Below are 72,089 nucleotides of genomic sequence, written 5' to 3' on the forward strand. Positions count from 1 at the left end.
TGTTCCAGGAGGTGTCAGACCAAAGCACCTTCCATTGGGGAGAGAGAGAGAGGGAGACTGACAGCTTCATACACAACCCATTTCTCATCAAGACAAAAACACAAAAAGTCTTGTGAAAATAAGTTGCAACATGCAGTATATGGGTTTGGTAAAGTCTCTGCAACATTTCACATATGATTTAATGCGGAACGTGCAGTATCGTGCAGTATGCCTTTTTAATGTGTGCTGGTGGTCCTTATGGCCCTGCATGTGCCTTTGTATATGTATGAGATCACTGCACTGAAACTTGACCGCAGTGAAGTGGAAATTGTGCTCAAAAAAACTACTAGTTGAGGTTTATCCAACTGTTTTGTGTAAATGTAAATTCACCCATTCACTCCACACATCTACTGTATGTGCAGCTACTTTCATTATCTTATCACACGCTGCCAGCACAGCCATCAAGAGAACCATCAACACCAGAGCTGGGAATGAACCCACTACCTTAAAAGACGACTCACTCTACCACTGAGCCACCATCACACAGTTTCCTCACATGACCGAGAAAAAATAAATTCTGGCGAGAGACAGCAAAGTCTTATCTTATATTTAAGAAAACATTTTATTTTACATAAACTGTACAGAGGAAATTTATTTGACTAAATGATTCTTATACAGAAACTAAAAATAACTTTTATTAAATAGAAAACTGAAACAAAATAGAATTAAAGATGAAAATGAAGTGTTGCTTATTGTACAAAAAAAACAGAGAATGAAAATAGAGCTAAGAATGAAAATCATATATTGTACCCTGATACAGTGGTAGGCCGTGTTTTTGCAAATAATCAAAAAAAAAAAGAAAAAAGTATTGTACACCTTAAGTCAATGGCCTTGCCATCTTCGCATACAATACCTAAAATCTTGGCCTCTTTGGTTCCATTTAATTAAAATACATTTGAACAAATATTCAATTTACTTCTATAAAAATAACATTTCAATGGCAGTTTTTGTTTCACTAATCCTGCAACTTTTCAGTGCAAACATCACAACAATCATTCGCTTTGGAAAGGAAGCGAAAGATTACATTTCAAGTATTGATAAAGAGTTGAGGAAGAAGAGAGGAGGAGGAGGAGGAGGAGGAGGAGAGAGAGATGGAAAGAGGATTCAGTCTAATAGAGAATGTTGAGTATGGGTATAGGTTACTATACATTGCATAGCTCATGTGGCACTTATTTAGCGATAGGACAGGACACTCAGTACCCCTTGGAAGGCATTTCTTTATACAAGTGCTATTCAGGGTGTGCATTTCAGTTTCTGCAAGTGCTACACTGCACCGTGGCGACACACTGGCCCCAAAATGGAGTCTTTGTGTTCGTCGGGCCCCCTCTACCTCTTCTGGGCCCAGGAAGAAGAAGAAGAAGTTCTCTGTGTGTGTGTGTCTCTGTCGCTCCCACTGGACAAGTGAAGTGCACTTATGAGATCTATCTTCACCTGGTTGTCATAGTAGCAGGGCCTGCAGCACTCTTGACAGGCAGGAGGTTGAGGTTGAGGGGCTGTCAGTCAACAGCAAGAGTGACAGCAGCAGCAGCAGCAGCAGCAGCAGCAGCAGCAGCACCGCGTTTAATCCTGCAAGGCATTAAGCGCTGCCGCCGTCTGAGTCCACCAGAGAGGACAGTCAGACTGTGTCTGTCGGCATAGTAGTGAAGTGCTGGTGTTCTGAATTTCATAAGCTAATGAATTGTCAGTGCTTTACAAGAAGAAAAAAAAAGTCTGTTATGTGCTTTAATTATTTAAGGGGGTTTGGAGGAGCAGGGCTGGGACTATGTGAGGGGGGGTGGAGCCAATCGTGTTCCTGGCTGATCCTGTCACTTTCCTTAAGCGCTTTTATTTATTTTTTATCTTCATTCAAGAGGAGTTGACGAGCCATTATTATTATTATCATTATTATTATTATTATTTTAACTTTTTTTTGACTAGAAATGGCAAACTAGAGCAAAAAAAAAAAAAATATCATTTTGGTGATAATGTTCCCTTCTCATCCCACTGCTGAAGCAAGTCTGATAAATACACACACTCAGACAAACACAACACCGATACTTGCGTTTGCTGGATTGCACCAGTGTTTGTTTATGCGTGTGTTGCTTGCACATACAGTAGGTATAGATATAATGTATATGTGTACCGTACAATAACGTCCTGTTTGTACAAAAGACCAAGTTCAGATAGTGAAGGGCCAACGCGGGGGTCAAGCGCAACCGCACTCCTCCACGATCATGTTGGGCACGTCCCTCTTGACGATGTTGTACTCATCGTCGAAGTAGAGCATGGACATAGTACTGAGCTTGGTGGGGATGCAGCAGGAGTTGACTGAGCCCGGGCTCATCCCTCTCATACGGTACTGGTTCACTACCGCTGTGTGGAAGGAAGAATCCGAGCCTGGCACTCCAGCCATGTAGGCCGGGCAGCTGCCTTCGCAGTAGTTGCCATAATAACCAGCTGGTGCAATGATCCAGTCATTCCAACCGATGAGACGGAAGTCTATGTAAAACTGCTGCCGACAGCACAACCCGCCACTGGTGCCGTCACACTCTAGCCCCCGCTTGCGAATGCGGTGCTTTCCGTCCACCTGCCGCGCACGCACCACCAGGAAGGGCCGGTGAGACGGGTCACCTGGGTCCACCAGCACCGGAGCCACGCCGGCCGTGTCGCAGCCGTCGCAGTGGATCTCGAGGTCCTGCCTCCGGCTGCCTCTCCCAAATACGGCCCGCACCGCTTCTGAGAGGGGGAAAGTGTGCCAGCCGTTGCGCTTCAGATCCAACCGCTTCTCCACCAGGGTCCAGCGGCCTGTTGCCTCCCCACCACCACCGCCACCGCCGCCGCCGCCTCCTGGGCTTCCCTCTGTGCTGCTTGAAGCCCCAGCTTCCTGGTAGAGGACCTTGACAGTTACTTTCCTCCGTAGGCCCTTCTCAGGACCGGCCGGCAGCACACGGAAATAGAGCCAGAGGTTGGCCTGGGACACGAACAGGTTCTGGTTGCCCTCGTTGGAAATGAGGAAGAACAGACCTGACTTGGCTGATGCATGTCCATCTGTTGGAGACAGGTTAAACAGAGGAATAGTTTATGAGTCTTTGTCATGAAAGAAGGGCAACAAACAGCTGTTCTCACATTAAAGGTTGACCAATGTGGTTTTTTTTTCTGTGATTATTGTGCACAGATTTTAAACAAAAACAATGTCTAAACATAATATTTAATACATCGAATAGGTCATCAAAAAACTAAACTTTCTTGAAAAAATAAAGTTTTGGTGACATAGCAACGTTTATAAAGTTGCTGAAAACAAAGACGTGTCATGTGAAATAATTGGTTGTTTAATAAATAATAATATTTTATTAATAAATGGCAAATAACTTTTTGTGTGTGATCCCTATACCATCACATTGAGTATCTAATTATACTGAACGATCTGATACACTTTTTTTAAGCTGTTTCAACAACTTAATGCTTAAAATCAATAACAGCTATTCTTTTTACAGGTGCTGTCTGTCTTTATTATTTATTTCTTTTTAATAATTAAATAACCTTCAGTCTGTGCTTGTGAAGCATGTGTGTGATATCCTGGTTTTTAGGATTGTATCCATGTTTACAATATTCTTGTTCTCCCAATATCTAACCTAAGGATTTCGACCATTACCGATACTGATTATCGTATCGGCTCAGCCCTATTTCACACGTTATAAAACGCACACACACAGCATTAGCACACATAGACACACACACCCCGCCGCCATCACACCCACCCTCCCCACCTGCTAACCAAGAATGGCCCAGATTGCTCTTTAAAGCTCTGTTTTCCCCCGTTGTTTTCAATGTTCGCCCTCAATCACTGTGTCAGGTGATCTCTGTCAGAGCCTCCGATAGGCCAGCTGTGACAAACCAGTGCTGGGATCAGGCCCAGTTGGCCTAAGATCCTAGTTTTGTAGGTGACAGGGCCAAAAGGGAGGAAGAGAGTGTGTGTATGTGTGAGAGAGAGAGAGAGGGGAGCGGGGGAACACAGAAAAGGAAGATGAAGGAAAAGAAGGCAGGATGCAAGTGGAAAAGGTGGGAGGCTGGCGGACCAGGCTGCGGTCCCCTCCTTCGTGGGGAGGGGGTGCCGGGCTGGTGGGGGGGGGGGGGGGGGGGTTCACTGAGTTCGCTATTACTGCCCAACCTGAACCCCACCCCCCCCCCCCCACCACTTGTCCTCCTCCTTCCAGTGTAAGCACCCTGAGAGTGACAGCACAAAGCCCACAGCAAGGCAGAGGGAGACAGCCGCACTGCAGCCCACCAATGAAATGCTGCAAAAAGCATGATGAGGCAAAAATAAAATCCATTTACATGACACTGGCCACTTTCTACAGCTCCACAATGAAGAGATCCAGGGAGGCTGAAGGTGACACTGGACTCTCCCTATTTTTTTTTTCACCATCGCCTAATGATGTCTTCCAAATTACCCTGAGGTTAACTTGAACGGTGTTCAATTCTGGAGATTTGGTACGATGTGCCCAAGCAGAGCAGCTAAATTACTTTGTTTGCCGACTGATTAGTGCGTGTCAGTGTCAACAGGTGGCCACCAAAGATGGGGCCTCCCTCTTCAATGGCGCCTCACGCCTCTTCCTTCTCGCACAGCTTTACATTCAGACCTGTTGAGACCAGCTCTCTGCTCTGTGGACCTGTCCGCTGCCAGCTCAAGCTCCGCACACACACGTGCACGCATCCACACCCAACCCCACGGTAAGCCATACATCAAATATCAGCCTTCACGATACCAAAGGCTGCGGGTGAAGTATCAAGTGTACAGTGTGTACACACTGAAATCCATCGTAAGTGATTGACATACCTGCGATTGCTGTAAAGGCCCCTCAGGGCTACAAGAGACTAACCTCACCTCACTCTGCGCTTCGTGCGTGTCTGAACAGCTCCGAGCTTAGAAAGAGAGGCGTCATCGCGCGGCAGTGAGCATGCGGCGACAGTGCGATTAAACACATCAAAGATAGAGATAGAGAGTCAGAAAATGACACTGACCGTGGATGTGAGCGCTCAGCTCTTGGGTTGATCACGTGACACGTACTGTGAGTCACTTTGTACGATTGTTTTCTACATGCACTTACTAAAGTCTAATGTGTTAAGAGCCGGCAGCGTTAACTGATTCAGCCCTGACAGGTTTGACGTTTCAACACAGTGATTAATGTGATCGTACAACCAGCGTTGCGATTATACAGTAGCAGAAACACATCTGGAGTCAGGCTGTAAATAACTTTTAATTAGGGCGGCAACAATTTATCCATTAGTAGTTCAGGTTATGCTTCACAGTTATAAACTAGGTTATTCGCCAACTATTTTGTGATTAGACTGTGATTAGGTTAGAATTTTTTGTTGAAGCCTTAGAATATCATTTTTGATTATTTTATATATTCATTAATTAAAGAGAGAGAGAGAGAAAACGGGTGCCATGGGGTAAAGGGCCCATTGCAAGGACCCATGGTTTGTTCATGCTTGTCCCCCCCCTTCACACTACTCTATACTATCTAAAAAAAGCAAAAATACCCCCAAAATTCACACTTTTTAAAGCCAAAGAGAGTGCTCTGTGCTAGTTAGAAGGTCGCATACACATGAAACTTGACACACTAGTCAACAGTAGCATTAAATAAGTAGCATATTTAAAATAAACAGATCTAGCTTCACCTTCACACATGAAATTAGGCGAACATGTCGATCAGGATAAGATCTACAAAACTGATCACCTAAACACAACAGGAAGGCAGCCATTTTGGCTCACACAGCCATTTTGGACCAATTTTGGTGATTTTGCGCATCCTACAGCTTTACTGCAATCCACTTCAAATGTGTCACTCTGGTCATGATAAGGCTCAAACATTTCACATGGTTTGGAGCAAAGGCTGCTCTATTTGAAATGGACCTATGTCCTATGTCCATGGTTCTCAAACTGTGGTACATGTACCACCAGTGGTATGTGAGCTTCCTCTGGTGGTACTTGGAGGAAAATCCGAAATACTGTTCTACTGTATATACCAGGGTGTGTGATTGGAGGGGAGCTGAGGAATTTTGCATACTTATACAAACGGAAGATAAAGTGATTCATTTAAAATGTAATCAATAAAGTTAGTTCAAATTTAGTTCATCGGCTAATACAATAAGACTGTGACAAACCAGTCTCACTTCTTGTTCAATTCAGTAGTTCATCTTTTCCTGTGATCGTTATTCGAGAAGTTGGCCAGTTTCAATAGAGTGACAGATGTTCCCCTCAAACATCTGTAATGTGCATGAGCGACAGAAACCGCTGCCGAATGGACGTGCAGGTAAGATGGTTTTATTACTGTTCTCAAAGACAAGAGCCAAGAGCAACAATATTTTACTACACGTATTATCGCTATAACATGCCACAGTGAAATGCTAACCTTTTATGACTTCCAATCCATTCCAATCCAATCCATTTTATTTATAGCACGTTTTAGAAAACACAAGGTTGCCAAAGTGCTGTGCATAGATACAACATTTAATACACCCCCAGAGATTCAGAGCAAAAAGTTAAAATACTTACAAAGAACTCTAACAATGACTCAAAAACCATAACACTAAATTAACATTAAAAGACATAGAAAGACTAAAAGACACCCCAATTATCATGCTCAGTTAAAAACCAAGGAGTAAAAGTGAGTTTTAAGACAAGATTTAAAAGTTTCCAGAGTGGTGGCCTGTTTGACTTGGGTGGCTAACTCATTCCACAGTTTGGGTGCCAGTGCTGAAAAAGCTTGATCACCTCTGTTTTTTGCACAACAAAGAGTAGCTGAGCAGACCTCAGTGTCCTAGAGGGAACATACAACTCTAAGAGGTCTGATATATACAGCATACAGCGCATTACAGTAGGCCAGTAGCATGAATCACACACAAAGTTTTTGAAAGGTCTGTTGAACTGGTTTAATTTTAGATCAAAGTCGTAGCTGATGGACTTAAAGACATCATTTATCTGCAGTAGAGGTGTCAGGGAGCCTTGATTGTGGTGTTTTATGGGCATGTTAATTTGCAAGTCATCAGCATAAATAGGGTAAGAGACACCATGCTTCTTAATAATTTTACCGAGCGGGAGGAGGTAAAGTACAACAAGAATGGGCCCAAGAATTGAGCCCTGGGGGACCCCACAGGACAGAGGGGCAGTGGAGGAGGCTGTTTTGACTTCAAAATGACCTCAAAACTAACATAAGTGGAACTGATTCTTACAGTTTTAGTCACAGACTAGCATTTAAGCTGCAGTAGGTAAGATCACTATGAAACTGGTCAATAAATGTCCGGTGTGCAAAATATACATGAAATTATTTTCATATGGCTGAAATTGAAGATAGTGATATAATTACATTTAATATTTTATGAGTGCAATCACCTGATTGTATGAGTTGTTTTTCATTACTCCAGAAAGAACCTGGAAAGGCTCTTCCATGACTATGAAGGGACGGGTGAGGTGAGGAATATTCAGCTGCAACATCTCTACACTAATAGATTTTACACACTGTGCCTTTAAACATTAATGTTCGGAATGGGGTCTCTCAGTTCTGAGCCCCTTTTATTTTGCAGGACTATGAGTCTACAATGAAGTCTGAATTAAATTGAACTGAATTCAAATTGCGAATGCTCTCTTTACCACAATTGCAACCTGTCATGTACCAGATTTCCACAAGTCTATACGAAGAAATCAAGTTTTTTCTCAAATCACATGCTTTACCTTATACTGGTTATCGATGACCCCAGCAATAATCTACACCATGCACACAGCCTGCTCACCAAACCTTTTATTTAAAAAACGCTTTTCTAGTCTTGACAACCACTCACAGCTGCTTTACACTACAGTTTCATACAGCGTAATCTATGTGCACCGCATTTTCTATGAGATATCTTTTATAGCCATTCACAGCCGCTGGCACAGCCACCAGGAACAATGTGGGATTAAGTGTCTTGCCCAAGGACACATCGGCATGTAGACAAGCGGAGCCCGGAATCAAAGCCACAACCTTTAATGTTGAAAGATGACTCACTCCACTACCACTGAGCTACAGTCACAAAGACAGGGGTTGAGGTGAATTGAAGGAATCGATGAGGCAAAGTCTGTCCGAAAATATACACATTTCCACCAAAGAAACCAAAGCCATTAAACTGGTTTATTTATTTAAAATTCAGTATCACCACACTTTGAATAAGAAGATACAAGTTAATACTACGAGGTTAAAAAAAAGGGACTACACTCTGATGTGGAAATTCAGCTTCGGGCCTCATAAAGGCACTGATTTAAGGGTAAAACAGGTTTGCTATAATACAACTGCTACTTGGAGATGTGATGTACAGTATGTGACTGTTTCTTTTCCCAGCACAAAGGAACGCTGAGATGCCTTCACTGTGTTTACGCGTCACCTCCGAACATCTACATTAACATTAACCACGTGACTTTTCCTCTTAAGGAACAAATTGTTCTTTTCATTCAGCGTTCCTGGCCCTGACACGCCTCACCTGACCCTGCAGTGGAAAGGTTGCTCGTGAGTGTCAGCAGGCAGGACACCTGGGTGGGCTTGGGAAGATAAAGAGCTGCTTCAGCGTGTCTCCACCTGCGCCGCAGCGTCAGGGAAGGAGCCATGGAGGACGGCAGGCAGGCAGGTAGGCTGGCAGGTTACATCACTGCTCATTACTCAAAGCCGCTGTCGACAAAGACCACACGGCGCGGGGGGACAAGGGCTGAGCATTTGTGGTGCGGACGCGAGCGGAGGCGCATGCATTGTACACCAGAGTCTCGGCTCTTGAGGAATTCCACAAAGGGTGAGGTGGAGAGGATGGAGGGTTAAAGGGTTAAAGAGAGACTGGACTTTTGACCAGTGATAAAAAACCAACACAGGCCTGAGTCTGCTGTCGTTAAAGCACTGGCATTTTTATTAATGGAGCCTAAATCATTTATAGACTCCACAGAGGCAGCAGGGCCTCAACATACACTCACTTGTGAGTGAGTGAATGTGGAAAATGTCTGGACCTGGTCCATGAGTGCCATGAGTGACAGCTCCTCATGAAAGAGTTGTGTCCTGAAGTAAACCTGCCAACTGATCCTCCGGAGGAACCGGGCCGGAGTTAATGACCTCCCATAATGAAGTCTTAATTCCATGTCTTGGACCACTCGCCTCTAGTTCACTGGGTCCAAACTGCTACAGTGAACAATCAAGAAGCGCCCAATCTAAACTTCTGCTCCTCTCTCTCCTTCCCTCTCCCTCTGTTTCACCCTCCCTCCCTCCCTCCCTCCTTCTTTCCCTGCATGTGTTCCTCGCTCCGCTCCCGTGGATACGGGACACAGAATCTCTGAGCAAAGACCCATGGGAGCATGTCAGGGGAGAAGGGAGATTGGCATCGACTCGCTCACCTGCGCGGGGACCTCATACCTCTGCGCTTATACTGCAACCGGAGATAAGACGCGGTGGTTAAATGTGGCACTGTGGCAAAGACATTTGTTGAACTCACTTTTTCCACACAAACACCTATCCACATCCAATTTGTTGGCTTGCTGTTGGCTAAACATATGCCAGCCGTAGCAGCATCACCACCACCCACCCAGCTGGCCTTGTCCAAAACTGTGACAACAACAATTCAGGCTTTTTTCGGGGGGACAAGCTCCCCTGGCTTCACAGCTTTCTGGAGACCTTGCCTCTGAGCCATGCCCCCCGGCTGGCAACATCTGATCTCGGGGTGGAGAGCTGCGAGCCAGTTGGCCGGGAGGCAGACAAGGTCCAGGGAGCAGGGATCAGAGCCAGCTTCCATGCTACAATGCCACACAAACACTCAAATGTGTGAGGAAGAATGAAACTAGAGCGACGACAAAGGGGACAAAAAGAAGGAGAAGAAGCAGAAGCAGCAAAGGAACATTTAGAACGACAAAAGTATTCTTTTCAGTGCCGCAATATGGACACACACACACATTTCACCGGTGCCATGCTCCTCCACCCACACTCCTGCAGTCCAGCCCTTGCACAGACTCAAATGTCTCATGCATTATTCTGAGCAATATCTTTTGTTTTCGCTGCCTCCCTTTCTTTCTTTCTCTCTCTCTCTGTCTCTCCCTTCTTCCTTTTCCTAACGGTGACATGCTGTGTTCAGCAGGAACACATAGTGCTCTTATAATAATTGTCTGGCCTTTGTTCACTTGTCATGAGGGTGCTCAGATCATTCCCATTGGAAGGCAGAACCCAGCAGTCCATTCAGGCTAATTGTACCAGTAGGGCCAATGGGAAAAGACAAAATGTATGTGTGTGTGCGTGTGTGTGTGTGTGTGGGGGGGGAGTCCTATTATGGTGTCTTTAATTGTATGTTTTCTTTTCGACGGACTAACCGTTTGTGTCAACGATGTTCTCAGTGTACTAACTGCCTATTATTAGATTCTGAACATAGATAGTTTGAGGTGTGTACGTGTTTTTGTCACCGCTTTAGAACGTTTGCTGGCATAAACACTGACCTCGTCAGGACCAGTAGTCCTCACTGAGACCAAAAGCTGGTCCTAATGAGGCAGAACCTGACTTCTGAGGAGCTGGTTAAGTTTAGGGCTTAAGATTATTTAAAATTGTGGTTAGGTTAGTGTTATAGGGTTAGGATATTAACTGGTTATGGTTAAGGGTTAGGGATGCTGTCTAAATGAATGGCAGTCGATGCAGTGTCCTGAGAAGAATAGCTGCACAAACGTCCGTGTATGTGTGTGTGTGTGTGTTGGGAGGGAGTTCTCTTTGGACTTCTGAGAATTAGTTAGATACACATTCTTAGAGGAAGGGATAAATGGCCAATTGAGGGACTTTGTCCAAATTTGAAAAAGGGCTTTTATACATTGGAGTATTGAGTGTGAGCTCGGCTTTGGTGATGAAATTGGATTCAGAGGTTTTCTTTATATCCCCTAGACAACACACAGGGGGTAATTTAAGGACTCTCTTTCTTTAGGTTTTTATTCCCTTTAGTCCATTTTCATCAGACTCAAACACGCAGGAGCAGTGAGTGTGATGTGATCAATTTGACTGTTAAAATATAAATTGCTCTTCTCTGCTCTACTCCATAAAGTGATGGAGCAGCATCAGAAGAAATGAGATGATAGGAATTAATTATCTTTATATGCAGGAGCCTAAAAATAAGACAAGAGTAGTTATAATTTAGAGATTATTAGTATTATTATTAGCTCCAAAGGTTCCCCGAACTCCCTCTTGTATACAGTCATGGTTGAGTGGGTTCATCCAGGGGTTAGGTGTGTGTGTGTGTGTGCGTGCGTGTGTGTGTTGAATTATTGATCACTAACCTGATTCGGCAAAGCTGATAATCTCCGAGGTCTCCGCCTGGACCTCGTTGTTGAAGGCAGCCTGTCCTTCAAAGTTGGGGATCTCCACCCGGCCATCTTCGCGCACTTTCCCGGCATGCAGCCTCCGCAGCGCGGTCACCATCGCAGCCTTCGGTATCGGGTGCGTGATGTTTGGCCTGTCCCTCATCTGCAGCCGGTTCAGTATGTGCCTCTTCACCGCCTCCAGGAAGTCTATATTCACCCTCTCCGACTGATCGCCCGCCCTGAGGCCGCAGGACGCGCACGACTCCTGGGCAGCGGAGCTTGCCGTCTCCGCTGCGGTAACGGAGCCGCCGCAGCGCACGGAGACGAAACACGCCACCAAGCAGGACAGCGCCAAACTATAGAAGCTCATTTTTATTCTCATACAGTCACAAATTACAGTCTGGGTGCTTTTCAGGAAAAGCATAGGACAAAAAAAACCACACACTCACTGACGTTAAAGCTACTTTTTTATTTTAAAAACCTCTGAAAGTTCGAGAGGAGCACCTCCACATCCACGCCTCGCAATATCCACATGGAAGCTTTTATTTTGAATTGTTATTCCCGGTCATTCAAGATTAAACTCCTGTCACCATCGCGCGCTTCACGCATCCAACGGTGCGTCTTTGCTCTGCGTAAAACAAAAAGCCCATCATGTGTGTGTGGCTGTTTGGGTCGTTGACGCGCGACTCCTCCTGTCATGCCACGTTTGCTTCACACGCGTGATCTTCACCAAAACAAAGCGGGACAGGTAGTCAGGTTACGGCAAGATCTGTGGACTTTTGTCACTCCAAATAATAAAAAAATAATAATAAAAAAGTCCTGTTTCCACTCATTCACGAAGCAACACGTAAAAATGTCCACTCGTGCCGCTGCAATCCACGGAGGACGTCAGTGGTTCCCAGTGGTTCCCACTGCGGCGTGTGCTCTCTCTCTCTCTCTCTCTGTCTCTCAGCGTGTTCACTCTGTGTTTCGTGCGCGGGCGCGCCTCTGTGAATGACCAGCTCCGTGCGTCCTCTTGTAGGATGCTGCCCACGGACAATGACGTTGACACGGACCCCCGCTTATTCGGCGCAATCACGACTACAGGGGCTCGCTGATCATCCAAACTTTTTATAGAGCAAAACCACGTGGGGATTTCCACCAACTGGACGCAACGGATTATTAAGACTACTACGTCTCCACGCACACTCCCCCACTCATTCAACAAGGCTTTTTTTTTATTATTGTAACACGCTCCACTCTACAGAGGAGGTTGCATCTTTATTTGCTTCTTCTCCTCCTGCGCATTGACACCGTGCGGGATTTAAACAGGCACAGAACCACAAGTTTTTTTTAAAAATGAACTAAGAGTTTTTATAGTAAACGTCACCAGCATTCACTGTTACAAGAGTTTAAAACTCGACATGGCAATATTACAATCTAAATATAAAACACAAATACACACAATGTATAAAAATCACCTGTCGATTATTTTGGTTATAAGAACCATACACTCAATTAAAAATAAGTAAGGGATCTACTAATTACAATGATAAGTTGTACATTTATACATTTGTTCTCATGAGTCAAAAACAAAGACATTACGAGACAAATATCGCCATCTACCGAGTAAACCCCTTCATTACACTGAGGCGCACAGGTATACTATTCTAATGAATTAAGTTCTGTTCAGTTACACCACCACAATGAATCTGAAATTAAACAATCAAGGCACCCTGTGGCCAAGTGGAACGGGAACTTGGCTTGTAACCGGAAGGTCGCCGGTTCAAGTCCCCACCAGGTTGAAAGGGCTGGGGTACCCCTGAGCAAGGTACCCAACCCCTGTTGCTCCCCGGGCGCTACTCAGTGTGGCAGCCCACTGCTCCTAATTCTAGGATGGGTCAAAATGCAGAGAATAATTTCCCTAAATGGATTAAAAAAGATGTGATTAAAGTGTGGACTTTTAGTTTGAGAAATTATGAGCATTTTTAAACATTGGGGTTCAAAAATGCCTGCAGTATGGAACCCATGGACATCACCAAATGCTGAGTTTCCTCCCTGGAGGCCTTTAGTGCAGCTGCTTTCAGTTGCTGCTTGTTTGCAGGTCTTTCCGCCCTCAGTTTAGTCTTAAGTAACTGAAAAGCAGGTGACCGACCACTGCCCGCTGAAGAGCATTCCATTCCATCACCGTCAAAAGCTGTAGTGTTGCTTTTGCAGTATGCTTTGGGTCATTAATCATCTGTAAAGTGAAATACTATCAGTTGTGCAGCATTTGGCTGAATCTGAGCAGACAGAATAGTTCCTTCTATATCAGCAGTCACATCATGCCATACATGTCCATGCCGTAACACTGCCTCCTCCATGTTTGACTGATGAGCTGTTCCTTTCATTCTCATGAAGGCGTCTCGTGATTGGAGACTTTTGACAATGACACTCCTACCTCCTCAAGTGTGTTCTTGACTTGGCTGGATATTGTAAAGGGATTTTACTTTGCCATCAAAAGAATTCTTTGATCATCCACTTCACTTGTATTCTGTGGTCTTCCAGTGTTCACCAGTGGATTCCCTCTTTTTAAGAATGTAGCAAATTGTTGTTCTGGCCACTCCTGATATTTTGGCTATCTCTCTGATTAGTTTACAAAATGTGTGTCTTTATCCAAATATATATATGTATATATATATATGTATATATATATATATATATATATATATATATATATATATACTGCATATATATACATATATATATATAATGGGTTTTTGGCCCAAATACCCCTAAAATATCAGCATATCAGATATTGGCAAAAAGTCCAAACGTTGTGCTCTACTTGGTACTTCTCTCCTATCGTTTCCCAACCTTTCCAAGTGTGGGACCGACTTTTTTAAACATGGCAAACAATCGTGACCCAAGAGCAGAATTACAGCCATATCTGTAAAACCTAATGTCATTTTGTCATTTCATGCCAAAGTTAATTCACATAAATTAGCATTTGCAAATTTGTTTGGATTGTATTGTACTCTTTACTTATTATATTATTTTATTCTATTTTATTGAGACAGTAAAATGATCCGGTCTGTGGGAATCACTGTTTTATGAGCCTTTACTCCAGCAGTTCAACTGTGCACTGAGCTTTGGCGCCATCTTGTGTCATCTTGGTCATACTGCAGGAATTGTTCTGTTGTTTTGCGATGTTAATGTGTGGCGTGCGACCTAACATGTTTTTTTGTATTTAAGTATGTTGAATAGTAGGGTACAAATAAACAATAATACAATACAAATGAACAAGTTCTTACTCAGAACAGTTCAGTACTTAAAAACTTCAAAAGCAGAGACTATCTTGATAAGAGATACCACTTATACTTGTCTGCTACTACTAATACCACCTTTTCTTTTTCTAATTTCTATTACAGTGTTTTTTTTACCTGTTTTTTAATTCTTGTTTTGTATTGTTTTTCACATGTCTTGGTTAGATTGCTTCAAGAGAGAGCATGAAAGGGGAATAAGTCAATAAGTGAGTAGTAACTGTGTGGACATAACTGTTGTTGCGTATGTGAGACACTAGAGGGCATAGATATCCTTCACTGCAGCTACACTGACTGTAGCTGGATGTAAGAGTCCCAGGTTAGCTCATCAGCAGGGAATCCTCATGTGAGAAGTCACACAGTTTTTCAGCCGTGTGTGTGTGTGTGTGGGAGCATCTTTGCTGTGTTCCTGTCTGCTAAACTTCGAGCCGATAGAGTTGTGGAAATAAAGTCTTTAACCATATTTTCAGAACTGCACCTTTTGGTTTGTACCATATGTTAAAAGAATAAAATTAAATTAAATTAAACCAAACAAATCAAATAACTATAGACAAGTTGTCTTCTCTTACAAAACTGAAAAGCACCCAAACCCTATAAACCAAACTCCCAAGTGTTAGTGGTGTTTTTTCTGCCTGGTTTTGTGTTGTTTTATTTTGTGTTGTACTTTATTTATCGCTTCATCTTTCTATGTCACATACCTCTCTATGTACTCTGTTTACATTTGTAACTTTGTCCATTGTCTCTCTACATTAAATTGGTAGTAAACATCACTGATTCAGAACTGTCCAAAACTATACATTTATACAACTAATAAATGCCCTAGCCACTCACCAACCATGCTCATGATTGACATACGGAGGGTTGTGCTAATGGTAGAAATGGACAGGTTAGCCAAAGGACAACATCATTGACAGTAGCTTTAACATTTCTTGCTCAAATACAGTTTCTGCCATTTTAAGTGTGTTTTGTCATCATGATGTACGCTCAAGTCTTCATGTTAGGTTGTTTAGTGCAATAAAAACAGGGTGATACAACACGTTTGACAGCTAAGACTTGACTCATGATGGTCAAGAGTGTGTGCATCAGGACTAGATGATCATTACTGGATGGTAGAGCATGTTTCTGCAGTATTTTGGCTTAGTTTTACTACAATGGCAGGAAGTGGAGGCATCTGATATATTATTAATTACATGCACTTATTAGAACATACTGCTCTAAAGCTTTATTTAAGAACTACAAAAAAGATAAGTGTGAGAAATACATCATTCATAATCGACTGCACAAGTATCAGTAATATAGAAATATATTCAGTTATTTGCTTATTTACAGAGTGTAGGTAAACAAAGTGAGACTATAACACTGTTTTGTTTTTTTCATCAGCTTAGATAATGAAAGTTGTCTTTCTCCCGGGTTGCTATGAGTCAGTAAGAGTCATCTGCCACATGGATATGGGGCCATGACTGGTGCAGGGTCTTCCTCCGAGGACCAGCAGCATATCAGGCAGGTGCTGGACGATGTCGCTGTCCTCCTGGTTGAGCAGATCTTCCTCTGTGCAGCTCCACTGTTTACTGAATGCTTTGTTCTCAAAAGTCAAACAGTAGGTAATCCGTTGTTCATCGCTTCCCATCAAAACCTCTCTGTCCAGCTTTGAGGCTGCTTGGAGTGTTTTGCTGCTGTAGCACTTCTCCATGCTAAATGTCTCCAGCTCTATGCCTCCCTCTGATCCTAGATAAGTTAGCGATGCTGGGAAACACTTGTTCTTGAAGGGCCTGAGTTGCTTAGCTTGGCATCCGGAGCTGGACGACGGGCTGCTTGTGTCCAACATGTAGCTAGGACCAAGTCCAGCACAGCAGTGGTGGATCTTGTCTGGGGCGCTGGAGCCCGGGAGTGTAGCGACCTGGCTCCAGGTCTGCGTGCCGAAGCTGTACCTCCAAAGACTGTTCTTTGGACTGCTCTGGCTCAAGCCACCACCAAAGAGAAGCATGCTGTCTTTGTAGGCCACAGCTGAGTGACCCATCAGCCTCGTGGGACCAGACCTGAGGGAAACAATCACAGACAGTGTTAACAGGAAGGACATGCTGTTCATGTATAGCATGAAATCACCAGCTGTGACACAGAAAAGCTGGAAATCCTCAAATTATACACAGCAAACGCTCGAGTTGAATAAAGAACTTACATCTGATTAATCTAACTTCCTCAAATTGTTTTTGAAGACTGGATATGTTCCGGAAATTGTCCAAAGGAACAATTGATATTCTCCTCTTGTCAGAGGTGTGTGTGCTCGTATTGTGCTAGTGGTTGAGGTAGCGGCGCATCTGAGTGTGTGTGTGTGTGCTCAAGCGACGCAGTTGAGTGTGTGCCCATGTGTGTGATTGAGTGAGAGAGATTGTGTTTGTTAACCTAAGTACATATATTCCTGGTACTCTCAGATATGTTCTCTCCTAAGGGGGTGGAGTAGTTCGATCATTCCTGCAATTACTACTCCAGTTACTTCTTTAGCTAAGCCCAAAGCATGTGTGGTGCAGCAGTGAAAAGGGTCCCCCCCATGATTTAGAGATGGATAACATGCTATGTGCAAAAACACACAAGAATAAAAAGTGAACTATAGGAAAAAAAATAACTAAAAAAATAATAAAAATTGTCACCACACTACTGGGTGATAAAAGCCATTCTGAATAAATAGGTTTTGTTTGGATTTTGGAAGGCCCAGGTCAGTGATAATATGAATCTCAGTGGGGAACTTATTCCAGAGTCTGGGGGCGGCAAATGAAAAGGCTTGGTCACCCCAGTTTATATCTTAACCTTGGCACATCAAGCATAAGCTGGTTGGATGACCTTAAATCTCTGCCGCGCTTGCGAACAGTTAAAATTTCTGTTAAATTGGCCTTTTTCTAATTATTTCACAGTTGTCTCCTTCTCACCCAGCTTCTTGCCAATGGTCTTGTTTATACAGAGAACAAGTTAAGATTAGGAGTATTTTATTATCTTTTTTTAAATATGATTTTTTTTGAATTTTGTTTTTGATATTCTGTCTCTCACTGTTAAAATAAACCTACCATTAAAGTATAGACTGTTAATTTGTTTGTTTGTGGGCAAACTTACAAAACCAGTGAGGGATCAAACAATTATTTCCTCCACTGTAAATAATACAAAAAGTAATGTAGAAATTGGTGTATGTCAGCTTTTGAAGTTAAATATTATCATACAGAATAATAGCTCTATGTGTTTACCTCCTAGTACTTGTTGCATACAAACTGAGTTAAGTAAACAGCTTTGTGGGGGGCCTGTGCCCCAGTGAAGCTCTAAGTCTAGCAACACCCCTGCCCCAGCTCCTTTAGTTTTCTTCCTTGTGGTTTTCAGTTGTTTTATATGCTGATTGTTCAGGTTGTCCAAATTGTCCAAACTAAATTTGTGTGTGGTTGATTATTTCTTGTTGTAACAATGCTTCTTGCTAATAATTCTTATACTGTTGGAAAGCATGTTTATTTCTCTTTTAAATGTTGACTTATTAGTAAGGAAAATGCATGTGTTTGTTGAGCAGCAGAGTTGAGTGGCTTGCGCCCATGAAAAAACTTGCCAAATCTTCTCTGCCAATGGTAAAAAAGCGTATACTGCTATTGTCACTTTACTTACTTTTTGTGCTAAGTTTATAATTTGCATGAAATATTTTGTCTGACACAGCTAAAATCTGACCGTCGACACACAATGTTCATTAGCTTGTTTACAATCACTACTCACTTGGTTCTAAGGGAAGTCCATATTTGGTTGCTTGAATTCCATTTCCAGAAGTCTCTCTGCTCACGCAGGCCTTTCAGGCCCCCAAACAGGTACATGCAGTCCTGGTAGACCATGGCTGAGTGACTGTGTCTGGGTCCGGGGCCTAGCGAGTTCTGCTGCAATGTACTCAGCAGAGACCAAGTCATAGTGTCTGTCAAAACATATGAACACATGTGAGCAAATATACACAATTAAAGCACATGCTGGAACATCGTCCAGGATGTGGGGTGATCTCTGCAGGAATACAAGGCTTTGACAACTCCAGAACGAGACACTTTCACTGTTGTGATCAGGGAAAATGCAGAGATTCAGAATGTGGTGGATTGTAGAGCATTTCACTGGAATAAAAGTGAGTGGAAACTCACCAAAATCCAAACTCCAAAAGTCCTGTGAAGACCCCTTCATGTCCACGAGACCTCCATACACCAGCATGGCAGAGCCAAGCACCACAGCACTGTGTCCTTTTCTGTTGGTTGCCATTTGCCTCTAAACACATACACACACACAAGTCTTTCATCCCTGCCTATAAATGTGACAAATTCCAGTTACTGTAAATTAAGTTGGTCATTGCTGTGCTGTACCTGAGGGGAGCTTGTCTTTCCCTGGCAAGGAGTCCACTTCTGCTTCCCTGAGAAAAACACCCACAGGAAAGGATATGAGAAATAGAAAGGTGAAGTGAAAAATTAAGCTACAGTTACTTACTGTATATTAAATTAGGTTACTTCACTAACGACTTCTCTGTGCTTTCCCACATACACATACCGTGCTTTAACATTCCAATCTAACAATGACTGTAATTTTACAAGCTCTCCCAATAGGAGGTTACTTTTCTTAAAATCATGTTAAGAATATTTGGCTTACTTCTAGTATGACTGTTTTTGCAGTGATACACACATCTTTTATTGGTTCAGTTGTTTTCTTTAGATCAAACATTTAAATTGTATTCAAAACAGCTATGTCAGGAAATACATGAAAGTTCAGTTTTCACACATAACTATGGAGACTGGAATCATTGTGTTCGGCGGAAAGTGCAGTTTCAGAGTCAAACTTACCGATGTCAAACACCCACAGGGCACATTTGTACTTGGTGTATGCAGAATCCAACATGCCACCGAACACATAGAGGAAGCCCTGGAAAGGTCAGAGCCATTTAAAACATTATTTAACACATTCTTTAACACCAGAGTGTGACATCAGTAGATACACAGGCAGCATAAGGTAAATCCCTGTTTTAAGCCATTTAAAATATAATATAAAATAGATCTGGATGAGTTCATACCTCATACGCCACCATAGAATGTTCCTCTAGCTCTTCTGGTGCAGCTTCACCATCGCAGCTCAACTCTGTCCACTCGTTACATACTAAGATGTCAGAGACAAGTATGAGTTTGATTGGCTGTGTTACCGGGCTCTTATTTAAGTCTATATCATACAGTACAAGGCAGTGTTCTGGATGTTATGGAATGTGTAACATACTTTATTACATACATAACATACCTTTTGGTTGGAAGATGAGCAAATGTGCCCTCATCTTGTGTGTTTGCCCTTACCTACACTGTACCTCCAGAGGTCCTTCACACAGCTGTTTTCTCTGCCTCCCAGGACATAGACATGTCCATCATAGCTGCAGCAGGCGTGCTTGTAGCGGTCACATGGAGACCGGCCACTCTGAGGGATCGGCGTCCACAGACAGGGACTGCTCTGACCCGTAACAGGCATCTTCCTCTCCTACTGGACCATTTTCTAAAAGAAACAATATATATAAAGTGTTAAGAATTGTATAAGATGTAGAGTGCAACATCGTCATAGCTGATGCTCATTCACAACTCTGTGATATCCACTTCAGTGCTGCAGCTAACACCAAGGTGAAGGGCGGAGCCTAACTAGGCCTTGTCAAACTTGACAATGGCCAGAGATAGGACAGAAAATGCGTGAAGTGACTTATAGCAGATCCAAATGTCCAGACATCAGTACAGGTCTGAAAGCAGGTCACATTTTCACTTAATAATTATTATTATGAACAAAGCAGATTTTTAAAAAATCAGTGCTAATGATTATTGACACCAATTATTTGGCCCATATTTTTAGCCGATTTCTTTTTTTTCCCCACCATCTGTAATATAAGTGTAATGACAACAAATACAAACATCTACTGTACATTTTATATACATACTAGGCTTCACTGCATGTGAGTGGAGGAGCTTCAAGACGCATTTGAGAAACCTCTTAAATTTCATAATTTCTGCAAGCAGCCACTGTGCTGATACTGCTGCCACATTGTGATAATAGATACACCACAAACTAGGTAGTCACTGGAGTAGAACAATTTTGTTTACCCTTGCTTGCTATCAGTGATAACGTAAAAGTTTACTTACTTTACGATAAAGTACACTCATGTTTCTGTGACTATGCAGCATTTATCAAGTTTCTGAGAACAAAAATGCAACATTTATAATAATTGGCCAAAGCTATTAAAATACCAAACCATTAATAGCTCTAAAATGACATACTGTATTTAGAAAACCTATTCTATTTTGATCAAAAAATAAAAAACAACAGCAGGACTATACTACTGTAGTGCCTATACTATAACCTCTGTATCAAATGCTGTGTGAATGCTACTGGAGCATCTGACAGTGACAGTCAACAGTGAGCATAGACACCAGGCAGGGTGAGCCCTGGTGTGTAATCAGCAGAGTGGCTGACACTGCCGTGGAGAACTGAGCTCCTCTTCAGCTCAGCTGGGACTCTGTGACTCAGCGTCACATGAGTGCTGTTTTAAGCCTCAGGCATCAGGGGAGACACACTCTGCCACAGGAAACTAGCAGAGTGTTGCTCTGGGGAGAAACTCTGCAGTTACACATGGTTTTGTACAGATGAACTGGAAGAAGTCATGATATTAATATGTGATGTGTTGTTTTTATATGGACCACATATCAGTCACTGTTTTTCACTATAACTTTTTAAAAACCATCTGAGATCAAATTTAGTCTACAACATCAAACTGAATAACACTAATGTCTGTTTTAAAAAAAAGGTTTTTGGACATTGTGTTTCAGTGACTATGAAATAGTGTACCTCTAAAAACAACCTCAAAACATAAAACATTTAAGAGTGAGTGTGTAAACCTGCACCAGCTCTATGGAAGAAAGCACAGAACCACATGGATACGTCACACTCCAATGAAGATAATAATAGTTCTTCAATTAAGTGTAACTGATGATGATGAGGACGATGATGGTCTACTACTGAAACACTACAGTAAATGTATCAAACGGGCAGCCCATGGCCAAAAGAAAAGTAACTGGCCTTGTAACCAGAGGGCCACCGGTTCAAATCCAGGGCTGAGGTGCCCCTGAGTAAGGCATCCAATATCCATTGCTCCCTGCACACAAGAAAGATAAGTGCTGTCCGCTGCTCCTATTCCTGGCTAGTGTGTTCACTACTGTTCTGTAATAAGGATGGGTTAAATGCAGAGGTGAAATTCACTATCACTAATTGGTGTGTGTGCAAAAAGGAGGAGTCTAGTTCTCTTTAAGATCACCCGATTTATGTTATCATGGAATTATTGTGACTTTTGGGAAGTTGAATATGCCAGGCAACAAGTCGAGACTGTCACTCGCGACGGAATATCATGGACACATGTTCAGACACACAAGGAGTCTGATTTGACTGTCTAGAGCTAGACTATATCTCTGAGTGCTACCGGATGCTGAAACATGTTTTTCTTTGTCAAATGGCACAAGAAAATAATAATTATGTAATGTATGATGATAATGGGGGCGGGACTAGATAAGCTTTTGCTTCTCCCGCTTTCCCTTTCGGTTATGTGCATTGTGTGAACTACACTGTTGTGTGATGAGTGATCTAAATGTCATGACCGAAATAAAAATATAAATAAAAATAAATAAATAAATAAACTTGAACTACTAAATATGAGGCCACTTTGGTTTTTTCCTGCAGTTTTTACCTCACAGCCAAATTAGAAATTGATGACTCACTTCAACCACAAACAAGATCCAGCACATGTGAAGTGAGATGTAATAATTTACCCTTATCAGTTATGAGAAGTTTCCACTCTGCATTATCAATGACACAGAGAGAACAATGAACTTTTCCACAGTCTCAAACATCACATGATCACACATGGCCTCTCTGCTCCATCTTAACAAGCTGTCACATGAGGAGCAAACACCTGAGAGGTTGTTGTGATATCTGAATTACACTCCAAGCTCTGGCTTGGAGTCACTCAGGCCTTCAGTCACACATGTATAAGGAAAGGCTGAGCTGTCTCATTTGTTTCATAAAGACACAAGTAAGCAATTATTCCTTCTTCCTTAAAGAAGTGATTTAGCAATGCAGTCAACTCAAAAGTCAAGACCGAAGAAAACATCTTTGTTTCTCACAGATCTGTGAGATATCACTCAATAATGATTTTAAATGTTATTCATATGAAAAAAGTACCATTCATATTGTGAATCATATCACAACAGCAAATTCAGTCAAAATAATCACAATTAGATATTTATTCAAAGTCGTTCAGTCCTACTGAAAAGGCTTGACTTCTTTGCTTGTGCCCTCTCCAACTAAAGCACAGAGGTTGAGCATTAAACTGGATAATACGGAGCCCCTAAAGGGACATGGTGAGATTGTTTTTGGGGGGGAACAACACAGTTCCGGGTCAGTTCAGCTCACAGAACCCAAAAACACAACAATGTAGAACACTCACACGTGGGAGTGAACAATTAAGTTTTATTTTGAGATGGGCCTCACATATAGAGACATTAAAACCGTGCTTGGTAGTAGACATGGTTTCAGCAAGGGCTGGCTCAAATCGCGACAGTGGCAGCTATCTGTGGCATTTCCACACTGTTTGTGGCAGCTGCCTGCCACGGCTTCTCCCAACCTGCAACTGTTTGTGGTCTCCATAGTCACACACTCATTTTCATCAAGAATAGAATAGGAGAGACACCGAACTTTGGCTTGATGAGCTGCTGGCTGTGATTATTATTATGGACTCAGTGCCACATTCATTATCTTCATCACTACCACAATCATCTCAGCGTAGTGTAACATAACATACTGTGCCACTCTGTACATATTATAATACCACACATAATTGTTAAGATTAGATGTATCAATGCTTTTTTATGTTTGAATCGTATATGTGTGTCTTATATATAAACTCCTTGGGAAGACATTTATCTCCATGTTGACAAAAGGTGTCCAAAAGGGCCAGATTTCATAATGTGAAGAATTCCAGGGGCCAATGGCCTCTCAGACCTTTTTCTAACAGTAAATGTTCCATACAAATAAGTTATAAACAGCTTGGAGGGCTGATGCATACTGCTCCCCCAAAGGTAGAGCCATCGCAGAGGTCTGGCACATGGCTGCAGCTCCCATAATTTTGGTATTTTGAAGTTGCAAAGGAATGCACTGAACTATCAACGTCACACTTTGGTAAAGTATTAACTGGAGTATTGTGAGAAGAGTCCTTTTTCTTATCACTGAGTGTATTTGCAGGGTCATTCAGTGAATGTTTGTGTTGTCCGCAGAGAAAAAAACCTGGCATTCAACTAAAATCAACAGACAAGACAGCACAGCAATACTAACGTAGGAGAAACTCTGACTGAGGACAATGCTGCGATCAGTGAATAAGTCATGCAGCATGCAGTTAATTTGTTTCCCTGATATATCAGTGATGGGTTTTTGCAATGGGAAAATAAGTTTGATTGTATGATGATAAAATAAAACTAATAATAATAAAACCTATGCCTGATGACATCTATTCTATCTAGGACTTCTGCTTTCATCGCTACTTTCAAATATGTTTTCTCATGACTGCGCTTTGTGAAATCTAGGACTGCAAGAAATTATTATTTTCACAATTAATGGATTAGTTCCTTAGTCCTTAAAATGCTGTTCACAAATGTCTTGTTTTGTCCACAAACCAAACCTAATCGGTTTAAATCAAGCAAAGAAACCAGAAAATTTCCACAGTAAAGAAGCTGAAAAAGAAACACAGATTGTTTAATTAAAAAAACAAAAAACAGTCAAACTGATTAATCATTCATTAAAATAGTTGATGATTAATTTAGTAATCGGTTAACAATCAATTAATCCATGTTGCAGCCCTAGTGTGTCACGATCCATAAATCATCCAGGCCTCAAGTTGGTTTCATGAAAGCAGTGGCAAGTTACCATGTCAAAATCTGAATAAAGGCACAATTTGCCGCAATGTATGAACTGCATGTGATGAAGTCAGTGGCTTGTGTATTTGTGATATCTCTGAATACAGTGGAGAAAATAAGTATTGAACGCGTCAACATTTTTCTCACTAAATATATTTCTGATGGCGCTATTGGGATGAAATTTTCACCAGATGTCAGTAACAACCCAAGTTATCCACACATACAAAGAAATAAAAACATGAAGTCCATGACAAAAGTTATGTGTAAGTAAGTGAAATGACACAGGGAAAAAGTATTGAACACATGAAGAAAAAAAGGTGTAAGAAGGCACAGGAAGCCAGTATTTAGGAAGCAATCCTGCCCCCTATCAGTGCAAATTAATATTAGCTGGATAAGTCCTAATTGGTGGCCTATAAAGGTTTCTCATTACCAAGGTGACACTCAAGAAGCATTTCAAGATGGGTAAAAGCAAAGAGCTGTCCCAAGACCTTCACAAGCTTATTGTAGACAAACATACGGATGGCATTGGTTACAGATGTATATCTTAACTTCTGAATGTTCCAGTGAGCACTGTTGGAGCTATTATTCGGAAGTGGAAAGAACATTGTTACACCATTAACCGACCGCGACCAGGTGCTCCTCGCAAGATTACTGACAGAGAAGTCCATAGAATAATTAGAAGAGTTCTCCAAGAACCAAGGACCACTCGCGGAGATCTTCAGAAAGACCTTGAAGAAGCAGGTACAGTTGTTCCAAAAAAAACAATTAGTAATGCACTCCACCGCCATGGCCTCTATGCACGCTCACCACGCAAGACACCACTGCTCAAGAAAAGGCATGTGGAAGCTCGCTTAAAGTTTGCTGCACAACATTTGGACAAGCCAATGTTATACTGGGAACATATAATCTGGTCAGATGAGACCAAAATTGAACTCTTTGGCTGTCATAACATACAATATGTTTGGAGGAGAAATGGTGCTGCACATCACCCTAAAAACACCATACCAACAGTGCAGTTTGGAGGTGGGAGCATCATGGTGTGGGGCTGTTTTTCAACATCTGGCACTGGCAGACATCATGTAATTGAAGGAAGGATGAATGGAGCAATGTATTGTGATATTCTTGATAAGAATATGCTGCCATCCACAAGGATACTGAAGATGGTGGACATTTCAGCAAGACAATGATCTCAAACACAAAGCCAAGGAAACAATCAATTGGTTTAAGAGAAAGAAAATCAAGCTGTTAGACTGGCCCAGTCAATCACCCGACCTGAATCCGAATGAAAACCTCTGGAAAGAACTGAAGATCAGAGTTCATAGAAGATGCCCCCGGAACCTTCAAGATTTGAAGATAGTTTGTGTGGAAGAATGGGCAAAAATCACAGCTGATTGTCACACACTGAATGTGTGACTAGTTTCTCCATACAGGAGGCGTCTTGAAGCTTACCAACAAAAGCTTTTCTACTAAGTATTAAAGGGGACATATTATACCCTATTTCCCCCATTAAAATAGTTCCCTGGTGTCGTAATGAACATGTCAGTGACATGCCTTGGTCAAAATACCATAAGGATGAAGCACAATAGCAGTTCAATAACCCTGCTAAGCCCGCCCCTTTCAGAACGCTCGGTTTTCGTGCATGGTCCCTTTACATGCAAATGAGACACAGGCAAACACACACCCACTTCTTCCAGGGGGTTTCTGATTTGTCCTCGTTACAGCGCTTTACAGCTCTATTCTCCCCCTCCCTCCACTAGTTCTCTGACAATATCAACATGGCAGCGTGCGCAGAAAACAGCCAGAGTGCCGTCACAGGAAGAGACGTTCTACATAAGGATCGAGCCGAACAGTGCCGAACTGTTAATCAGTTAAAAACACTTAGGAACAGCACCACTGATCGCCAGCGGCGCGCGGCGAGCTGCATAAGCTGGCGCTGTTTGTTACTGTATCAGACCGGTGACTATGCTCCGGAGACCTCGTCACCGCGGCACCGCTGATCGCCAGCGGCGAGCGGCGAGCTGCCTAAACGCATACAGCGGCCGTTTAGGCGGCTCGCCGCTGGCGATCAGCGGTGGCGATCAGCGGTGCCGCGGTGGCGATCAGCGGTGCCGCGGTGGCGAGGTCTCCGGAGCATAGTCACCGGTCTGCACCGGAGCTGGCGATCAGTCGCATACAGCGGCCGTTTAGGCGGCTCGCCGCTGGCGATCAGCGGTGGCGATCAGCTGATTTTCACAGAGAGTGCAGCACCTCTGCACAGAGAGTGCAGCACCGCTGATCGCCAGTGGCGAGCGGCATAAACTGCCGCTCGCCGCTGTATATGTGATTGTATCAGACTGAGTCTGTGCTCCGGTCATGGAGGACGTACTGAACAAATATTTTTAATTAGGACGTGTCAGAATGGTTAGTTATGAGCTCTATGCTGTAAAAATGTTGATGCGTTCAATACTTATTTTCTCCGCTGTATCAATAAATGGGTGCAGAAATGTTGGATTCCATTCAGCTGACTCAGTACCCTCAGTTCCCCATAGCCACTTCCGTCCAACAGGCCTCTGGTCTATGACCTGTGTTTCAAGTAGGGCTGCTCAATTATGGAAAAAAAAGGTTTATTAGATTAATTGTTATTGTAATTAGTGTTATAATAACACTGTAATATTAACATAAACATCCCAGCAGATCTTCGTCTGTCTGATGCTGACACAGCTACAGTGCCAATAACGCCCAGTTAAAGTCAGACCAAAACACAGATACAGAAACAAAGCTGTGTCTGTTTTAGGGCTGCCAAGATTATTCGACTAGTCGCGATTACATCGACTATCAAATGCACCGAATTTAATAATTGACGCAATTGTTTATTTTTTGAAGCTCTGTTTTTCTCTCAAAACTGCCGCTGCACCTTCCGCTGTCTTGTCTGCCTTTCTGTCCTTGACGCAGTAGTGGTAATTGGGGTCAGCCGTGATGTCACCGGAACAATTATGCCCAAACAGTATCAACTGTCAAGCAACGGCGCTCGAATGTTTGGGAGCATTTTACCTAAATAAAAGACAAGAATAAATCTGCAAGGCAGAACTTGCCTTCCATGGCAGTACGACAGCAATACACGAGCATCTGAAAAGGAAGCACTTTGTGGCTAATTCAATTTCTGAGGAGGAGGGACCGTCGTCTCGGTAAGCTAATTGGCTAGTTAGCTGGTGAAATTAACATCAACAGTGAGCTACTTACTTATAGCTGTAAACATTAATATTAACGATGACAGTTTCATTAGCCTTAGCACACGTATGTTATGTAATTGCTGTAACGTTATAACAGCGATGTCATGTTTTAATGGGAAATTTGATGACGCTAATGTTTTATAATATATATTCATAGTGCATAGTTTTTGGTTCCATTTTACAATGCACTAAACATTTACAGCTAAAAAAATATTTTGCACTATCACAGCTTGCTGCTACAAGCTGCAAAGTTGAATGAACTATCATCTTAATTGTCTTTATTTAGGTGACTAGTCGATTATCAAAATAATTGTTTGTGGCAGCCCTAGCCTGTTTAGTACAAAGCTACCCAGATTCTAGAAACTTGAGGCCCCTAAAAGTTGAGCAAAATGTCTGCTATTCTTGCGTACTAACGTTAACTTGTTTATTAACGCCATTTGGTAAAAGTGACTGAATTAAAACAACGTGCTACTTTCAAGAACCAACGTTACCAATACCAACACTTCCATAAGCTCGACTCACTTTTTAAAGCATCGGGAATGCGTGCGATTCATTAGCTATCGTAGTAACGCCACACCAACACAAACTGGAGGAGGAATGCGGTCGATAAAGTCGCTGCTCACTCCTACGTTACGTTACGTTTACTACTTGAGCTAAGCAGAAATGAAAGCAGCCACATTACTTCAACTTGTATAAACACTGTTCGCAGTTTGTTGTTCAGATAAATTAGCTCACCCACAGCGCATATGGATTTCGACAGAGCTAACGGTGAAGTACAAGCACAGGAAATGAGGATGACAACTTTTTTCTCCACAGCTTCTTCACTGACCGAAACGTTATTCGGTGGAAATGAAAGTCACGCAGCTTTAATTTCAGTGCCGGGTTGGTATTACACTGTATTACAGTGTGACATAGTTTCCATATAGACAGGAACCTGCTGTAAATAGTAATGTGTTACTTACTGTGACCCACAGTTCTCCTCTTCGCCTGCTACTTGCGTGTGTGTGTATATTTACTGGTCTCTGTTGCATTCAGGGACGCCTCGTAAATTGCCCCTCCCCATTTGGCAGGGAGTGAAAACACTTGTAGCATATTGAAATTGGGTTTGGACTGTACTATTGCAGAAGTGGAGGACGTTTTTAATAATATAAGTAAATATAACTCTAAATCATACTCAAATATGACAAAGAAAGACACACTTATTTATATTTAGTAGTAGTAGTAGTAGTATATTTAGTAGTCTTATTTTTGATTGGATCTAATCTTAAAAACTTGAAGTGCAAGAAATAAAATCCTGCACCTCTATAATAATAATAACAATGATGATAATAACAACAACAATAATAATAATAATAATAATAATGTTATTATTATCAATAATAATAATAAAAATAATAATGTTAATAAGAATAACATTGGTTTATATGACACCTCAAAGGCCAACGTCTTTAAGTACAATGACAATAAAAATACATAAAATAAAGACACAAACTACAAACACAATGAAAGACAACCACACAATGTATCAAAGGGTTTCAGAATTTTGGAACATTATGATCTTGCAGATTTTCAACATAACATTATCAACTTTGACTGGATGCATATTTGAAAACTAAAATACATGCCCTGCATTTGTTCAATATATTTGAAGCTAATAGTGCTTCCATGACCCATCAATGTAACCTATCTTCTCTGTTTGTTTGTTTTCATTATTATTGATTTCACTATCTTTGATGTCTTCAATATAAATTATAGTTTAGTGTGCTTCAGCACGAAAGTACAGTGTGTAGGTTATCAGTTTGGCCTATTTTTGCTTATTTTGTTTTATCCCATATTTTGTCTTGTTTTCTACTGCATGTTTGTGAAATAAATAACAACAAAAGACTAAAGAACAAGCCTCTCTCACTTCTTCCGAGGTCAGTGTCCGTACTCTTGACAAAGCCTCATCTAACTGTAGCGTTATATTGTGCTTGTTGTTGATCTGATCCTATGAAGACATATTTGTATGAAAAGTGTTGTGTCAATACATCTTACTCACAGCATGCAAGTTTATACAAGAATGAATTATTTTGTCATCTGGTTTATTTGTCCACCTACATGTGCCATCATTTCACACCATGCTTCTGTGCTGTCCTGCATGTGCACCTTTACTTTTCATGTCATGACATGCTGCTGCAAACATGGATAGCATTCCTAACACTAGAGAAAGCTCTCAGAGAGGGCAAGCCTCCACCAAGGCTGCTCAGTCAGTTTTTTAGAGCTTTAGATAGAGATAGAGAGGTATTTTTGTTTTATGCTAATAAACCCACCTATATACAACCGTTAGTAGCTCAACAAGTTTTAAGTGCAGATCTGTACTATACGTGGTTCAATGTACTCTAAATTGCTAATAACACTTACATACACATGTACGCGTGTCACACATAGGTTAATAAAGGAAAGTGTTTTCATTAATTCAGCTTATCCATAGACCACAACATAAACTACCGCTCCCACTCCTGGACAAATAACACAAAAGTACCCAATTTTAAAAAGGCATGTTCTCAGCCATTATTCACTCTATCTTCACAAAAACTCTTCTACCATTGTCTTTCAGTTTTCATTTTACAGTGAGTTGTTTGGACAGTGCATCAGGGCTTGTTTCAGTACTTTTTCCACATGTTAAGAAAGAAAAGAAAATATAGGAAAAAATACACATTGAGTTGTTTTTTTACTCCATTTATTGTTACCTGTGTTGTAATTTAACTCATCAAACTTAATTCATGTTCATTGTTTGTCTATTTAGTTATTTTTCAAGCAAGTTGCTAAAGTTTTAGCTGTTAGCTATTAGCTGCTAGTTCATGGCTACAAGAGTCTGGGTTAGCTGTAACAACAAGTGTTTGGGGTTGTATTCTGCCCCAAACATTCTTAAATGTTACAACCTACCCCAAACAAAGTTTTCTTATATGTTTTCTTTAAATTTCAGTATGCCTAGGTCCTGGAAAAGAAAGACTCAGCGGGGGGTGCCTCTCGACATTTTGAAGAGAGCATTAAATGATCTTAAAATGCAGGGAAAGTCCATCAGATCTGTTGCAAAACAGTTTGTACACATTCTGTAAAGAGAGGAATAATTTAGAATAGAGGAAACTTCCACATGTTGGCTACTGTAGTGCAACAAATTTGGTCTTCACTGATGAAGAGCAGGAACTGAGAGAGTACCTGTCGAAGGCTGCTGATGCATATTATGGCTTATATCCACAAGAGGTAAGCTTAGGAACTGGTCAAGGATTAGTGAGGTTAAACTTTATATTTGTGGCAATGTAAAATATAATGCATGGGGAAGATATTAAAGACAAAACGGCACTTGAGATTGCTAGTGAAAGGTCTGAACAAGAAACAAAAAAAAATCAACTTGCACAAGAGGCACATGAAGCCTTCACACCAGGAGTGCCATACACACGCCACCACTGGTGAGTCTGATGGTGACTAACAACTTGGCAGAAACACACACACACTTCAGTTGTAAAAGCTGGTGCACAATTACACAATCTATTCATTTTGTCTAAGACCTGAAGGCCATTCTTTGGGCCTATGTTCATTTGATGAAGGTGGTGCAAATTTACACTTTCTACTCAGTATTAATTACGTTCAAATGTTCAGTTGTTTAAATTGGTGTAGATTTGTCCAAATCCTTCATTCATGTTAAGTTACATTTCACCCTTGAGATTGTTACAATTAACCTGTACTATGGGGTAAATTGTAACATTTCTCTTCTTGTGTTTAAGACTAAACCATGCATTTTCTGTTTGTGTTGCAGATATAACAGCTACACCATTTAATAGCAGACATGTGGGACTAGTTCCTATCTGATTTTGTCAAATACTGTCAAATGTCAAATATAATATAAGAAACATCAACTACTTGTTCATACAAATACATGTACATTTCAACTATTCATGCATTTCCATTTCATACAATGGTATCACAATTTGGAGCCCCAAATTTTGGAGATTTAAAGGAAAAAGGGAAAAAAAAAAAAAATCAACAGGAGGGCAACAAATCCAGAAATGTGAATAATACATTATGATGGATTTAGAGCACTATAATGTGTATTTCTTTTTTCGTAATAGAGAAAGTGAGACTTCCCACTTCTTATTCAAACATTCGTTTCGGTATCTCACTATGGGACACGCCCGCCGCGCTTGTCCCCCAGAAGCTTTTTTTCATTACACCAGTCCTGACTGGCCGGAAGACGTGACGTCTGCCTCCGGAGGAGGGACTCCCTCCTGCTTTATAAGCCTGACGTCACGTCATCTCTTCAGTTTAATACCTCTTCTCGCACTCAGGAGCATCTCTCAGACGGGCTAGCATTACAGTTTGCAGGATGAGCTAATGTTACACCACTCACAAGACAATGATATGGTGCAGGAATGAGTTCACCTTTTATTCCTTACAAGCAGGATTAACATAAAGCAAAAACAAAACCGACACATCCCTCAGTTAGCACAACAGAACCACTCCCGAGCACGCTCTGGCCAACAACAGAAAAGGAAAACAAACAACTCTCCTCCACTACTTGGCTGACAGTCATCTTTTTCTTACTCTGCCCCCTGCTGGCAGCATAAAACATAGTTAAACAACAGTCTTCTGTAACAGAATCTGTAAAATAAACTATAATAACTATTCAGGTGTTACACTAACAATTTGTTCCCTTAACGCTACCTTACACTACATTGCTGACTGAGTGTAGTAGCTGGACAGACACCAAACAGTAGCTGCTGCAGCTAGCCACCATACTAGCTGCTCACCGCTTCTCGTTTTTTAACAACGGAGCTTAATTGTTCCCTTCTCCTCACCATAGGAAAGGCAACTATTCCACCTAAGACGTGCGCGTGTGGGTGCAAGATAGTCGGAGTGGACACCCATGCTGCTTGCTCTGCATGCCTCGGGCTGCAACACGCCCAAGACGCCCTAGCATCTCCGGTTGCCTGTGAGCACTGCGCCCGTATTTCAAGTAAGACCCGTCATCGCTGGCTAGCGCACCAAGCTAGTCTGTAGACCGCGGATCCTATGGTGGGGTATCGATTCCTCTGCCACCAGAGTTAACAGAGAGCACCCAGGGAAACACCATCCCCGCAGGAGCCAGCTGGGGTGACCAACTTGACACTGCCGACCCACTCTCCGACCCCGATGATCACGTTCCCGGCAACATGTTTATGGGACAAGATGACATCGGCGAATGTGACACCGAGACAGGAGACGAGTCTGTGAGCCTCGGCTCTGATGACGACGAGCAGGAAGCCGGATTTTCCTTTCAACGGCTGCAAAGCCGGGTGCTCGGCGATGGCACACACAGCCGCTCCCCAAACCCGACTGACAGTGCGGACCTTCACAAAGTCTGTAAGAGGGCAGCTGCAAAGCTGGGCATTACATGGCCAGAAGTCCCTGTGGAGACCATCACGTCTTGTTATGACTGAAAATGGCTACCTAAAGCTAAATCATCCTCAAAACAGCTGCTGCCGGCATTACCCGAGTGCCTTGAGGAGGCAACGTGGTCATGGAAAAACCCCCTCCAGGGAGGGTCGGTGTTGGACTGGGTCGACATAGGAGAAGACCTGCCACTGGTGGAGCCCCTGCTGGCATCTCACCTCCACCCCACACAGAAGCTGATTGTTTTTAGTCGTCGCTCACTGATACAAGGCTGTGGCCATGTCTGTGAGGACTTTGAACGCGTCGTTGCTGCTCCTGGCGTACCAGGCCGAGTTACAGGATGACATGTCAACCTCACCCACCCGACTGTGTCGGACAAGCTGTGTGTGGTAACGGACCTCTGCCTCCGTCTACACCGATGTGCTGTCCAAGCCTCCGGGAGAGCTATGGCTCTTATGGTCGCCCAGGAGAAAACACACCTCCTTGACGTTCCTGTGGACCCGAAAGGCTTATTCGGCCTGGCGGTGGCCACAATGCAGAAACGCTGCGAGGAGAAGAAAAGGGAAGGTGAAGCACTTCAGCTGTGTCTCCCCAGTGCAACCACCCCCCCTCCTGCACCCTGGCACACGTTTGACCAAGCTGTGGCTCGCCCGGAATTTCGCATCCCTAAGCTTCTGCCACAACCCCTGCCGGCCGGCCGAGGTTAGGGAAAGCCACCAGAGCTCAAGGGTGTGCACACCTAAAATAGGGTAACCACAATTCTATTTTATTTTTATGTAAACGATAGAAGCCTATTCCTTTGTTCTTTTCGTTTGTGGTGGTCGTGAACATGACTATGACAATTTACTACGCAGCAGCTCCTCGCCATCTCTTAGTATACCGCAGACAAAGTATGCTATACAACAATAACTTTATGCACCGCTCCCACCGAAGATATATGTTATGATATATGTCTGGGCAAAGAAGCCTTCTATACCCAGAATGCATTGCGTCATTACATCACGTTGGCGAGCTCTATAGGAAAGTTTCCCTGCGAAGACGCCATTTTGTGCTGCACGCAGCCGCAGTTGCACTATTTGGAGAGGTAATAAGTGCAATTAAAGTTCGAGTTGTGTACAAGTCTCTATTTATTGTGAAAATGTATTATTATGAGTGTAATCTGAAAGATTACAAAAAAAAATGTATTTTGTTGAGCGCCTGTTGCCAGGTAGATTTGGTTTTTGAGAGATAGCACAAGCACTTTGTTTTATCTATTAATTTCAGTGCCCTGTTATGGGAGCAGGGTAGGTATATATATTTGTATATATATTGAGGATTTACACGGTGAAATGACACTACCTGGAATAGTGATTGAACCAGTTTAGACTGTGGAAAAAATGTAATATATTTACAGAACTGTTTATGAATATAAACTTTAGAGAGTATGTGTTGATTAGAGCAAGAATATGAGACAATGTATTGCTGAGACTGGAGTATTGATTTGATTGGTTTGTGGAAATGTGAAAGTGAACAACATAACACTGAGATGTGATAAAAAGATACACATTGTGCTTTTGTGATGTTAGAGTTGATGTTTAATAAAGAGAGACAACCTGTTATGGGAAAAGCGACAGCTTTGTCTTCATGTCTCTCTCCTTCACCTGCATAATACAGGTACTGACATCGGGAGACCAAGCCGGCTCCTCGGGCACTGTGGGCTCGAAGAAGAAGAGCGCTGTCACCAGGGAAGTCAGGTGCAGCCAGACACCTGCTCTTTCCCCCCTGAAAGATGTTCTGTTCACCAAGTTCACAAGGGCATGTTCCAGGCCCTACAAGAGGCGTGCACAGGCCATGTCAGCGCTCACCGTTCACGTCCAAGCGAAGAGGGAAAAAGTCAGACCTGCACAGAGGGGCCACAGCATCGTCGATCATGCACACACCAGTGTTTTTCCCCTCCACCGAAATGTTCAATTAAAATGTTTGCAGGCATGCATCCAGGCCATGTGCCAAGGGCGCAGCCACAAATGTTGATAAAAAACAAACTGGGGACTACAGTCCAGCCAGCCTGTGCAGTTGCACATGAGCACGCTAGAGGGAGCCATTGCTTCACTAGCAGGATAGCCGCCTGCTGTGATGAGTGTAATATGCGTGGTGGCCACACAGCCCATCATTCCCTCTCAGCCCGGTACTGCAGGCAGGCCACAGTTGGGCCCACTTACGAACCAAGCCTCCAGGCTCCAGTTTGCATGCACCCCACCCCGTTTCACACGGGAAGTGCAGTCACAGGTTCAGGGTGTTCATCTGCGAACACTGAACAAGTACATGAGACAGCACACGTTCAGGATGTTAACACACGCAGCTCTGATACGTTTTGTGTGTCCGAGCGTTTGGTTCATATCCATCCATCTAAAGGACGCGTATTTTCACATCCCTATTTACCCACCGCACAGGAAGTATCTCAGATTTGCCTTTCGAGGCATCTGTTAACGAATACCTGGTGTACATGGCGTTTCTGAACTCAGGCCTTGCCATGGGAACGGTCCTGGCGAGGACACATGCCTCTTAGGCGGGCTGGGGTGCCACGCACGAAGGCAGGAAAGTGAATGGAGTTTGGAGCTCACAGATGCGTATGGTGCACATAAATTGTCTGGAACTCCAGGCCATCATACTGGCGCTGAAACATTTCCTGCCCTATCTGAGAGGGCGACATGTTCTCCTCAGGACAGACAACACCACATTGGTGGCGTATATCAACAAACAAGGGGGTTTACGCTCACGTCATCTGCACACGTTGGCACACAGACTGATCGTATGGAGCAGCTCTCGCCTGTTATCGCTGAAAGCCACACACGTGCCCGGCATCCTGAACCGGGGTGCGGATTTACTGTCCAGGGGCAGTCCCCGCTACAAGGAGTGGAAACTCCACAGCGAAGGGGTGGCTCACATTTGGGAAAGATGCGGTCGGGCAGAGGTGGACCTCTTTGCGTCAGAGGAGAACACACAGTGTCCTCTGTTTTATTCCCTGACCGACCAGGACGCACCGATGGGGCTGGATGCTTTGGCACACGAGGGGCCACACGTCCTCCTGTACACGTTTCCCCCATTAGAGCTGATCATTCCTACTCTTGCCAAGGTGAGGGAGAGGGGTCTTTCTCTGATTCTGATAGCTCCCCGCTGGCCAACGAAACACTGGCTAGCGGAGATATATCTGTTGCTATGCGACCAACCATGGCCTCTCCGCAGGGACCTCCTGTCACAGGCGTGCAGAGAGATTTTTCATCCTCATCCAGAGCGCAGGGCTCTATGGGCCTGGCCCATGAAAGGCTGAACGTGACCACGTTCGGGCTGCCACAAAATGTCATTGAAACTATTCAGAGTGCCAGGCCATCCTCTACACGTTGTGCATATGATGGCAAATGGCGTGTGTTTGAGGAGTGGTGTGTAAAAACAGGTGTCATAGCTTTCCAGAGTTCTATTCCTGTTATTTTGACATTGACGAGTCTAATGGATAAAGGACTGGCTTTCTCCACTGTTAAGGTGTATTTAGCCACTATTTCGGCTTGTCACGTGGGCTTTGGGGACAAAACGGCAGGTCAACATCCTCTCGTTTGCCAGTTCATGAAGGGAGCACGGCGCCTTCGTCCTGTATCGAGGAGTCTGGCGGTTCCGTGGGATTTACCAATGGTGCTTGATGCTTTGTCTCTACCACCTTTCGAGCCGCTGCAACAGGTAGAGCTCAAGATGCTCTCCTTTAAAACGGCTTTATTGCTCGCACTGGCATCTGCTTAGCGAGTCAGTGACATTCATGCGCTGTCGGTGAACCCGGGGTGTACGCGGTTTTTAAATGTGGATTTAAAGGTTTTACTGAAACCTAACCCGGCGTTTGTACCCAAGGTTTTCAACACCTCTATGGCGTACCGCCCTATTGAACTGTCAGCCTTATATCCTCCGCCCTTTTCGACGGAGGAGCATAAACGGCTTAATATGCTCTGCCCGGTGCGGGAATTACGCACGTACAGCTGGGTTCAGGAAATTGGAACAGCTGTTTGTTTCTTGGGCTACGTCGCATTTGGTGAAACCCCTGACGAAGCAACGTCTGTCGCACTGGATCAAGGGTGCTATTACTATGACATATAACAGCAAGGGGCAGCATCCTCCTGTGGGTGTACGTGCTCATTCCACACGTGGTATGGCCACGTCTTGGGTGCCGTTTCACGGTGTGTCTGTTGAAGAGATTTGTGTGGCTGCCAGCTGGGCAACACCGCACACTTTCACCAGGTTTTACTAATTAGACCTCACATACGGCCTTGGGTGCGTGTGCTGTCTATTTAACTGGTCATAGAATGGTAACGGGTCTTCGAGATAAGCTTGTCTGGCAATACGAGAGTCTCTGTATCCCATAGTGAGATATCGAAACTAAAGTTGAATAAGAACTTAAGGGTTAAGAAATTAACCCCAGTTCTTTGAAAGGTATGAGTGAGGTATCTCACCAGACCACCCACACTTGCTGCTGAGCTTTGTGACTAAAAATGTGCCTCTGCTGCTGCAGTTTGGACTTTGAACAACTGCAACTGTATAGTGCATTAAAAGATGTGACCAGTTTACGAGAGGAAGCATTATGTACCTGACCTTGTACTGAATGGTCTGTAAATGTTAAAATTTTACCACATTAAGTCGAGGGACAAAGATTTACATGTGCCAATTTCTTTTTATCATTGTGATGTAACAAGGATCAGTGTCAGTTGAAGTATGACAATAAAACGATTACCTTTACAATAAAAACAAAGAAAACAAAGGCATGGTTACAAATAACATGTTTATTTCACTGATACTAGTATGTGTACCAAAATGTTAATTAATACAATATAATAGACGACATAAACAGTGTTGGAATACACAATAAAACAAAAATAGAAACACAGAGAGGTTTTGTAGAAATATTTTTTCTACCATACATCCATGAAAAGAAGAAAACCTTTAAATAGACTGTGACAGTAAATTTTCTTAATTGCAATTACTTATGATATAATAGGCCATTCATTTATAAAAAATACATAAGTTAATGAGCAAATAAATTATTTGAAATGTGAATATGAAGAACAAATATACAGGACAGATATCATTTTGGACAGATATGTAATACCATGGTTTCTTCAGGTGTGCTAAACCCTGTCCTCTTCCATGGAAGAGTTTATTTTAATTTAATTTAGTGTAATGTAATGTAATAATGTTATTATTATGAGGTACAGAAAAAAAAGCTAAAAACACGTAGTCAGCATCTTATCATGTTTCCGGTTCAGTTTAGTACAGTATGGTACTTTTTGCGTTTCCATGAGGAATAGTACCAAAATAACTGTTCTATTACTTGGCACCCTTCCCATGGGATCCTGGGAGAGGGAGCATTGAAAGACAGTAGGTATCACTTGCTGTACAGACTGTAAAGCCCTTCAACGCAAACCGTTTGTGATGTTGGGCTATATTAATGCTATAAAAAATGTTATATATACAGTATATATATTTAAAATAAATATAAATTGACATGACTAGACAAACAGCCACATACCGAGCAGGAAAAAAGAGCTGCTGGATGTCGGCGTAGGGTGTTAGCTGATTGTCCGACACGCTGTACTAAATAAAATATCCGCTGAGATCCAAGAATGCGTTTACCAGGTTTATTGAAGAAGTAGGACAACTTAATCATAATGTAGAAGAGAGTATGAAGAAAAGCAATCACAGCGATCAAAAGCAAAAACAGCGGTCAACAAGAAATACAGCCTCCCAGTAACTCACCCTCTTTCTCTTAGTTACTTCCGCCCGTGCCAGTGCACCTGTGATTATACTAACTAGATGTTACCGTCCCCGATTACTGTGATATCAAACTAACAACAAAAAGTAACAAAATATAAAACCCAAATAACCCAAATTATAAAAAATAAAACCATTAAATTATATATTACTTATTTCATCATAATAAGCACCTTCATGGCTCCTACACTGTCATTGGTAGGTAAGACATCACACTACACAGCCATCAGGCACAGCCCACACCCTGGCTACCAAGTAAAGGTACTATTCAGTTAAACCAGAACCAGGTCTTTACCATGCCAAACTATACCATGCCGTACCAAACAGAACCGTACCATAATGGAAACACAGCATAAGTGCACCCAGCCTCCATCTTGTCCTCTCACTTCTTTCTCACAACTGTCCTCATGTCTTCCTTCATAACATCAATGAACCTTCTCTGCAGTCTTCCTCTTTCCCTCCTGCTCTGCAGCTCCATTTTCAACATCTGTTGTCAATAAAATCACTATCCTTCCTCCAAACCGAGCTGTCCCACAAATATGGTCCAATTTCTAATCCTGTCCATCCTGGTCAATCCCAAAGAACACCTCAGCATCTTCAGCTCTGCCTCCTGTCTTTTAGACAGCGCTACTCTCTCTAAGCCATATGTCATAGCAGGTCTCACCACAAAGGAGATATCTTGTAGACCTTCCATTTCACAACACCCCTGACTCTCGTCTCCGCCTACTCCTCCTACCTGACATTGTTAGTATTGACTTAAAATGGTTGTGGATTGCAAAATAACACATTGAGGCAGCAATGGATCAGCTCCTATGAGCTGTGCTGTAAATTTGCAGATCATTTTCTAAAGACTTTGGTTCAGGAGAGTTAACAAAGTGACGCAAATTAGATGATAAAGATAAACAAGCAAAGATTGTGTACTGTGTGCCTGACTCTGCCTCTGCCCACATCATTTTATCAGTTATATAAATGTGGTCCAAATTCCCAATTCACATTTTGCCCCTGTTGGCTTGACAGTCTGTATCTGACACTTCTGTTCTTAGACTCTCAGTTTGGGTAAAGGGAGTGAGCAGAATGTCGTAGGGGTGGATATAAGATGCTGACTATGTATAAGTACTTAATATAATCATGTTTCAAAAAAACTTAACAGGAGTTGGTCTATAATAACTGATGGCTGAATATATCTGCCACATGAGAACAGAGGATAATAACAAAATGTACAACTTTTAAACATAAAACCATGCTACACACTTTGTATTGTCTGACGTTTTGAAATGCATCACCTTAATTATAACAGTTTCATAAACATAATATATTGATATTTATATTGCATTCAGTGCAAAACATAGCAAATATCTGTATAGTATAGTATATATTGACATATGGCTAATCCACTTACATGGCATGAAAAGGTCAGATTGAAAGTGTTTTAATCAAATCAGCACAGGGCCTAACACGCTTTCTGACTCCGAATAAAGTTTGCACACCTCTCGCCTGCAGGGTGCAGTGTGTGTTCACAGCTGATGTGGACAGCTGTCTTCAGTCGTGCTGAGGCTCCGCGTGTGTTCATACTGACAGTCCAAAGACTGTGATCTGCAGAGGTGTCACTGTCACAGCCTGGTGTTGCCCTTACCCTTCTCCTTGCTGTTGTCATTCCCATCAAACTCAAAGCCGCCATTTTCCAAAGCATACTCCTTCTCTTTGGTTGGATCTGCATCATCAGCTTCCAATGGTGGATCCTCACTGTCTGCATCTGCTAAACCACGGCTGCAGAACCGTTTATATAGCCGGTAGCCTGTAGAGGGAAACACATGGATTACTGGTAAGTCAACTTAACAAAAAAATCACATATATCGTCAACTCATTACAGGATTTATCTAAGGATACTTTTGAGTGTTTATTTGTAAATATAATTATTAATTATTCACAAAAATAAAAAACAGCTGCATGGAAAATCTGTCCAATGAACCATAGTGAGCTTAAACTGCTCTATTTCTGTATGAAACTGGAGTGAACGTTTAAATGCAATTCTACTGAATTTACTGAATTGCAATCCTACTGGGTTTGCAAAGTATTTAAAATGTTTTCAATGATCTTGATTTTTCAAATGATTTGACTTTTTTCGTATTTGATTTTTTTTCAAGGATCAATAAAACAAATCCATTTTAAGAACACTCACACTGTATTATTGTTTTCTCTTAATTTCACCGTCATACCTACTGGCTTTTAATGAGAGCTCTGAGACTGTCCGTCTATTTTAGTAGTAGCCTTAATCACATACAATAACATAAAAATGAAATGTCATTAAAAATATGTTCATATACAAGCAAGTATACCTTTACTATTCAATATACCCTAAACCAACTTTTGGAATGCAACAAATGCTAAAACGTGCTGATTGTAGCCTATAAACACACTAGTAGTTAAGGTTAATTGCTAAGAATAATACTTATACAGCTTCTTATCACATACTTTCTTGTCATTAAACTCATGGTCCTTGAACTCTGCTAGTAACATTTTTCCTCTAAACTCAGACTCTCTTTATTTGTCACACTGGTCTGGACACTGAAGCATTGCTAGTTTGTTTGTTGAAGGTACTGTACATCACAAAGTCTGATATTCACACAAGTTCTCATTATTACTAAATGTGCAAATGTTCTGCAGCATCACCACATACAGACACAATTTCAAATGTGATAACGGCAGCTGCAGGAGACAGGACACTTGAATACTAGCACTGGCAGAAGTCTTGGAAAATGCCCAAAGCAACTTTTGCAATATCTGCATTTTCACACAATTTCAGGAAAATGTCTCAACTTCAGTGCAGATATATATATATATGTAGACCACGGTCACTGAGGCTACTAGCTCATAACTGAATAGTGAAATAACTACAAGACTTGAACACACATGAATTGTGTTATGTGTGTGGACAATCTAGGCAGCCAGAAAACTGCTACCGTATATTAACCACAGGCTTACCAAAGCTCCAATAACAACCTAAACTAAAACCTACACCGCTATAGGCTCAGGGGGCAACAATAAATCGCTATCTCTGTAGCACTTTGAGACTCCGCACAATGTACTGACTCTGCACTCTATAACCAAGCTTGTAAAAAATACTATGGTTACCACGTCTGTGAGGCATGTACAGACCTGTTGCTATGGTACCCTTGCTCCAAATCCAACTAAAATGAGCTTTTCTTACCTATGCTGGTTCTTTCACACAAGACTTCAACATTCAAATTCCTTTAGGAGGACGGTTCCTCTGACTGAATACATTAATAATGTTCTTCATCTATGTGATTAGATTTCTTGGTAGTTGAGCTGATAATACACTCAATATCACACTTGTTAAAATCACTGGATCAGATAAAAAAAACAAACAGTACAAAACATAAACCTAAATAACACTTAAATAAATAATATTGAAGATCTAGTCATCCTTAAAAATGGACTAGGTACTAATTGTCTGCGTCTACTCTTCGCAGAGAACCAGAAGCAGGAACACCACATACTCTATGTAAGTAGTTCTTGTATTTATAGAAAGTCATATCATCATGGCAATAAATTGGACAAAAATTTGAAAATTGGACTATATATTAAATTTACTTAATTTTCTCCACCTACTGCAAACAGTAAACAGGCATGAAGATTGGGATAAGATTAATTGGACACTCTAAATTGACCACAGGTGTGAATAGCAATATCACTGCATTGCGTTTTTGGCAGTAATTTTGCATTTGTCCTGCTCCTTTTAGTTAGAAAACAAGCTAATAACTTAATTAGGGTTGCAAATAACAGTTGTTTTTGTAATAGATTAATCTGACAATTATTTATGTATTTTATATATATGTATTTATTATATCAGTGTTTCCTAAATATCCAATTTATGATGTTCTTAAATTTCTGATTTGTTAACAAACCTAAATGAATCAATGTTAATGATTTACTGAAAAAAACCCCTGAAAATATTCACATTAAAGCAGCTGAAAAATCCGAGAGCTTGTTTTAATTATTAAAAAAAAAACAGTCAAACTGATAAATCCTTTATTAAAATAGTTTAAGATTAAAATAGTAATTGATTATTAATTAATAAATTGTTACAGCCCTAAATACCGCTGAGCTAACTCTAGGCAAACAGTTTTGCTGTACATACAGTGCAGCGTTATTATGAGAATGTCTGTTTTGGTTCATTATGAAACTACAGTTGCTGCCATTGTCTCCATCAGTGTCTCCCAAACCTTCTATATGGGGGCCCACATTTTAAAGATGGACTATTGACTCTATTGAAAATTAACCTAAATGCATACATAAAATGTATTTTTGGTGGTCGTCGAGCGACACACTGCACATAAACAGAGCTAGTTTAGCAGCAGTCCTCCACCCTCTCTCTCCCTCTTCCTCTTTATCAGCAGCATCTGCAGCCTCACAGCAGTTTGCTCCTTTTTCTGTTCTTCTCTACCTCCTCATCTTTAGGAATTTTAGATAGCGTCAGAGCTTTTCTGTGTGTTTCTACATCCAGGTGAGACACATTTGCGGGACAAAGACGTCTCAGCTAGCTCGCAAAGCAAAGACAAAGTCGTGAAGGAGCCGGTGCAGTGACTCACGGGTGAAGTTAAAGATGCTGAGAGTTTTTATATTAACACCCTGTTTGAGGAGGAGTTGAGTCAACTGTGGCTCCTGTGCATCGTGAAGCCATATTTTTAGACAACATGTGAAGACTGAAATTGTTTTATGGGATATTGAAGTGCATCCAGACTTACTTCCAACAGACGAGACTGCCGCCACCAGCTGAAAGATGCTGTAGATGAGGGGGAAAGAAAACATGACTTCCAGTTCAGATGAGCTGAAGGATAACTGGATGATGGTGCTGCACAACTGGGAGTTCTGGAAACCTGTCTCCAGTGCAATGGTTCGACATCTGAAAAAAAAGCAAGGAACTGTCAAAAACTTTGTACATAGTGTGCAAAAAAAAAAGTGAAATACACTAAAATTACTTTTATCTATATGTATTGTATGAACAACACATTTTGCTTGTGGCTTCCTCATGTTCACTGAGCTCAACTGAAAGTATTTGCAGCTGAGATAAATAGCTGATCACATCACGACTGAGCGATATGTGAAGGGGAAGGAGAACAACAGTGGAAACATTTAGACATTTTGGAGAGTATTGGACTGGCGAACTGTCCAGGGTGAACCCCGCAGTTTTATTGTGTTTGGATTGTCATCAAACATCCCAGGAGACTTGTTGCTGATGACCGCAATGATGGCAGCGACCATGAAGTGGGAGAAACTTCATGCAAACCAGGGTATGTAGAAAAGCTGACTAAAATTAAGATTCAACTCCATTGCAGCATCATTTTTGTACAATGGGTATTTACTGTGCTAAGATTAAACTTATTAAACATATGTTTATACTGTATACATATATATATGTATATGTATATATATATACACATTAGGGGTGGACGAAGTATTTGATTATTAATTTGATTATAAAAAGTCAATGTGACTATTCTCAATTATATTAAAACAGATACAAAACATTGTTCTACTCTACTGACTAATTTGTGGTGCATCTATTGTCACAAAGTGGCAGCAGCAGCAAGCATTTTGGTCAGTACACTCCAGAGGTGATGAAATTGAATTGAAGTTCTTGAATGCACTGTACGTTGACATAGCTCCTCTGAGCCCAACACGCTGTAGAAACGGCAGAGGACAAGAAATGAACCAGGATCTTTGAATGCATATTGTTCTGCCGCTCTTTGCTCACCACGCTGTGAACCCTGCATTACTTTCACTAGCTCTCATGCACTGAGTTAATAGCATTCAAATGTTCAAATAGCAATTATCCAAGTCCAAGTTACATGCAAATAGACAAGGCAAGTTGAAATGTATATACAAGCAAAAAAGACCAAACTCCTGTGCTTCTCAAAGCTTTCTGGATCAATGAGTTTTATACTATTTAACCTCATAAACTGAACAATTTTTTTGAGATGAGCCTCAATATGGATGACATGTTTTTTACTTAAGTTATTTTTGTTATAAGTTGTTATAAGAACCTACCTGTGCCAGGGTTGACCCGTAAAGCGTGCCAGGAGGAACCCCAGGCTGAAACCAATAAAAGGGTAGATTGTGCCGATAATCCATAGAGCAGGAGCAATAATCCAGGAGGACTGGTACAGGATTCCTCCAACCACAGCGATGATGAGTATGAGAGCAAAGCCTGCAATGGACCCCACCTGTGTCCAGACGGCATATCATTATTTTGTCATGTTTATATTTCATGTTAAGGTATACATATATTTAATCTGCTGCTACTATTGTATTTTCTTAATCGTATTCCTTATTTTCCTCCTGAGTGTTATTTTAACTCTGAAGGAGCAAATGTAGCGCACCCAATTTCCGTACGGTATTAATAAACCATTCTAATTCTGATAACCATGCACACTTTTTTCATTAGGAAAGGGCCATGTCAGTGTATATAAAAGTAAGTATTCTTACCTTGAGGATCTTCTTTGCTATGCGGGGCCACCTGGTTTTAAAATACATCCCCAAGGCAATAGGAACAAGAAGACCCACGAGAGTGATAGCTGCCGAGACACAATTTCATTTCATTTTCAAAATTTCAATCCTCACAATCCAGTTTTATGATTATCAAACAATAACACTTTTTACTCTATGTCGTGTATAAAACAAACAAACAAAAAAACTCAATGAAATAACATGTCACATCATATGGTTGTCTTACAATTGTAACACATATATGGGCTGGTGATTAACTATGAGAAATTGTTGTAATTACCAATACTGTCAAATGGGATCTTGATGCTGCCAGAATCAACCCAGGTGGTGGTGTAAATCAGCAGACAGAGAGGCATCATCCCCAAGGCTAAGATGGAGGAACAGGCAGTCATGCTGATACTGAGGAGGAAAGGACATGGCATCGTGGAGGTCAAACAAATTATTTAGCACCATAATGTTTGCAGTATATGTATATTAAATATAAGAGGGAGGCCATGTCTGAGAATGATTGCTTACGTAGTCCGAACTTGTTATGGTGCCTTTCAACTCACGGTCAATACTGAACCAAAGCTTGATTTAAAAAGATTATATAATTGCATTTATATTTCTCCCAAATCCCCAAACCATCAACGTCCATCAAAATTTGAAAGTTAAAACAAGGAATGACAGGAAAACCAAGTGTGTTCAGGCTCCACAAATTTTTAAAAATCGTGTTATTCACTGGTTATTGTTACCATTATGGCTAGGTTCACTGACTAGCAAGTGAATACTTGATTCACAAATTATGTTATATTGCACATTGTGCACTGAAAGACTGTAGAAAAGTTGTAAAAACACACTTCTGTCTTACCATTGTCTTTATTTTTTTAACTTGAGGCCTAAGGACTTAGAATTAGTTGTGGACTGGATATTGCAACTTCAGCCTCTGAGTACAACTCTCTTTCCACTTCCACTGTCTGAAAACATCAGTTGAGACTAGCATGTTCACTTTGATTTGTTTTATCCATCCATTTGTTTCAAACCCATGATTTTATGCATTATTCATTTGTTTTCATTCATTTTACACAGATGGGCACACATTTATTTGCATTGTATACAGTAAATTAACAATTATTTCATCCGTGTTAAATATTCATCTCTCCAAATTTTCTTGGTTGTGCAAAGCAGCTATCAAATAAGTTTGTGCTGCATAAATACACATTCACCCACTTTTTTAAAGATGACAAATCATTGCAACCCAATTCACAATATGAATTGAGACAGGGCAGATTTGCACATAATGTAACATTTCTGATTCATTTATTTTTTTTTACATCCATTTCTTTAACGCATACTGATATTTGGAATAGAAAAAGACAATTCAACAAGATGCATATGTTTAATAAATCATCTACATCTTCACTTTATACATGTTATTTATAGTACTAATATAAAGCTAGAAAAGTTTTGTCCAAATGTATTTGGTGACTTCCCAAAAAAATCTCCCTTTGGAAATGAATGGGATGAATGGGTTTTCATGATTTATAGTGTAATATAGTAATGATGATGTGTAGCATGTAAGAGCAGAAGCTCCATCTGTAGTTCACAGGAGATATTTTATTTTTAGACTTTAAGATGCTATTACACATTTAAATATGCTTCTTGTTTTTCTTTTTTTACATCAATTATTACAAGCTTTGTATCATTGATTGACAGCCCTAGTCAAATTCTGCCATTAATGCAGATTTAAATTTAGCGTTGCTGCTAATTTGAAATCTGCTATTGTTCATAATTTCTTTGGATATTATTATTAATAGCTGTCCACCGAGAAGCCTCTTATTGCTCTTTCAACCTGGTATATCCCTGGTTGTCTGTTTTATGTCGTTCTGTATGTTCTACTCAAAACAACTAAATGTTTTCAAATTCATATCTTGAATCAGTTTGTGTCATGTCAGATTATAACAAGAAAATGATCTAGAATTTCCATTGGAAAAGGTTTTCAAGCCACACATCATTCACTAACATGATACTGAAACCAACAAACCTGCCTGGTTTCTTACCTAAGGTCCATGTCTCCATCCAGCCAGTAGCAGATAATGTTGGACCCGGAGCCTCCAGGACAGCAGCCCATGATGATGATGGCGACAGCCTGCACGGGCAGCACATCAAAGGCCAACGCCAAGGCAAATGCTGTGAAAGGCATGATGCCGAACTGGCAGAGGAAACCAATTATGATGCCCCAGGGTCTCTTGATGTGTCCCAACAGCTTTTTAGCATCCACAGTGCAGCCCATGGAGAACATAACCAAAGCCAGCATCACAGTGAGCACCACGCTCAACACCAGGCTCAGCATTTCATTAAAGTTACTGGGAGGCACAAGGCAGCTTGTGCCTGAACAGACAGCGGCAGAGGAGCCACAGACAGGTGGCACAGTGGCGGACATTGTGGACACTGTGATGGCAGAAGACACAGATAATCAATGTCTCCAAATTTGAGATTGGAGAAGAAAAGTTCCTCTGATTCCAGGACACTGCTCCACGTCCTCCTTGTCCCGTATCGAGGAAGATGACAGTGATCACCGCTCTTTATGCCACACTCATTTCAAATCAGCAGGGAAAAGGTGAAAAAATAGATCAAAAATTAACCAATACTTAATGGTTTATGGGGTCAGTGTTCAGCAACACATGCATATAAAAAGAGAATCATTCTGAAACGTGAAATACGATTGCACCATTGCTCCAACCTTTATTGCTCTTTGTCCTCTTAAAACTTTATTGGGCAGCTATACTATACAGCATCATCATCCTACAATGACAGTGAGGAGTGAAGATGCTTGCAGGACACTCCCTGTATGCACAAAGTATTCATTGTATTCACTCAGCCTGTAAAAATGACACCCTTCGGCCTTTAGCATTTTTTAAACATTAAATCACAGGATGGATGTAATAAGTAGATGATAAAAGTTTTATGTCGCCATAAAAAAAGGATTTAATGTCACAGTAAAACTATGGAAAACCGAATCCTATAATTTTTATAATTCAATTGAACAGTTGTTCAAAAACGTTTTACTTTGATATTAAAACAAAACATTACTAACATGGTTGTGTCAACATTATGGTGCTTTAAAGGTCCAGTGAAACAGTTTTATTGACAGAAATGAAATATATACTACCCATAAACATGTCTTTATACGAGTAATTACTTAAAAATAATTAAAAAAAATGAATTGGTTTTCCGAGCATTTATGTATTTTAGCTGAGGGCATGCTTAACAAAGGTGACCATCTCGTGTCACCATGTTCCTATAGTAGTCCATATGGATAAACTATCCCGACCCAAACCCCTGTCCAAGGCACATACACAAAAAAAGAATAAAGTAAAACGTTTATATGCAAAAATAAACAGCAGTTGTAGGTTTTTGTTCCTCCACGGCTCACGTGTATATAGATAAAAATGTGCTTCCATTATATCAAAACCAAGGCATTGCCCAACAGGAACATAATAACTTAATAAATTGAAAGGTGGACCAAAAAATTATAGTTTTTATTTGGGTGATACTGACTTCTAATTATCCAGTATCCAGAGTGTCTGATTGTAACAGAAGCGCATTGCATTCACTTGAAAAAAAGAAATTGGTTTGTTTTTCTTAGTAATTTATTTTTTTCTGTTTCTCAGAGTCATTTTTCCCGTCCCCACAGCTCTGACGACAGGAGGAGGCGGTTGGTTTTTCAGAGTAATTTTTTATCTGATTTACTGAATAATGTTTTTTCTGAGTTTAGAGCATATTTAAAACAATAAACGCATTCATTCCTTTATTGAGAGTTCGATTTATAACAACATGGACGGCTTGTTTAATTTAATCAAGTTTTACTTTGATCTGGGTTTAAGACACTGGGAGATAGTATAATATAATATTTCAGGGTGAAGTGTCATCAAGGAATGGAACCGCTCGTCAGATGGACAAACACTCTCTCTGTCCAGGGCTGGGAACAGGGGTGGATGGAAGCCGTAGGCACATTGGAAGGGGGAGAGGCCCGTTGCAAAGCTGGTTAAAGCCCACATAGACCGGAAGCTCCAATTAACGCTGCGTTTGTGTGTGTATCTGCGTCATTACCTCGTTTATGAAACCCTTAAGTTTCAGAACAAACAGTTCAGCCACTGCTGAGAAAATAGTGTTGTATTGTTTTCCTGGGCTCTGCCAAGCGGATCGGCACTTCCGTAGTTTGATGTCGTCATCAGAAATCCTCACCTCTCCTCTCACCACCGTAACGCCTCCCGGTGCGGGCACTAGTCCGGGCACATCCGGTTGCGTACATTCAACCGCAGAAGAAGAAGAACTACTCTTGTTGTAGCTGCTGAGATGCAGAGCATCCACCGTGCCAGAGGGGGAGCTGTGTATCTGAGAGCTGGCCTATCTATTACGTCACTTCCAGGTACCTGGCCAATCACAGGACAGTGGGAAAGCTCTCGTTGGCTGGCCAATCACAACACAGTCCACGTTCTGGGGGTGTGGTTTTGGTCTGAAACAGCGCGGCTGACGAGAGCGTCAGTGAGGAGATATTTTGATCGGCTCGTTTGCAGCGTTTAGAAGGTTTTTAATTATGAAAACAAGTTAATATATGTAAGTAGACCTCCATAACTAACATATATGTGTGATACAAGCATTCTATGTCGCCTTTAAGGTGTTGTGGGCATACTCGACCCACAGGAGTTGTTTGGACCAGGACGACGGGTGTTGGGACGTCATGCAGCAGAGGACCGTCTCTATCTCCGGCGCTGAACAACCTCCCTGGTCCGTTGGATCCATGGGTGGCGAGGTTTTTATGGTCAGTCCACACCAAGAACGGCAGCTTGGTCCCTTCAAACCAGTGTCGCCACTCCTCCAAGGCCAACTTGACAGCTAAAAGCTCCCTGTTTCCGTAATTCCTCCCAGCTGGGGTCAGACGTCTGGAGAAGAAGGCACAGGGATGAAGCTTCTGATCGGAAGCAGCCGTCTGGGACAAGACGGCCCCGACTCCCACATCGGAGGCGTCCACCTCGACCACAAACTGTCGTTCAGAGTCCAGCATAACAAGGATGGGGACCTGGTGGCTTGACCGAACCACACTTTCAGGCGCTTTCATAACTGTCATTCCTTTCTATTCCGTACCTGCTACATTGAGCGATAGGCTTACAATTGAAGGATACAGTCTAAAACATAACTAATATCATAGCCTGTGTCTAACTAATCACATGCTTTACCTTAATTGACCCGGTACGGTAGATAGTTGATGGGGCATGTATATGCGGGCAGGAGTCACTATGTCTATGGGAGTCACTTGCGGGTTGGAGGTTCTCACGAGAGTTCTCGATAATTCAGAAAAATTATTACTCCGAAAAACGGGGTAATTTGTTTTTTTAAATGAATGCAATGCACTTCCGTATGGTTGGGATACACAAATATAATTATATTAACCTCACACCCTCAGAGCAGTGGCACTGAAACACTGAAATTAAAACTCTCACACTTTAGATTTTAAAACATGATATGTTACTTGCTTGTAACCTCTCGGACCACTAGGGGTCGCTCACAGACCACCAGTGGTCCGGGAACCACACTTTGAGAAAGGCTGCTCTAGTTTAAATGTACTATATTATTATAGTTTATATTATATATATTATTTTATTATTATCATCATATATAAGTTTGTTTTTCATACTTCTGTAACATCTGAATTTCCCTCATGGGGATGGTCCTCATAACACTGTAAAAATACATTAAAACACACTGGGTTGTTTGGTCTCTCTATCTCTTTGTTACACAATGTGTCCTCTTTAGCCTGAAATATTTATTTCCATACAGAATTTATAAATGTAAATGCATTGTCTTATATTTATAAGTGCAACTGAAAAGTGGTGGGCAGGTTGGTGAGTCCATATCTCAATTCAGCTCAGAATGAATGGTAACTAGCTGTTAACTTCAGTCCGTTTAAGTTCAATTTGGTGAAAAAAAACACAACTACAGTGTCCAAATACACAAACATAGTACACAACTTTTTAGACTGTCACAATTACTGTTTTCTGTTGTTGTTGTTTTTTAAAATACATTAGAAAGGGTCTTCATGTGACCTACACTAACATTCATGTCAAACATCTTCAAATCAACTCTAATGTAGTGAAAGTTAAAAAAAATATACCAATGTCATATATTTTTGTGCACTTTATGTCAACGTGTTGCACATGTGCATGTCCAGGTTTTACTGATGCTGCTTACTTCGGAGCAAAATTCAAAGAGTTCAAGATTTACAAACTACACTAAACTTTTAATTTATTATTACTATATTCTCTATGAAATGTACACTGTTCAATAAAGATATTATAAAACAGGGCTGTTCTTACCTTCACAGGATCCAACTGCAGAGTTACCTTCATGACTGTCTCCATCTGACATGTGTAATGTTTAACTTTAAAGTTAAAGAACAACCAACAAACACTAACCAAAGGAATGATTCATTCTTAATTTAAAAAAAATAATAAAAAAAAACCCCAGCTCACTTTTGCCACTATGCAGTTGCATATACATTACACTGTATCTCCCCTGGAGTGCTATAAAGCCCCTAGTAGCATTTTGTTGTCAAATTTGTTGTCACATTCTTAAACCTTAGCATTGAGTTGCCGTGGACACAAAACTTGCAAGTCAGTGTTACACTCTACAGGTTACACAAGCTTAACTAGAGACCACCTTTCAATGGGATCACACAGCAGCCACAGAGACCCTCAACATGTTGACATTCTGACATTCATGATGAGTTTTAGTAGTAATATCAGGAGCAGTACTTCATATTGAGCCTTAAATACATGTTTGAGCCTCAACTACATATTTGTAAAGCTGTTTGTAAAACAGGCTTTTGTTTACCAGGTCACATGAAATCCAAATCAAAGTCAAACTAAATTCAATAAAAAAAAGCAACTATTGCACTGTGGGTGTGAATTTTGCGCAGGTGACAAAAACATAATAGCCAATGCAGGTTAGCCTAGGTTTTGTGTGGGTTTATTTTCCAAAAGCAAGCAAGCAAACAAAAGAACAACGGAATCCTGTCTGCATCCCTTAGTATTCATTTGGCCACAATAATGTGTGACAGCCACACTATGTCCAAACAAATCTATAATAAAGTAACAAAATGCTATGCTATTATTAATTCAATATGAACTAATCTTTTATATGACTTGGGAGTAATGAGTCGTCTCAGTGAGTGGTTCGTTCATTTTCATGCAGTACCTTCCTTCGCCACATGGCAGGTAGCTGCATGAGCTCAGTCAGCAGGACAGGAAACAGAAATAATTAGTTCAGGACTCACTTGACTTGACTAACTACCGAGTCACTGTCGTGCTGTTAAACAAGAATGGCAGGGAGGATACAGGACACAAGTCACTTTATTGTGGTGTGTATTTGCTTACGGCTTAGACTTAGACTTATGGCTTCCCTGAATAGTCTTTATGAAACCAACTTCCAAAATGCAAACCCTGACAAGATTCAAGTCTGCGCATTCCAGCTGAACAACCATCAGGCCCAACGACAGCTGAACATCATCTGGAATGGTAATAAACTGGTCAACGACAAATTCCCGGTTTACCATGGAGTGACCTTATGTGGTGGAATGGTGGTAGGTGAGAGTGGACTGACAACGTCACTTCCGGGAATTTCACCCCGAGGAAATAACTAAATAAAATCAGTAATTTAGCCCATGTTAGGGCTCACCCTAGACTAAGGACACAGATCCAAAAAGCACTTGAGATGTGATTCCAAAAATAAGCAAATATTTTATTCACAATTATTAAAAATACCCATAGATAATAATATTAGTTGGTGACACTGTATTTACTCACACTACTCTACCTGCCCGCAAAGCTCAGCTTAGCAAAACACAAAGCCCGGGCCAGGGCTGGGGGCCTAGTGCGGCTGGAGAAAATCTGAGAAGAAAAAGGGTCTTAATGTACACCACAGTGATTATCGTCCACCATCCGAATGACACCCAAGTGCTGTACAGTCGAGGGACCAATGACGGACCCCACCACCAGGGGACCAGCCGCTATCTGCCCCACAGCGAGAGAGAGCACGGCTCAATTGCTGTCCACAGCAACTAGAGACCAAAAAGCCATTCAGTCAGTGGCCCAACAAGATCGACCAGCGGCCAGAGCATAGTGTAGCCAGCTTACCTTCTGACACCGATGTGTTTACCCACAGTGGAGGGAGCACACTTCAGCTCTGCAAAGAAAACACAGCGGACAAGACAATAGAGTGGAAGCAAGTGTAACGCCACTACCACTCGTCGCAACTTCACAACCGGACACAACAATCCTACAAGCATAACCTATCTTACAATAAGGGAGTATGGTCACAGCCACGCCAAACAGTGATCACAGCATAACGCTGATTCCGAAAGGAGGGTACAATGCACATCAGAGGCACAATCACCTGCCCATATAGATCACAGTTAAATGTGATGTTTTCTGGTTTCTTTGTTCCTCTGTGACAGTAAATTGAATATCTTTGGCTTGAGGACCAAACAGGGCAGCCATTAAAAGAGCCCAGGCGACCAAGCTGATAGCCCTTTGCCTGCAGTGTTGTGAACTGGTGAACATGCATGCACAGCAGTTCACCAGTTCACCTGTTCTTTTCAGTTTCGGCAGTTGGGCTTGAAGTTCTCGTTGGCTGATTTGAAGCAAGGGTGGGTACAGGTCAGTCAGACATGATTCTTTTCATTATGTATTAATGTAACTTGCATGTGCCTCGCAACAGTGTTTACAGTACTTTCGGGTCTGAATGCAAAGTACTTCCCATGCTGTTAAAGTGAGTTCACATGTTTGAAGGGACAAGCAATCACTTGACACAGACCGTAAGACCAATAACCCCGTCATTGCTGTAAAGGAGCCATCATTAGTGTTGTTTGTTGCCCCCTGCCCCCTGGCCTTCTAACAATAGCACAGCACATGTCAAAATGTCTATGTCAAAGGTTAGATTCTTAGAGGAGAGATAAATATCAGTGCTGATGTAACTACTGTAGGCTGGAAGTAATCAGCTTAGTGGGATTGTCTCAAAACACAAATAACCTAAAATGTCTTAATAGGAATTGAACAGGAAACACAATTAGACATGAGTCAATATCAGCAGTGCTGCACACTGCACCACACTCAACAAACGTGCTTGTTTTAGTTTTCTAGGAGCAATGGCTACTTAGTGATAGCATCTATTGACTTTTGCTGGGGGGAGCTCTGTGGAGCAAGTCACTTGTGGAACTATGCAAGTGACTAATTGCGGAACTAATTTAATAGTTTCTGAGTCAATGTGATGGTTAAATGGTCTGTTGTGGGGACATTGGAGTCCGTCTCTACTCCCCCTACCAGCTGTTAGCAGAAAACAAGCCTTGCAAGATCAGTGCTGCTGTCTCGGACTCTTCAGAACCAGGAGGTCTCGTGAAGCCTTGGGTACCAAACTTCGGTTCTTTTATGGTACCGACAAAAGTGCTTCGATAGTACCCGGTATCGAAATATGCCTTGTTTTTCAGTCCGAAGTTTCGGTACCTACAGAGTTAATCACGTGATCAAGATCTGATAATGCTGCCGGTGATTGGCTGTAACGTGTACAGCCAATCACGTGTTGTCTTGCGAGAAACACATATTGCTTCACGGCAGTACACACACACACACACACACCCTAGCCATGCACCAACTATAAGACAGTAATTGAGTGATTTCTGTAAAATGGAAGCAACAGCCGAACTGAAAACCAGACGTGTCTACAGCGCGAAATCATATCACTGGCAGACTCGACTGATTTCACTGTTAATGATTAACCATTAGTTAATTCACTGGCATGATACACTGATTCCATTCATCTGTGTCTCATTTCTCTGGACCTCACAAACTGTGTATTTATGACTTACACCAGCAGAGAATGCACCAAATAAGGCCGTAATGTCACTAACAGGAGAAAAAGTCAAAGGAAAGCTAGCTGAAGTACTTTGCCAAGTCATGGCTCTACAACTCGGACAGAGAACAATGCGGTTGCAGCCTTGATGCTACTGCTAGCGGAGCTTTCTAATGCATCTCCGTCACAAGCGGCTTTCCCAAGCAGCAGCCTCCTTCTTTTATAAGGCTCATATAACTATTGTGCCACAATGTACAATGTTTCTATAATTTAGTTATGTAACAATTAACCAACTACTGTTAATAATCTCATTCAAATAACAGTAAAATAAAATGCACTAACCCAATTAGTATATAGTTGATCAAGCTTTTGCCAACAAGGCCCAAACACTCCGGAATTAGTTGCCTAATGAAATCTGACATACCAGCACTTGACCTGTCTTATTTTTTTGGATTTTGTTTTTGTTAAATCACCTTTATTATCTTAGCTGATGTTTAAAAGACATTGTTTGTTTTATTTTTAATGTTTTGTTTTGTCTCGTTTCATGTGATATATGCAAGTTGTGTTCCATGTTATCGATATAAAGTAAGTATTGTTTTCTATTTTACAATTGTCAACTATTTTTGACATCAGTATTCTCCAAATCTGTTATGACAATTCAGATTTACCTCATAGTTTTTGACAATATTTTAGTATTCATTCACAGGTACATTATTATCAAACTAGACAGGCCATGAATCACCCTCTTCCTTCATGAGAAACATCTCATAGTCATATTTTAATCAAATATTGTGGAGTGATGTTAACTCAAAATTTCTGTTATTGTCTCTGTACAAAATAAATTTAAAGCTGCTTTCTGACATGCACCAAACCCAACATTTACCCCCCTAACATTTTAAAACCTCTTAGTATTATTATTATCATTTTTTTTATTCTGTTACTTGTTACTTGTTTTGTGGAGTGCGTCTTTTATGTAAGGCCCCACCGATCTTTCTTTCTTATGTCATTTTACTTTATGTGTGAAAAACAGATCTAACGGTTATTGTTTATTATATTACTGCTAAAACACTAAATGAAGTTTTATGCTGTTCATGTTTTAAAATGATAAAAATGTAAATATGAGGCTTCACACTGTGATTTGCATACCCTGGAGTCTTTCGATATGAATCTTTCTGAATGTGTCACGCAGAACTGTGCAAAGAGAAGGGGGATAGTGGAACACGTACGGGAGATCATCAGAGAAAACCTTATCAGTCTTTATTTGACTTGCCCGTCATTCTGGTTGCAGTAAATTTTTAAGTATCTTTCTGCTTCTGATGTGTGAAGGTCTGTGTCATGTCAAGGCCATTATCTAAAATGATCTGACTCGAGATAACAATCTAATCTAATGACGATAAGGCACTTTTTGTCTTGCGTGTCCCTACAGGGGTTCTTTCTTTTATGTAACAAGATGATGAAATGAAAAGAAGAAGAAGGAAAGATGCACAGTGGTTTTTCAGGATGTGACCTTGACACTTGCTGAATAACCTCTATAAAACCTTTATGACTGCATGTATCTGCTGATTTGCTACGTGTTGTCAGGCTCTACAGTAACAGTTACAGTAACTACAGAGTATATTGTGCATTTCCAGCTTTGTCATTCTTTACACAGTCATCATGCTAATTTGCCTTATTGCCTCTGGTCTATGAGAGCAGTGGAAAAGCAAGGGAACAATGGTCTGCAGGAACCTTTTAGGTCATAGAAATGAGTTCCTGTGAATTTAAAAACACAGTAAGTAATTTCAATCTAAAACAATAACAAAATAGCTAATTTGATGACGTAGGGGAGTCACGTGGGATCAAGAGCTTGGGTAAATTTCCTGATTAAATAACTGATACTCTCTGTTTTTTAATAAAGTCATTATTTATTCCAGCTTTTACGCCACACTTTTTTTTCTTTTAACAAATCTGACACCAATCCTCTCTCTTGTGCTCTCATTACACCTCACTTTAGCAGTGACCGCTGCTGCAGAAATGGCTCTCAGCTCCACTGACAAGCCATCAGTGCCTTAACACAAAAAAACATTGTGTGACAAAAACAAGACGTCCTGTGCCCATTTTCAGGGTCAAAGCACTCGAGCGTTTCTGTTCCCTGTTCCCTTTCATTTTCTTCAACAAGGCTTTTATTGTGAAAAACTTGCAGGACCAGTGGATCTGTGGCATCTCATTGAAGAGTCCAGGCATTTTATTGAGTACAGAGGAGCACATGGAGCGTTTAAAGGTTTTGTATTTATGGTGATTTTCAAAGGCACACCCTCTGTAAAACACTGCAGCAGCTCTGCAAAGCAGATGACAAGTGAAACAGTTCGTTAAATTAGGATTTGTATAGATTTAAGCACACTACTAAAAAAATATGACATAAGTCTTATCATTTTTTAGATAATTTAATGCAGAAATTCCCATCTTCATTTAATCTACTGAAGAAACTTAAGAAACACATGTTGTGCTATATAGCACTGGTTCATGCTGTGCAGCTTTTACAAATAAATGTATTTGCTACTGCCCACCATAGAGTCAAACTCATTTCCAGATAAACCCTGTTAGCAGGAGGACTTCTCATTTTATTTCTCTATGTATTAACTGTCATTAATAGTGTGACAGGACCTGTGTCAAGTATGAGTATGTTGCTGTTAGAAAATGGAGCAGTTATGCAGTGTTTATCCTCCGTGACAGAGATTTGATTATCAGGTGAGATGATCAATGATGGAACCTCTGGAGCCAGTGATGAATTAAGTAGAAAGGTTTTATTGAAGACAACTTAGATCAGAGGAGAACTGAGACAAAGCCTGACATCTGACATCTGAACAGTAAGGCATCATCGCAGATTCTGCCAAGCAATGTGGTTGGTATCTAAGGAAAGAACCTTGAAAGTCGCTTAGTTTGTGTCTTATCGTATGTTATGGCTGTTAATAATGTACACCAGGTCTGGTTATAAGAATAAGTGAGTAATTAAACTTAAAGTTGGCTGAACATGAGAATGTTCTCTCACATCCTCCATTAACAGGTAAACTTGGGAAATATCGTTTTATCTTTTTTTATTACTTACCATGAAAGGAGGAAAAGCAACAATCCTATGAGCTAATCTGCAGAGTCTTTGAGCAGTGGCAAGATGGTGTGACTGATACTGAGACAAGTGTCAGTGATAAAACAGAAGAGTGATTTAATATCAGGTTTTTATACAGCCACATAGAACATAAACGTAAACATATTTGTTCCTGTTGATGAACAAATGAACACAAATGGCTGTGGGATGCAGTTGCTGGTCTGTGTCCACATCCTGAAGATTCAGAGAAGATTAAATAATGCCGTGATCAAGACAAATACAACAGGTTTGTTCTGATTTATTTATCAGTTCATCCACAGTGTGTTCACCTACTAAAGAGCATCAGACTGACATCCACTGGCCACTTTAGAGCACTGCACCACACGTTTAATTTAGATTTTTTCTTTTTTTTTTCTTTTTGCTTTCCTACTAATAATTATAAAAACTTACAACATGTTTAAACGTTTAAAATAAAATAAAACTGATATATGAAATATTTTCACAATTATTTCACTAATAATATCAAAAAAAACAAAAAAAAACAAAATCAAAGTAAACAACAGAGCACTGACCTTAGAGAATATGGAGTCACTGAATTAAAGTCAAAACATTTGCAAAAAGTGTTGCAATTATTATTTTTCTGACTGAATGATGACATGATTAGTAATCAACCTTTTTACCACAAGGTGGCAGCAGTTTAATGGTCCAAAAGTGACACGGCAGTTTACTTTAGTGCCATATTTGATGAATAGGTTGTCAATGTAAATGTATCACAACATTTTAATGAATTTAATGAATCATTTACAAATTTTTGACTGAATATTTTTTTGGATAGAGCATATATCCAGAAAACAGGATTTCCTTACTTCTTCTTGCCTCTGTATCTGCAGTCAAGCTTAATTTAGAAATGTCTGCATGAAATAAACTATGATAAACGTTTTGTGTAAATCATGTATAAAGAAAACCTGTGAGTTTCCTACTACATGTGGATGTCCGATGTCCTCACACATCTCCTGAGCTATGATGTTGACCTTCTGGAGACCAACACTGCCATCGCCCAACAGAAATGTCCTCAAAAGACTGAAAGATAAGAATTATTTTACATAAAATAATAACATTTATATGATATTTAAATACTGGAATATAATTTATGGCTAAAGTTGATGTAAACATGGGACACAACAGTATTTACAGTGTAGCACTTTTGGAGAAAAGTTGAAGGAGTTGTAAATACTCAGGACTGACACTATAATCTGTCATGTCCAACAACAGAATACAGCACCAGTCTGATGTGTGTAGTGTTGTGTGAGGTCACTGAAGCAGCTGGTTGTCATTAGCCAGTGATTTAATAGAGGTCAAAACTGTTAACAGCAGCACATCATGGCACTGTGCTCGTTAATCACCTTGTATCGTATTGCCTTCGGGTGCTGCAGGGATGTTATCAACTGTTAATTAAGCTTTGAGCAAAAAAAAGTTGAAAAAGTAAAAATTGAGTTTTGGGCCTAAAGAGAGACAACTTTGAGGATTAATTTCTCAAAAATTATACAGTAAAAATGTTTGATAATAAGTGAGGGAGTAGTCAGCATGCTCCTGAAGTCAACTGTACCAACCATTGTCAGAACTTATGGGCCAAAGTTATTTTATTGTACAGTAAAAATCTAAATAAATTAGGGAAAATATTTCGTTCAAAAGCTTCTGGACAATGTCTTAAAATCAGCACGATTGATTGCACTTTTATTAGTAACGTCTTATTTTGAAAAACTTTTTTTTGCTCGGTATGAAACTAGCGCTGACGTTCTCAGTCGACCGTAAGTTCGACTACAAGGGCGCACTTAAAAACGAGTGACGGCTCACTTGACCGCAGTACATAACTGCCAGGTGTACAAAAAATAACACATTTAAAAATAATCAATGTGACGTCATCGAAATCTTACGCGTTTTCGTGAGGCGAGCTAACGCTCACTTTGACTGTTAGTCCGCATAGTTGTTTAACGACTGTTGGCATCACTAACTCAAAACCTGACTCCCTGCAATTTTGCTGTTTCTGTGGAAAAACTACGAGCTCAACCTAGGAATATTCACTTCGGACATCGACTGACTCACCGACACAAAGTGAAGCAGTTCCAGCATGGCAGATGTAAGATTTATTATTTATTTTTTTATTTGTTCATGTTTTGTTGAGTGTTAGCATTGATATGCTAATATGAAAACGGAGTTTGCTCAATTAGACGTTAGAGGGTAATTTTCATAATGTTTAACAGACATGTTCATAAAACTTGACAGTTTAAAGACTCATAATGACTTAAATACTCAGTTTACACCAGGTTTGAAACTGAATAATTAGCACTGACTAGTTTTGATATTTTAATTAGCCTTGTTAGCCTCCATATGAAACACTAGCAACAGTGGTTTGCTTTGAATCATCGAGCAGATTGTTTATTATTTTCTGTATGTATTTTAATAATTATAAACACTTAACATATAGTATTAAGTGTTTGTTTTAATGTTTTTAATACTGTATCCTAATTTAGTGTTCTGTTATTATTCAGTCAGTCTTCTAATAAGCGCTGCATACCCAAAATACTCGAAATTACCATAAAGAATGTTACAAAAATAAATGAATATACAAAATTAATCAAAAGACAACATTAAATCAACAACATGGTAGCAATATGATCTATATCTGAGCCTCTGAAGGCCCTTACAAATGCTGCAAAACCAGATTTATACATGATCAAATATACCACACCAGATCCCATAGCAATGAAATAATTTATCCCAATAATCAATGAATAATATTCATAAAGTCATATTTGCGATGTCAATGCTAGCGGTAAAAAATGTGATTGTAATGTTGTGCCATACCTGACAAACCCTGTATTGTGGTAATAAATGAAGTTATATAATTAAAATTTGAATAATAAAGCGTTGTCATATTTTACTAGATATATTCTAATATAGGGTTTTTTTCCCCAAGGAAAATAATGAATTGAATCAATAAAAAAAATACAGTTTTTAATACTACATAGATCCACCAGAGGGCTGCAGTCCTCATTTTGAAATGTAAACGGTTACACAGTAAATGCAATATATAAAGTGCAGATTTAAAGAGAGCTGCTGTTAATAGTCATTTGACTGGTGATGATACGGATGTTGGCTGATGATTCTAATCTGTACTGTAGGTCATGACTTTTAAAGATGATGGACATGATCACAAGCATATTTATTAAAGCTGTTTTAATTTTGACCCAATCATGAATGACTTAAAATAGTAACATGCAGTCTGTTATTCAAGTCCTAATATTTGATCAGTTGACCTACAACACAACATGCTGCAGCAACAGTTACATTTATTGTCATACTTCTTGTATAAATGGATAAATGGATTTATTTGTTTAAGCTCTAATTTGTAAAAAAGTGCAATTTAAACTTGTGTTTTTCTTCAAAAAGTAATGAGTGTAAAACAGTTGATGGTGTGTTCATGTGACAGCAGCAGATGTTTAAAAGTGATGTTTCTATTTTTCAGTCGTACACCTGGAGATCTTTCCACCTCCAGAACCCCAGCGATGCTGCCATGCCAAGGCTGCTTCTCCGGAGGGTACCATCCACCTCCAGCAGCTCCTCATCAGGCTCTCTATCCAGGTCATGCACACCTTGCACACCTCCTTGCTCCACCCTAACCGCTCCCTCTTCCACTTCCTCCTCCTCATCTCATTGCTCCTCCCCCAGCTCTTCCCTCTCTGGACCATCCTCTCCCTCTCCCTCCTGCTCCTGTTTCTTCTGTTCTTCTGGTTCTTCCTTCTGGTCTCTGGTCGACTGTGATGATCCAACCAAGATCATCATCAGACAACAGCCGCGGTCAAAACCTCCCGTCAGCCTTTGCACAATGTGCGGAGGGCACATTGTGCAAAGACTTTCTCCTTCTCCTCCTCATTTCCCCCCTTCTCCTCCTATTTCTACTCCTTCACCTCTTTCTCCTCTGTCTCATTTTCCACCTCTCCGTCCTCCTCAACCTCCCCTTTTTCTTCCTCCCCTTGCTTCTCCTTCTCCTCCTCTTTCTCCCATCTCCCTTATGTCTCTTCCACTTTCTCCTCTTTCTCCATCTCTCTCACCTCTGTCTTCTCTCTCTCATATTTCCTCTCTTCCTCCTCTCCCTCCTTCTCCTCCTCTTTCTGCTCCTTCTTTTTTTACACCTCTTTCTCTTCTTCCTCATCTTCCCCCTTCTCCTCCTGTTTCTGCTCCTCCACCTCGTTCTCCTCGCTCTCATTTTTCACCTCTGCGTCCTCCTTTACCTCCTCTTTCTCTTTCTCCCCCTGCTTCTCCTTCGCCTTCTCCTCCTCTTTCTCCCATCTCCCTTCTTTCTCTTCCACTTTCTCCTCCTCTCTCACCTCTGTCATTTCTCTCTCATATTTCCTCTCTTCCTCCTCTCCTTTCTCCTCTCCCTCCTTCTCCTCTTTCTGCTTCTCCACCTTCTTCACCTCCTTCACCTCTTCCTCCTCCTCTACGCCCTCTTTCTCTTCCTTCTGCTCCTCCTCCTTTTCCTTCTTCTCTTCCTCAGAAAGGTGCTGCAGTCTCCAGGCCTCGACAGTTCTGCACTGGTCCAGAACCAAAGTGGGTGAAGAACTTGCGGGCTCTTCTTAGAGAGAGGAACAGTCAGAGAGCAAAGCCAGTTCCCAAGAGACCTGATGGACCTCCAAGACCTCACAGGAAACGCTCCACCAGTATCCTTGACACTTTCGTCTTTTATTGATCAATTTTGATCTTTCTGTCTTGTGAACCCCCCCCCCCCCCAGAAAAAACAAAAAAACAAAAAAAAAAGTGTCACCGTGTAAACTTTTGCGATGTTATATTTATATTTTTTCACGTACTTTATCATGAAAATTTAAATCGAGTTTTGTTTTGTGTTATGCTTTATCATGATGTGATGTAGTGTTGTATTGTGTTTGTACAGCTTATGTGTTGCAAAGTGTTGCATTGCAATATGTAGGTGGTCCCACAATGTTCTATTGTGTCATTAAGTCATTAAGTACCTACAGTAGTGCTATATTGCGATATGTAGCACTGTAATGCTTTGTGATGTGCTAATCACAATATGTAGCGGCGTAGCATTTTGTGACGTGCATTGACATGCTGTGTTGTATTGTAATGTTTATGTAGCGCTGTTATTACATTACATTACATTACATTATATGTCATTTAGCAGCCGCTTTTATCCAAAGCGACTTACAATAAGTGTTTTCCAACATTTGGGTACAAACAAGCGCTAGAAGTAAGTAAGTGCTTCAAGTTTTTTTTTTTTGTCGTCGTCATTGTCTTAGTTGAGGTAGAGTCGTAAGAGATGTGTTTTTAGTCGGCAGCAGAAGATGTGGAGGCTTTCTGCTGTCCGTTCGTCGGATTTTATACTTTGCGACGTGCTATAACGCGATATGCACCTTTGTATGCATTTTATGACGTGCCGTGACATGATGTCACGTGCAGTAACCTTTTGCGACGTGTGGTATTGCGCGTTGTGTGTGGGTGTGTGTACACACAGGGTGTGTGTGTGAGGCTCATAGTGTAGTAGTGTAGTGCTTGTAGTTGCTGCTGCTTTCGGCAACTCTTTGCGTAAAGCTACTGCTGCTGGCTCCTCCCTCTATCAGGGCTGGAAAGAGGAGATGAGCGTGTCAGTCTTCTCCGATGCCAGTACACAGCCTCTTCACCACCAAGACTCCTGCAGTGCCTCCTCGTGGCCACACATGGTAACTGGGTACTTTATTACCCCAGGCTAAACTGCAGGGGATCTCGGAGCAGCAGTGGGCCCCAGAGACGAGGTGTACTGGCCCTCCACCATGTGGACATGGCCTTTACGCTCATCAACCACTGTCACAACTATGGGTAAATAGCCCCGCTGACTTGTGGGTCAGCCTGTCAGATTGTTTTACTGTGTTACTGTAGGCTAATAATCACTGTAGACACTCCCTGGTACTGTAGACATCATGTGTCAGGTTGTGAAATGTTCCTATCATAGATCACATCATGATGGACATTATAGCTGATGTGAATATTTCTGATGCATCTGGAAACACTTTAACTTCAATGTAGTTTAGAAGTGACTTTTTGAATGTAGCTGTAGACGAAGTCTTAATGTTTGACAGCATTTCAGTGACAGCGTTTATATTTACACGTCAAAATATAGTCGTGAAATAGCGTTGAGCAAAATGTTTTAATGTAAAATCAAAAAAGTGAGTCCGTTTAAACATTGACACTTAAGTTGGACTTTATTATTATTGGTCCATAAGTAAACTATGTTTTATCAGTTTGATCCATATTCTCATCTTCAGTTTGGGTCTCATGCATTTGTCCCCGTCAGGTTACAACTGAATAAATATCACATGTAACATAATGGTAGGACTGCAGCATTTTATCATCCATTAATGAAATTAAAGTCTGTTAAATGATGAATGAGTGGATTACACTGTATAAATTGTGATAGTGTTCATTTATTGACTCTTCTCTTCACTCCTGTTTTTGAAAATAAATGTCATGGTCATTGGCATGCGTTAATATTTCTGCTCAACTGGATTTAAATGGGGGCTGTGGTCTTTGTTTACCCGTTGCCATGGTGGATCGCAGTATCAGAGCTCCACTGATGATGGCTTTTTTCATTCCTAGCACACACCCTTAACTCAGAGTGAATATACTCAGAGTTGATTGAACTAATGCTGAACTAAAACTCATAGTTTGACAGCTCAGAGTTGGTCAACCTGAAATTAAGGTTTTAACTCAGAGTTTGTTGAACCTGCTTTCTGAAACGGGCCCCTAATCCTGGAGCTTGTTGTGTTGTTGTTGTGTTGTTTTGGTTGTGTCGTGTTTCCTTTAGGTGAGATCAGAAATCAGTGAGTCAGGTCCAAGTAGAGAAAACACATCTCCTCACCACAGATGATCAAGGAGTTGAAGTGAGTCAAATCATTCTAATTAAAGCGACACAGTTGGTTTAGGTTATATTTCATGTGTTCATGACGCATGACAGATTCATAACATAGCCTAAGGGGCCCTATAAAGGCATCACACAATAACCAGTGTTATTTTGGTGAGTAGCCCCTTTTAGATATAAGGGGTAAATAACAAACTGGCCCCATTAAAAATTAAAATATCACAAAGAGTAATGTAGTAGCGAAAATATCAGGATAGCAGCACAGAGGCTTGGGTTTAAAGACCCTCTGAGCCCTTGGGCCCCCGTCAGTAACCATCCTCGCATAGAATTCCTCTCGTCCAATCAAATCACTTGCTCGCAACTGGTTGGTACTAATAGACATTTGTTCATTTCATATGTTTGTTTTGTTTGTCAGATTGTAAACAAACATGGGGGACCAGGCTGAATGATGAGAGAGTAGAGGAGAGACAGCTCCACTAACACATGGTAATTCATATTTTATGATATGTTTGTATATTTTATAAACATGAGTTGATGATATTCTCACCTGTGGAAAATCCCAACTTTTATAACCTGCAGAGAAGCAGTTGAGAGCAGCAGGAGTGTAACCATGGAGACACACAAGCTCCCACCATGCTTTGCAGCATGTAAGTAGAAGTAACATTCAGGTGTGAGTCATGACTCAACTTGTTCACACAACCATCTGAGTGTGTGTGTGTGTGTGTCTTAACATTTGTAATGTTTGTTTCACTTTCAGAGGGACCCTGAATGCACCATGAAGAGAGGCGGGGACACACAGGACATGCCCACTCATGCTGTGAAAGAGTGTAAAATAGTTCTTCAAATTAAAATATTGACCAGTAAAATCTCATCTAAAATTATACATTAAAGGGATAGTTCAGGGTTTGTTTGTTTTTTAAATAATGTGTAGTTATGCAGATAGGCACTAAGTGAAAACATGGCTGCCAGCACAAACACCAGTGAAAAATATGTTTATGTAATAAATCTACACAAACTAAAGGTTATATTTTCTTATAGTTTTCTGCTTTATCTCACTGTTCAACAGCATTTTCCAACAGGAAAGTGAAGTTTGTGTCACTTTGCAAACCACTCACTCTCCTGCACACAGCACACAGGAGATGTTGATCCATTATTATCTTTATCAGTGAGTTCAAATGTGTTCTTTTTTTAACTTCAGTTTTGGGAATTCTTTATTCAGATTGACCTCAGTGACACAAACTTAACATACGAGGCAGCAGTTGAACAGCAGCTCCTGTGTCATTGTGAACTAAAAACACTGATTTTCTCTATGGACTTTGGTGCATGAGAGTGAGCAGGTTTACAACGTGATTAGATGAGCCTTTTGTTAAGGGTCTGAAATGTTTGACACATGTTACCTACTTTATTATTTGTAGAACAGCTGGTCAGTCAATAATAGTAAAAAAAACAGCATAATCCTATTAATACATTGTAATCGAGGAAAAAGCAACAACATAGCATTAATTTTGTTACATTTAATATAGTGTGTATAACTAATGCTTATATCCTATTTAATGCATTTAACCAATGCACTCCATTTCTATAAATATATATATATATTGTTGCGTAATCCAGGTGTTACAATTATTCTGATATTAATGCATGTCAAAAATGTGTGTGATATTTAAACATTGAAATTTAAATTCATTAAACATGGTTTATTATTGAAGAAAAAACAAAAATAGGAAATAAATGATTAATAGTAAATATAGGTATAATGTCATGGATTAAACTGATATCTTTTACCGACATGCTCAATGTTCTAATGATTTTAAAATCAAAGGGAATTAACTTTGATTTAGGTAAATAAAAAATATCCGACTGACCGATTTGGTATTTTTATAATTGTAAATACAGATACAGATGTATTGTATCATTTTTATGAAACCTGATACTTCACTGTCATCAAATTGGACTGTTTTTTTTGTTTTTTTTAATAAAAAGAAAATCCAAAGATTTGAAGAAAAATGAAAAATATGTTTCAGCATCATGACATTGACCTTTGGTTACCTATATTATCTATTTGTTGTACCCAAATTCCTGAGACGTAGTGTTCACAAGAACAAACGTGAGAATACAGGTTCAGACGCGTCCATGTTATCTCCTATCTAAATGAATGGGGAGGTGAGTCAGAACTTCACTTTTAAGGATTAATGGGTCATAAAAACATATATTTAGTAGACTAGTTTTTCATGTTCTGGGAATCTGCTACCAAATTTAAGCAAACATGAGGAACAAATCTTCCTACTGTAGAAGACCAGATGTAATGTTTAGGTGTCATCTGTCTATTCTGGAGGGAGGAATGTACACTAATGTTCAAACGACTTTTAAAAGATAAAAGAACGACAAGCCAAACCATCAAGAGTGGATTTTACATTTTATTTCAAAATAAAAGCATCACTTATGTTGCCGTATGAAGACAAGTAGAGTTGTTTACTTCCTCCACCTTCACATCAGCCATTATTAAACACACTGAGTAATAAAATACATTAAAAATGCAGTCAAATTTTGACCAGAGAAGGAATCCGAGTTGATTCAGTGACACTGAGCTGACCTCTGCTCATGTGTGACAAGTGTTCGTTAACCTGATGCTGCCTGTGAGATGACAAATGAAGCATCTCAGGAGGTGGATTCCCCGAAACTGGAGGGAGCTGAAATAAAAGAGACAAAGTGATTACTCATTTATTTATGAAACAAGAACACTCAATTTTTTATATTTTATTTCCTGAAGTTTGTGTTGCTTTAAACACTGCTCACTCTCTAAGGATGTTAAGACTAATAAAGAGACAATCCTCCTGACTCTGTTGCTAAACTTCTATTAATTCTATTGTGTTTTTGGGCAGATTTATTTTACAAGTGTCATCATGTTTTATGTAAAAACATATCTTCTGATGGAAATGCTTTCATTCTGCTCTGCATGACAAATGTGTGTCACATTGCATTGATTAATAAAGTCGAATTTGACCAAAATATTTATGTTAATATTTAAACAATATGATCATGTTGCTAGAAAATTAAACAACATAAAAATGGGCATTCAGGAAGCTGTCAGTGATGGAAAAACCTTTTGTGTAATTGGCTCATTTTAGTCTATTATATTTAAGTCAAGAAAGAAAGAAAAAAAATCAGGTTTCAGCCCTTTGTTCCTGAATTTATTGACAAAATCAATAATAAACGATCAATATCTTCAATGAATTTTTTTCCTCTTCATGAACCAATGACCTGAGCAGAAATAGCTGTGGGAAGCAGCTGCTGGTCTGTGTTTTAACCACATCCTGAAGATTCATCAAGTTTGTCAGCAGTGTTCCTCGTCCACACTTGTCAATCTTGGTCACCAACATCTGTACAGAAAATAAATGTTTGGCACGTCACACAAGTTCCATTAGACTAAATCATTCAGCGATCAAGGCAAAGACAACAGACGGACATGTTTGTTTACAAATCCTCATTTTACTCCACAGTACTGATTCACTGAACTGTTTGTGGAAGTGGACTTAGTTAGCAAGACTGACACCACCTGGCCAATTAAGAGTACTGCATTACGCTGGTCTAAGTCGATTTTTTTTTACCATTTTTCTTATTTTGTATTATTGGTTTTGAATAGTACAAACAATTTTCTAAAAAAAAATTTAATTTTATTTGAGTGATATGTGAGTGACCTGTCCAGAGTGTACCCCACCCTTCGCTCTACCAGCTGGGATTGGCACCATTGTCCCCCCGTGAGCCTCATGTGGAGGATAAAGTGGTAGAAGACGAGTGAGTGAGTGAGTGAGTGAGTGATATGTGAGTCACAGTCGATGTTGGTGGTGCAGTTTTGTGCTGTTTTCCCCTAAAGCTACAGACAGAAGCTGAGAGGTACTGTGAGCTGTGACTCACTGTCAGTGACAGGATGAACAACATTTCCGTTAAAAAAAAAACACTTCTTTAATTGTAAGCCTTATTATTTGTGTTTGAGCAGAATTTGACCATATTCATAGACAACTCATTGTTTCTAACTCACATAAATATCCTTCATTTAACATTACAAAGTTAACAAAATAAAGCAGGTATTATCAGGATTATTATTTTATATAAATTATTTTGTTTTGTTTTGACAAATTGACAACTGACAATAAGAAGTCAAATTAGTAAACATTGGTGGAAAATTATTTTCCCACAGTCCAAGACAATGTCATCACAGTGTGTAGCTTTGAGTGACACCTAGAGGTAAAGTCGCATATTGCAACCAACTGAAACATTTTGCTTCACACTCCTCATCCAAGTGTATGATAAACTTTAGTAGGCAGTGTTTGATTTGTCCATGCTCATACTGCATGAACATGGCAGGGCAACATGAACTGCTCCCATTTGAAAACAAATGACTTATTCTAAGGTCGGCTGACATGACAGTGGCCTTGTCGGATGCACACCTGAAGGAGATGGAGACGGTCTTACCCACACCAGTTCCCCTTATTCTTCTCCTAATAAATTCAGGCAGGCTGTACACTGAGGGGATAAAGTCCTGAATCATGCTGCTTTAACACTTAATAAGCCAAAACATCATTAGATATATTTCAATTTAAGTCATTAGTAAGTTCGGTGATTCTTTTTAGTAGTAGAACAAACACAGGTTTGACCAGGTCAAATAAATGTGGTCAAGCTGCTTCTTCTTGCAACTTCATAATCCACAAATGTAGATTCTTCAGAACTAAAGCCTGTTTATAGAGCTGCAACTAACGATTATTTTCATAATCGATTAATCTGTCGATTATTTTCTCGATTAATCCATGAATCGTTTGGTCCATAAAATATCAGAAAACCCTAAAAAATGTTGATCGGTGTTCGTCAAACCTGGAAATGATGATGTTCTCAAATGTCTTGTTTTGTCCACAAACCAAAATGATTGACTTTTAATGATTCATTTGGTATCCAGAGCAAAGAAATGAAGAAAATATTCATATTAAAGAAGCTTAAACAATCAGAAATCTTGTTTTAATCATGAAAAAAGCTTCAAACCGATTATCAAAATAGTTGTCGATTAATTTAGTAATCGATTAATAATCGATTCACCGATTAATCGTTTCAGCTCTACCTGTTTATATAACATACAGAATGAGTTGAATGACTTAGTAAGTTTTTGTTCGTGTCGTGTCGGTTAAAGGGAGAAAAAAAACTAAAAAATAAAATAAAAAACGCTTCTTCTTCTTTAGGTTTTTATGGTGGTGGACAAAGCTGTTGCATTAACACCACCCCCACTGCTGCTGGCGCGCAAACAATTTCACAAATCCACACTTGAGGACGCAGCCTGGACATTTGAGATAAAGCGATAAAGCAAAAACACTAGGGAGGTAAGGCTAATCACATTAATCACATTAATCTTAAATCCTTGGAGGCAACTTCACGGTTGGTACCGTATGTGGCTGCGACAAAGTGGAAATCACTTTTTATAAAGAAAATGTGGGCGTCTCTCACCACATACGGATGTTTGATGTCCTCACACATCTCCAGAGCTATGAGGTCAGCCTTCTGAACACCAACACTGCCATCAACCAACAGGAATGTCCTCACGAGGCTGAAAGAGAACACAGATTCTGTCAGAGAAATCAGCTTAAAGCAGAACTATGCAGGATTTTACCATCATTGAACAGCTTTGGGGGAGTCATTGTGATGGTTAAATAACTATCTTAACAGGGAGATTGGCGGCTGTCTCCACTCCCACTACTGTCTGTTAGCCTATGTATCTATGCATTTATGTGTATTTGCATTTTCTTGATGTTTGCTATTGCTGTAAAGGCGTTTTTTTTTACGAACAATGTCTGTTGCTGGTTAGCTTGCTATTGGAGATGTCAGCATACTCGCTAACAAAGACGTGTGTTCTCAGTGGGTGGTTGGCATGGACGCGGCTCCACGGCTTGGCCAGGAGTGGGGAAGGGAGGGACCACACAGATCTTTACTGGGACATTAAACCAAAAGAAAAAAAACGGGATACATATTCTGTATCGTGTTTAGTTCAACTTGTTTAAAGTCACTGTACGAGACAAATGACCTCTAAAGTGCAATAACGACTGTTATCAACTGTCATGTCCAGTTTAAACAACAGAATACAGCACCAGTCTGATGTGTGTAGTGTCGTGTGAGGTCACTGAAGCAGCTGGTTGTCATTAGCCAGTGATTTAGGAGGTGAACACTGTGAACAGTAGCACATCATGGCACTGTGCTCTGGTGCAGCACCTCTCACACCCATTAATCACCTTATACCGTGTTGCCTTCAGGTGCTTGCAGGGACGTAAAAAAACTGATGAACAAGCTTTTATACAGTGATACAGTCAGGGACACATTCTATCGTTTACATTTTTCGACATAACTCCATATGTATCTTTGCTAAATGTGATTGGTTTCATCTTGCTGATGAAAATTAAATTACATCAGATTGAATGCTTTGCCAAACTGACAGAAAAACAGTGTATGGTGGCCCAGGAAAGACAAACACAAGCACAACAGTTACTATGAGTTCACACAAATCGGTAGCCAAATTACATATTTAGACAAGGCAAGGTTGAGTCATGCATGTCAGACACAAATTGTGTGAAGCGCTGCCACTATAACCAATCAGCATTGGGATTTTACAGTCGTCACTGATGTCCTAACATCATGAC

At 40.7% G+C, this 72,089-nt stretch overlaps 4 protein-coding genes, 1 long non-coding RNA gene and 1 pseudogene across 6 annotated transcripts in view; 2 read left to right on the top strand and 4 right to left on the bottom strand.

The window, feature by feature from the left end:
- Positions 1-577: 577 nt before the first annotated feature.
- Positions 578-12,465, bottom strand: inhbb (inhibin subunit beta B). Its single transcript, XM_058651934.1, has 2 exons — positions 11,333-12,465; positions 578-3,066 (listed from the first exon to the last, which is right to left on the bottom strand). Exons 1-2 carry the CDS (start codon positions 11,778-11,780, stop codon positions 2,225-2,227), a joined length of 1,290 nt encoding a protein of 429 aa, XP_058507917.1. The 5' UTR covers positions 11,781-12,465; the 3' UTR covers positions 578-2,224.
- A 3,379-nt stretch (positions 12,466-15,844) lies between these two features.
- On the bottom strand, positions 15,845-28,831 carry si:dkey-3d4.3 (leucine-zipper-like transcriptional regulator 1). The gene is made up of 8 exons (XM_058623368.1): positions 28,777-28,831; positions 19,965-20,157; positions 19,694-19,776; positions 19,467-19,545; positions 18,996-19,042; positions 18,780-18,900; positions 18,376-18,565; positions 15,845-16,673 (listed from the first exon to the last, which is right to left on the bottom strand). The coding sequence occupies exons 2-8, from the start codon at positions 20,131-20,133 to the stop codon at positions 16,052-16,054; spliced, it is 1,311 nt and encodes a 436-aa protein (XP_058479351.1). The 5' UTR covers positions 20,134-20,157; positions 28,777-28,831; the 3' UTR covers positions 15,845-16,051.
- A 4,838-nt stretch (positions 28,832-33,669) lies between these two features.
- LOC131453202 (uncharacterized) lies at positions 33,670-37,544 on the top strand (annotated as a pseudogene).
- Positions 37,545-40,423: 2,879 nt separating this feature from the next.
- On the bottom strand, positions 40,424-50,645 carry slc10a2 (solute carrier family 10 member 2). Its single transcript, XM_058622449.1, has 7 exons — positions 50,216-50,645; positions 47,575-47,965; positions 45,816-45,934; positions 45,515-45,603; positions 45,077-45,252; positions 43,774-43,931; positions 40,424-40,802 (listed from the first exon to the last, which is right to left on the bottom strand). The coding sequence occupies exons 1-7, from the start codon at positions 50,643-50,645 to the stop codon at positions 40,618-40,620; spliced, it is 1,548 nt and encodes a 515-aa protein (XP_058478432.1). The 3' UTR covers positions 40,424-40,617.
- A 13,386-nt stretch (positions 50,646-64,031) lies between these two features.
- On the top strand, positions 64,032-66,420 carry LOC131455370 (uncharacterized). 2 transcript variants are annotated; one of them, XR_009239796.1, is made up of 4 exons: positions 64,032-65,437; positions 65,831-65,901; positions 65,995-66,062; positions 66,173-66,420. It is a non-coding gene; the product is annotated as an uncharacterized LOC131455370 (long non-coding RNA). The 2 variants fall into 2 exon arrangements; XR_009239795.1 differs by having other exon boundaries at positions 64,032-65,901.
- Positions 66,421-67,819: 1,399 nt separating this feature from the next.
- Positions 67,820-72,089, bottom strand: part of gtpbp8 (GTP binding protein 8 (putative)) — a 9,563-nt gene continuing 5,293 nt past the window's right edge. The window contains exons 6-8 of the mRNA XM_058654738.1: positions 70,906-71,005; positions 68,677-68,795; positions 67,820-68,105 (exon numbers count right to left, since the gene is read on the bottom strand). Coding sequence (XP_058510721.1) covers positions 68,015-68,105; positions 68,677-68,795; positions 70,906-71,005 — 310 coding nt within the window. The 3' untranslated portion in view covers positions 67,820-68,014. The remainder of the gene's footprint in view (positions 68,106-68,676; positions 68,796-70,905; positions 71,006-72,089) is intronic.

This window comes from Solea solea, chromosome 2 (assembly GCF_958295425.1).
Source record: "Solea solea chromosome 2, fSolSol10.1, whole genome shotgun sequence".
Classification (NCBI taxonomy): Eukaryota; Metazoa; Chordata; class Actinopteri; order Pleuronectiformes; family Soleidae; genus Solea; species Solea solea.

What these genes read in the sequence shown, in the direction of transcription:
- si:dkey-3d4.3 (XM_058623368.1), bottom strand. Translation starts at nt 20,133, where the DNA reads ATGCCTGTTACGGGTCAGAGCAGTCCCTGTCTGTGGACGCCGATCCCT. An exon ending in CCTCTGGAGGTACAGTGTAG is followed by an intron (nt 19,777 to 19,964) that starts GTAAGGGCAAAC and finishes CTGACATCTTAG; the next exon opens with TATGTAACGAGTGGACAGAG. An exon ending in CTTTTGGAGTTTGGATTTTG is followed by an intron (nt 18,566 to 18,779) that starts GTGAGTTTCCAC and finishes ATGTTTTGACAG; the next exon opens with ACACTATGACTTGGTCTCTG.
- slc10a2 (XM_058622449.1), bottom strand. Translation starts at nt 50,645, where the DNA reads ATGACAGTTATGAAAGCGCCTGAAAGTGTGGTTCGGTCAAGCCACCAG. An exon ending in GATCCCATTTGACAGTATTG is followed by an intron (nt 45,604 to 45,815) that starts GTAATTACAACA and finishes GTGTCTCGGCAG; the next exon opens with CTATCACTCTCGTGGGTCTT. An exon ending in TAGCAAAGAAGATCCTCAAG is followed by an intron (nt 45,253 to 45,514) that starts GTAAGAATACTT and finishes GTCTGGACACAG; the next exon opens with GTGGGGTCCATTGCAGGCTT.
- inhbb (XM_058651934.1), bottom strand. Translation starts at nt 11,780, where the DNA reads ATGCTTTTCCTGAAAAGCACCCAGACTGTAATTTGTGACTGTATGAGA. An exon ending in TATCAGCTTTGCCGAATCAG is followed by an intron (nt 3,067 to 11,332) that starts GTTAGTGATCAA and finishes TGTCTCCAACAG; the next exon opens with ATGGACATGCATCAGCCAAG.